The sequence below is a fragment of the Medicago truncatula genome, chromosome 4, assembly GCF_003473485.1.
Source record: "Medicago truncatula cultivar Jemalong A17 chromosome 4, MtrunA17r5.0-ANR, whole genome shotgun sequence".
Classification (NCBI taxonomy): domain Eukaryota; kingdom Viridiplantae; phylum Streptophyta; class Magnoliopsida; order Fabales; family Fabaceae; genus Medicago; species Medicago truncatula.
Window position 1 is genome coordinate 24,508,026 of NC_053045.1, and position 72,089 is coordinate 24,580,114.

At 35.5% G+C, this 72,089-nt stretch overlaps 3 protein-coding genes across 5 annotated transcripts; 1 reads left to right on the plus strand and 2 right to left on the minus strand.

The window, feature by feature from the left end:
• The first annotated feature begins 14,769 nt into the window (after positions 1–14,769).
• LOC25492050 (xyloglucan endotransglucosylase/hydrolase protein 9) lies at positions 14,770–18,437 on the plus strand. The gene is made up of 4 exons (XM_013600101.3): positions 14,770–14,992; positions 15,231–15,331; positions 16,111–16,304; positions 17,856–18,437. Exons 1-4 carry the CDS (start codon positions 14,827–14,829, stop codon positions 18,277–18,279), a joined length of 885 nt encoding a protein of 294 aa, XP_013455555.1. The 5' UTR covers positions 14,770–14,826; the 3' UTR covers positions 18,280–18,437.
• Positions 18,438–42,193: 23,756 nt separating this feature from the next.
• LOC25492098 (uncharacterized) lies at positions 42,194–45,057 on the minus strand. The gene is made up of 3 exons (XM_013600152.3): positions 44,043–45,057; positions 42,988–43,521; positions 42,194–42,428 (listed from the first exon to the last, which is right to left on the minus strand). The coding sequence occupies exons 1-3, from the start codon at positions 44,826–44,828 to the stop codon at positions 42,318–42,320; spliced, it is 1,431 nt and encodes a 476-aa protein (XP_013455606.1). The 5' UTR covers positions 44,829–45,057; the 3' UTR covers positions 42,194–42,317.
• A 2,927-nt stretch (positions 45,058–47,984) lies between these two features.
• LOC25492099 (uncharacterized) lies at positions 47,985–52,298 on the minus strand. Of its 3 annotated transcripts, none has more exons than XR_005645922.1 (4): positions 51,332–52,298; positions 49,179–49,697; positions 48,881–49,052; positions 47,985–48,846 (listed from the first exon to the last, which is right to left on the minus strand). XR_005645922.1 is itself a non-coding variant. In XM_013600153.3 (3 exons), the coding sequence occupies exons 1-3, from the start codon at positions 52,139–52,141 to the stop codon at positions 48,942–48,944; spliced, it is 1,440 nt and encodes a 479-aa protein (XP_013455607.1). In that variant the 5' UTR covers positions 52,142–52,298; the 3' UTR covers positions 47,985–48,941. The 3 variants fall into 3 exon arrangements, 1 of the variants encoding a protein (XP_013455607.1); XR_003011580.2 differs by having other exon boundaries at positions 47,985–48,504; positions 48,546–49,052; XM_013600153.3 differs by having other exon boundaries at positions 47,985–49,052.
• Between the last annotated feature and the right edge of the window lie 19,791 nt (positions 52,299–72,089).

Sequence of the window (72,089 nt, forward strand, 5' to 3'; positions counted from 1 at the left end):
TAAATACTGAAGAAAGTACAAATAAATTGACCTGAACATCACGCACGCCCGTGTTTTATTATGACACGGTCGTGCGCAAATTCACTGGCTTCAATCCTTCTTTTTGTTCTAAATACACACACGATCGTGCATGATATAGACACGATCGTGTTTCACTTCCCTTCTACCATTCCATCTTCAGAACAACATGAACCCAGAAATTCTTCTCAACTTTTAAGGAAGGCCAGCCAACCAAGCATGAACATCATCATAAGCACAACCAATTTCAGCTTCCACAATGAACTATTTGACCATCCTAGCTCTTCCTTCAGCAAAGATACCTCATCATCTAGACTTTCTTTTACTAAAAACAACTCCTCCATGGCAATCTTCTTAAAACTAGCAATTTCCACATCCACATTTTTTTTCACTTCAAGCAAATTTTCTTTGTTTTCCTCGTCAGCCAAATGCACTTGAGCTTCTAAGATTTTATTCATGTTTGATATCTCCATCTCAGATTCCTTCTTCACAGTCTCGATCTCTTCCTCCATTAGTTTTTTCATCTCAGCCAACTTACCTTCAAGTTCTTTCTTCATAGCATCAAACTTCAAAACTTGATCAGCTAGTACACCATCCAATTCATCATCAATCTCCATCATTCTACTATCCACCTTTTGTGTAGTTTCTGTTTCACATCCAATAGGTTCACACCATAGAAAAAATTCACAATTTTCTTCTGGTTGCTCGTGCTTTCAACGGTAAAACAACCGATTACGATTTTCCACAGTCATTGAGACCTTAATCACAGCTACATTTCGACAGAAGCAATACTTCTTGGAATATCTAATTCAACCCCCTTTTGCTCCTTTGTTGCTTGATGAGGCCTTTGATACATTCATGGTTCACTGATAAAATCACATTTTCAGTTATCGGCATAACAAACCAGCTCAAAAATAATTCAATTTCAGAAATAGTATTATAATTAAAATTAAAGAACTTCATTATCAAACCCCAGATTCATTACAAAAAACACATTAAAATAAACTGCAATTTAGAAAATTTACCCTTTTGTTCAGATTTGGGTTAAGGCAAAAATTCAATTGACACCAAATCAACAACATATATTCAAAGTAAACTTATGTAATTGAAATTGAAATTGAAATTGAAGATTCATCCAAATCGAAATTGAAAAACAGCTTGTATAACCTATAGAAACTGTGATTAAAAGGTACATTTACGTTGAAGAGAAGAAGCTGGTGAAGCTCGGATGAAGAGAAGAAGTTGGTGAAGCTCGCGTGAGTAGCTTCAAGAAGAAGGTCAGGATTGGAATTTTGTTCAAGATTTATAGTTGAAGAAGAAGGTCTGGTAGTGGTTGTGGTTAGTTCAAAATCGTAAATGAAACATATGGAGTTGTTAAGATCCATAATTTTTATATAGACCATACCCTAACCCTTCTCATCTGTTTGGATTGTTAAAGTATAAGCTTAATGAAATAAATGGAAAGAAATTTATGTAAAAGAGTGAAATAAGATCATTAAATGTTTGTTTGGTAGTTGATGGAAAAAAGGTTTATATGCTATGTTTGTTTATAAAGAATGTTTGGTTGAATATAAATTGGATAGATGTAAATATATTTTTTTACTAAAAATATTAAAATTATGACTAATAAAACTCTCAATCGACTAATCAAGCTTACATCTATAACCCTAATAACAATTTTCTTAGATCTAAACTAATCCAAAGATTTCAAAACGACTTTTCAAACGCACAACTCTTACCCTAACTGAAAGAATTTTGGAGTCAAAGTACTTGGATGAACGTATTCAAAGTACTTGGATGACCGTTCAATCACTAATCAAACTATTGTTATCGACTAACTGAGCTTACAAATCTAACCCTAATAAAAAATATAACCCTAATTACAATATTCTTCCACCTAAACTACTTCCAAGATTTCAAAACGACTAATCAAACTCAAAATTCTTGCCCTAACTGAAAGAATATTGGAGTCAAACTACCTGCATGAACGTTCAATGACTAATCAAACTATCTATTGAGAAACCAAGCTTGCAGATCTAACCCTAATCACAAGATTCTTTGATCTAAACTACTTCAAAGATGTCAGAATAACTAATCAAACTCGCAACTTTTACCCTAACTGAAAGAATCTTGCAGTGAAAGTACTTGGAATGTTCAATGACTAATCAAACTCTTTATCGACTAATCAAAATCTTTACTGACTAATCAAACTCTTTACCGACTAATCAAGCTTACAACTCTCAACCTAATGACAAGATTCTTCAACCTAAACTACTTCCAAGATGTCATAACAACTTATCAAACTCACAACTCTTACCTTAACCGAAAGAATCTTGGAGTCAAAGTACTTAGGTGAATGTTCAATGACTAATCAAATTTTTCACAGACTAATAAAGCTTACAACTCCCGACCTAATGACAATATTCATCGACTTAAACTACTTCCAAGATGTCATAACGACTGATTAAACTCACAACTCTTACCATAACTGAAAGATCTTGTAGTCAAAGTACCTGGATGAATGTTCAATGACTAATCAAATTTTTCACCGACTAATCAAATTAACAACTCTCAACCTAATGACATGATTCTTTGACCTAAACTATTTCCAAGATGTCATAACGACTGATTAAACTATTTCCAAGATGTCATTTTAAACTATTTCCTCGGAGTAAACTAGTTATTAAGTTGACTAGTTTATGAGGGTATAGTTCGTCCAATCGACTTAGCTCTGGGAACTCGATCTGAGAATTTCAAGTTTATATATCCTTTTAGGTCTTAGAAGGTCATTTTGAACGGTCGGATTGATTGTACTTGTTGCTGTTCAGGTGATAGGCACGTTTAGGTCCTCGGAGTAAACTAGTTACTAAGTTTATTAGTTTATGAGGGGATAGTTCGTCCAATCGACTTAGCTCCGGGAACTCGATCTGAGAAATTCAAGTTTATATATCCTTTTAGGTCTTAGAAGGTCATTTTGAACGGTCGGATTGATTGTACTTGTTGCTGTTCAGGTGATAGGCACGTTTAGGTCCTCGGAGTAAACTACATACTAAGTTGACTACTTTATGAGGGGATAGTTCGTCCAATCGACTTAGCTCCGGGAACTCGATCTGAGAATTTCAAGTTTATATATCCTTTTAGGTCTTAGAAGGTCATTTTGAACGGTCGGATTGATTGTACTTGTTGATGTTCAGGTGATAGGCACGTTTAGGTCCTCGGAGTAAACTAGTTACTAAGTTGACTAGTTTATGAGGGAATAGTTCGTCCAATCGACTTAGCTCCGGGAACTCGATCTGAGAATTTCAAGTTTATATATCCTTTTAGGTCTTAGAAGGTCATTTTGAACGTTCGAATTGATTATACTTGTTTCTGTTCAGGTGATAGGCACGTTTAGGTCCTCGGAGTAAACTAGTTACTAAGTTGACTAGTTTATGAGGGGATAGTTCATTCAAATCATGCCTATAAAAAAAAAGGGTTAATGGTGTTTTACCACCCTATAATATAGGTCATTTTTTGTTTTCCCCCCTGTAAATTTTTTTTTTTGATTTACCTCCCTATAAATTTTTTTTTTTTTTTTGGAATACCCCCCTAATAGGTCATAAAAAAACGACTTTATTTTTTTTTTTTGCAGAATTTTTTCGTTTTTTTATGACCTATTAGGGGGGTATTCCAAAAAAAAAAAAATTACAGGGGGTAAAGCACCATTAATATTCTCAACCTAACCTATTCCTAACAAAAAATGACCTATATTACAGGGGGAAAAACCAAAAATGACCTATATTACAGGGGATAAAGCACCAAAAATGACTCTCTATTCCTAACCTAACACATTCCCCCTTATTCCAATTCTTCCCTTATACCTCATTAATATATTTTAATTATATTCTCTCACTAATAATGCTCATAATAACTTACTAATAATTACCAACATATAACACATCACCCGTTATTCAAATAAATTATACCAAAAAGGCACTAAACTCAATAAAATAAATAAATAATAAAATAGGGCGTTACATAGCATCGATGAGCTTGATTGAATAGTTCGAAGGGTTGCACGGGTAATTGAGGATTCGAAAACATCAAGATGCACCAAATTAAAAGGTTATTTGAAGTTTGGGGGAGTGCTTACATAGGGGTTGAAGAACTAGGATAGTTTCAAGGAACTCTTGTAATCACATTTGTATTAAACATTGTTACTAATAGTGGAAGTCCTTGGTGGAGGTGTTTTCACCAAGAAGAGTAGATGTAGCTCGAAGCGAGGACGAAAGAGCGAACTACTATAAAAATCTCGGTGTCTTTCTCTTTTCCCTTATCCTCTTTAATTTTGATAGTTGTATAAGTCTAATTGATTAATTGATAGAATAGAAATTGATTTTGATCTAAGTTGTTTTTTGATTAAAATTGGTCCAATTCCTTGATTTAGGTTTTCACTATTTTACTTGGATCAATTAGTTTAAATTCATAACCATTTCATCAATTGCATATTCATTTTGTTTTTGATTGGTAACTTGTTATTATCTCTTATAGGTTAGGCTTTTTAATTGTCTTGTTTTGCAAGTTGTTCAAGTACTATTAATATTTGATTGGAATAAGATTTATATTGTGAATCACTCAATTCTATTGTAAATCTTATTAGCACATAGTCTTAACTTTTTGTAATTGTTTGTGATTGTTCAAGCTTCTTTTCAATTAGTCAAAACATTTCAAATCGCTTTCGCTAAAATTCCGTAAAAATAATTAAACCGCTATTCACCCCCTCTAGCGCGCAACCTAATTGGCCATATAGACCAACAATTGGTAGAAAAAGAGAGAGAGAGAGAGAGAGAAAAAAAAAAAAAAAAGAACCGAGAGTTTTTGCAAACTCATTCAATGAGAAAGAATTAGTTGATGTAAGCATATATAGGTGAGAGAGATAAGAACAATTTTGGCTCAAGATAAAATTAAAATTTCGCTTTTGATCCGATTCATTAAAAGTCTTATTTGAATCATCAATGGAGAAATTGAAATATGAGTTGATAAGAAAATTGATTCGATAACCATGACCTATTATTCGAATCATTGATTCTAATATGAAGATTGATTCGAATCATCATAAAAATGATTCGAATCACGATTCCATATAAAAAATTGGGATCAAAATGATTCAGATCAATTGTTTCTTTATAACTATTTAATCAAATCAAAATGAAATGATTCATTTACCTCTTTGTAAGATTTGAATCAAATCAACAAAATATAAACTTTTTATCTTAAAAGTGATTCGATTCAAATCATGCTTATAAAAATATGAATCGAATTAAACGTTTCAAAAAATGAGATTTTGAAAAGAAATTTTCATCATACCTGTTCTTAAACCATATATTTTAAAAACAAACTCTTATGCAGTAAAGAGGACAAAAGTGATACTGAAAACCTAGATTTGAAAGGGGTGCATGACAATGGTAACTAAGTTGCAATTAAACAAAAACATTATCTAAACAAATCAAGGAGAAAACATCATCAAAACTATTATTTGACCCTATGAGCATACTACAACTTGATTTTGTTGCACCATTAAAAGGTAATCAAGGTAATTATCCATTATATTACATGGTATTGTCGATATATGCCAAAGTCAAACCCAAATGCCCTATTTTATAGCCAACCTCTTATAAACTACAATGACTCGTCAACAAATTCTTCATATGACTATCATCAAATATAAAAACAAAAAAAACTTTGGATTGTTTCATTATGTATTTGAAAGAAGTGGAAATAACAATCATGAAGGTAATAACGGAAGTTATGATCCTACACGTCGTTTTACCATGTGGTGACCAGTAATTAATACTTTTGCATTAGATTTTTTAAATGTATTTGTAGTTTTTTATGTTGTGAACAAGATGTAGTTAATTTATCTTGAATTTTGTTTAAAGGTATGATATGAATAGTTATTAGTTAATTTATTTTCTGTCGGTTAAACATATACGATCTTTGCTAAATATATTATTGATAGTAGATACTAAACTATTCATATTTTTTTTATTATTATATCTACTTTAAACATCTTATAATAGTGGGAAAAAGTTTAATTTAAGTTATTATACTTTGACGATATAAATAATTTTAATAAGATTTATGAAACTTGTAATTAGTTCACACCGCGAGGATTGTTATTTGTATCATAAAATTCATTACAGTTAAAATCCGGAAAACATTAGTGCGATCACGATCGTTATTTAAAACATTGTGTACGTACCGTAATATAAATATGTAATTCCATGATCAACAAGTTAGACAGGTCTTGTTTCATGCATAAATAAACAAATTTCATCATTGGATCAATAATTTCTCCATTAAATTAAATGAGAAAGGATATGACTTTTTAATCTCATGATAAAAAAGTTATTTGTGCATAATACAAGCCCATATATAATAACCATAAAAATTAAAAAAATAATATTTGTACAACAATTTTGTGACAACTTTTTCATAACTCTTTTTAATACACATTATATTTTTTATGAGGAATAATTTTGCAATCCAAAACGGCATAGCAACACAACTTGTTGTCCACTTGTCTTCTATTCATGTGTAATTAATCTTTAAAATATATTAAATACTCGATCAATAAAAAGGAAAAAAACTTAAAAATTTGTCACAAAAATTGTCTCTGACAGTTGTTCAAATATCATTACTTTAAAAATAATATAAAAAGATCTTACCAACCAATATCCTTGTGGCTTAAAAATCATGCATAACACATGATCCTTCTTTCCCTAACAAGTAAATCATATATAGCAACCTAATGTACGGTAGCCTGTAGCCATTGCCTCAGTGTCTGATAATTTTCTGCACAAGAAACCAAATGAAATTATGCAAAGTTGGCGTAATAGGAAGCTACTGATAACTAGGTGTAAGATTTGCAGTAAATGCTGCAAAAGGAAAAAAACCTATTACCAACAGTAAAAAAAAACTAGCTTTTCTCATTCTTGTGTCACAAAAAAAATTGCAAATTTGGTTTGATTGTACATTGCTTCAGAAGGCCCCATACGCCACTACCCTTGTAGCATTACATCATGGTCATTATTTGATTTCAATTTTCCCCTCCCCACACTATCAGAAATTCAATATACTGTAGCTACAGAAAACATCAATGCTATTGAATTGTATTCATGGTGATGCTGAAAATCACCCACTTGGGTATTTGGAACTCTGAATTCTGGAATTTAATAGTGTATCCTACTCAAATGGTTTGGACCTTCGTGAATTTTGACCGTACAAAATCGAAGATATGACAGGAGGTAAACTGAAATTTACTCAAATTAATAGGGGGTAAACCGAAATTTGCTCAAATTACAGGGGGTGAAATTTTCCATGAAGGTCCAGAACCAAAAAAAAAATTAAATTACAAGGATGAAATTCAAAAAAAATATTTTATAAAGGGGAAAAGCGAAAATGACTTATATTACGAGAGGTAAAACATTATTAACCCAGGTATCGCTAACGAATGTGCTCTTTCTTGAAGTTTCAGATTCGATTTTCTCCAGTGTCAATTTAACTGAACTAATTTAACTTCTTCACAAAAAGAAAAAAAGTTCGCTAACAAATGTCTTAAAAACGTTGTATAAGGATTTCCATTAAAAAATTATGTCATTTATGTAAATAAAAACTATTACTTTTTTTCTTTTTGAGATCAAAAACTATTACTTTTATCAATACAACAATTATACACTTTTTAATATAAATTTACTATTGTCCAAACACTTGAATTATTTTCAAGGTTATAATTCTCTTTGCAAAATTATTTGAAATCTTGTCAAATTAGAAAATGGAAACGTGCAATGTATGAGGTAATAATATGCTAGATAAATATCTTGCATCAGTTTGCAGATTTTTACAACTGGATAGAATTTTACAACTGGATTGAAGGATTAAATTTACCATATATGTGGATTTGCGTGACTCCCGGCTTTCAATACGTCATCATGAAAAGGCCTCAACTACGAACCGTGCAATCATTGTATAGTACTTTATATTTGATTTTTTTTTAGCTTAACTCAATTATTAACTCAATTAGGATGGACAAATAGATAAAATAGGTAAGGTTCGGGGTTTGAATCCCGACTATCATAAAATTGGTGATATTGTTCTTATCTCTTTCTTAATCAATCATTCTCCCTCATTTCAATAATTTATTTTAGGCTTAATACATCATTTGGTCCATTAACTTATTTTTTGTTTTCATTTTGTTCCCCTAACTATAAACTGTCTCAATTTGGTCCCATAACTTTTCTGCCGTTTATCATTATGATCCTCTCCGTTAATTTTTAACCTTAAATGTCTAAGGTGCACCAAACTTTGTAGGTGGTCTACCATGAACTTTATTAAATGTTTTATTTTAACCATTTGATCTTTTTTTAAAATGAAGATTGTTGGATCATGTAGAGATCTATTGAGCCGTTGAGTCAGAGGAGAATTTGTTGGATTTGTTGAATTTGGAGGCAGATTTCAACAAAGAGGTTGTGAGCTGAGGTTTGGAGTTAGGTTCAGAGGAATCAAGCTCTAATTGCAGGAGGTTAGGGTCATTGGTGGAAGGAGAAAGCGTAAACCTAAATTCATTATCAAACTCGTTGGCTTTGACTATGGAGAAGAAGAATAAGGAAAAAAAATTAGATGCAGATGGTTCACTATAATATACTATGGACCTGCAATCCAACGGTATAATCATATTAAAAATATTAGACATTAAAAAATTAATGGAGAGGACCAAAATGGTAAACGGCAAAAAAGTTATGGGACCAAATTGAGACACTTTATAGTTAGGGGACCAAAATGAAAACAAAAAATAAATTAAGGAAAAAAATGATATATTAAGCCTTTATTTTAATTATTCATTCATCCATCATTATCTCTCATTTAAAATACACTAATATCACTAATGTTACTAAAAACAATGTCATCAAAGTGGAATCCATATTTCTATCACTATCTATCTCCATCTTACTTTCTATCTTATACATCATAAATAAATTTTAAAAAATACATTTAAAAAATGTGTTGTTTGGATAACTTTTGACACAAACATTAGACATTGCATTTGACACACTTTAGTGGTCATTTGATTGTACCTTGCTATGAGATTGAATCAATTTTAAATAGACATTTAAAGTCTATATTACCACACATATATAAGTCTTTTTAATGTTATAACGTGACTTTTGTTAAGGTGAGATATATTTGAAAAATAGGCTAATAAACAAATTTGGAGTTAGTTCCTAAGGATTACTTGATTGAAATACTTTCTTCCAACCTGCACCTTTAAGTCACAATGTCACAACCAATATGATAACGTACTAGCTTGATGTGTCAAACAATAAAAATGGATATCAGTAGAAACCGTTTATTTTATTATTTTTTTAAGAGACAAAACTTTTTGTTTTTGGCTCGTTTTTCTATTTTTTTTTGTTTTGTTTTATCTTCATTTTTGATTTCATTGTTTTTCTTTTCATAATCAAGTTCTACTAGTATCCCACCCCTAAACTTAAAATGTTAATTACAAATAGAAACCCCAAACTTAAAAAGATATAACAATAATAAAATTGTGACATTATTCAAATCATAAAAGAAACGAAGAAAACAATAATGCATAGAAGCTCAAAGTAATTTCACAAAGGATATAACAATAATAAATTAGGGTGGCTTAAATAAAGCTCAAGGTACCAAAACAAGTGTCTCGCGTGTATGATAATATATATGATAGTCCGTAGTAAATGTTAAAAATTTCAAGTAAAAATAGCAATCCACATGGAACACACATAAATGAAAGATATATAGTAGAAAGTGAAAATATATTTGGCTCAAAATATCATCAGTTATGCTATACATGATTAAAATGGTTAATTTTTCAAAGTATCTTCTGCAACAAGCCTCAATAGTTATCGTGTTCTTGAACTTCGTTGAAGTAAAAACAATGAGCATAGTCTCGAGTTAACAAACAATAAAAGTAAAATATTTGTCAGATGGAGTGGCTATTGAAAATTAAATGATTGTAAACAAATTTATGGGTTGCCTCCCATTCATCGCGCATGTTGTTTTTGAAGATAAAGCATTTCAAACCGTCTTGCACGCCATGAACCTCCACGTCTTCACGAGTAAATATTTCAACGTACTCCCTCAGGGTTTCTTTCTTCTCTTGGACAATAGCGTTCAACGCAACAACGGTTTTCTGTTGCTTCCACCTCGTAGTGAAGTGAGAAGCGAACTCTTCGCATAGCTCTCCCCATAAATTGATGGAATAATCTTCTAACCCTTTGAACTATGTCATAGCGGCGCGCTTTAGTGTTAGAATGAACAATTTGCATTTCATCGCACCTCGAGTCTCGTGGTAATCGAGGACGGTATCTATGTGCTCCATGTGTTCATCAGGATCTAAAGTGTCGTCGTAAGTTTCCAAATTGGGTAGCTTTTCAAAAGCACGAGGGATAGGATACTCCATTATTTTTCTGGTGAATGGACAATTCCGGTGGCTCTTGCGGTGACGTTCTGGAGAATAACCATCCTTCTTCCAGTGGCTCCGGAGTAGAGGTGAGTCTTTCCCTCCGCGGTGGCCTAGAGACTTTCCGTGTCGAGGAGAGTGACTGATGCTTCCTTTGTCTAAATCATATGGAGGTTTTCCACCGTCTTTGTGGTAGTTTGCAGGAACGAAAACAACATTGTCAACAACCACCGGTGTTTCATGGAGTTGATTTCACTGAGCAACTTCGATTTGCATAAAAAATTTCCTTCAGAATATTCTCTTGATTCTCTTTAATACGTTTGAGCCTAATATTTTGTTGCTGGAGCAAAATTCACCAAATTCGTCAAAAGTTCATTCGTCTCTGATGGTGGAGGATTTGGTAGAGGAAGAGGAACATCCTTCGTACGTGGAGGAGGTTGAGAAGGAAGTAACGTCGTTTCAATCGCTGTGGGAGGACAAAAGTTGATCGTTACATCAAGGACATGAATGTTCGTGTTTCCTGCATGGTGGAAGAGCGATTCGCGGAGGTTCACCGGCTAGTTCCGACCATTTCTTCGAAAGATGGAGCAGTCACTCTCAACTGTTACAGTGGAGGAACGTGTAACTGAAAACGTTTACCGGAGGAGACGTAAGAGAAAACAGTTATGGTGGTGGATTGTTAGACTGTGGTGGTTAGCGAACGATCCCTTCCTTCTAGCGCCAAATGACTTGTCCGGTGATGAACTGATGGAGGCAATGGTGGCAGAAGGTGCTCCGGTATGGTGGCGACGAGTCTTCACGATGGGATGAAAGGTGCATGTACGCACATTTGCACTCCAACGCTCAAGTCAATATCAAAAATGTGATTGAATGTGTGAAAAGTGTTGGAAAAATGAATCATACCTTTGGATTGAAGCTAAGTAGCCCTTATATAGGCATGTGTGTGTGTGAATAATCGTCTCCGTGATATGCCGCGCCTCATTAAGAGGTTGTTGGAAGTCACGTGTATGGTGTCTGATGCACGGGATGCGTACTCTAGTAGGATAAGGTGCACTGTTGCTAGTGTATTCCTTTGTGCTATACACATCGGTCTGGAGGACGTTTGATCCACGTGTTAGTGTTGGATTGACTTCCTAGCCGGTCCAGAACACAAACCATATCCTTCTATGTGGTGAGAAATCTTAATCATACATTGCAATAGTAATTGATACTCCAAATTGAAATATGTTTTTGTGATATGTAACATGTTTAAGTATGTGTACCGTTCACATTAAGCTACCACATTTACATTTTTCTCAATACATTTTTTCAACACAAAAGCCAGACTCTCCAAATTGGAGCTTCATGTTGTCGTTGAAGATTTTGGCCACATATCCAAAGAAAATTACCTTTTAGGCACATACCGTTTGTTCTTAAACACCCTAAACTAACAAAAATACCTTAAACGACAGTTAACTATCATTCATTGGTGCACAATAGTTAATTGTCATTCTCACCTATAATAGTTAACTACTGTTTAGTGACCCACATATCATTTTATTTGTTTTCTACCGTAGCTTATTGTAACACCCCGTTTTCCCAACATAAAAATTTCACATAAATAATCAGATTAATCCACATAAACGGAATATCACACTTCTTTTCATAAAAACATAAACGGAATAAATGACTATTTATCCTTCAAAATTCAATCAACATAATATCAATACTTCGCAGTAGAATTTATTCAACATTTAAAATAGTCTTTGGCACGAAGGCCTCATCATTAAAATCTCATAAAATCAAATCAATAGCTTATTCATGAAAATTCATAAATTAATACGTAAGGAATAAAAAATAGCAACAAAATCTCATCCCGTTACGTATCAGAGCACCTAAAGACACACGTGAGAGATAGTCCACTCACGACAGCAACTAACAGCAACTTATTCTCGATCACCTGCAAGTTACCCATATACGAAGGGCAACATTTCCAAGTAGAAGGGGTGAGATTTCACAAACAATAATATTAAGCATATAATTCATCAATTATATTTAACAACATAAACATCATCAACTTATCATAAATAATAATTCTTCATTTAACACTTCATTGAAACATAACAACTTAACAACTCAAGGACACAACACATCAACTTAACAACTTGACTCGACAATGCGACTTCAACTCGACTATGCAACTTAAACTTGACTATGCAACTTAATCCTCTTAATCATGCATGTGGTACCAATCCATGGCATCAAGCCCTCAACTTATTTGAGCATTAATATACTCCCAGGGCATCAAGCCCTCAACTTAATTGAGCAAAGGCTCCAGGGCATCAAGCCCCCAACTTTAATGAGTATGCATGGACTCAATCAACTTGTACATCTTAGACAACATCAACAACTTAAGACTCCAATACTTTGAAACAACATCTTTCATCTTAGACCGACTCATGTAGTTTAATTAAAAGACAACAACAACATAGGCAACACAATAACAATCCAGATATAACAATATCAAAGGATAATTCAACATCAACTTAAACATCTTGTATAATTCACATAATGCATATACAACTATATCACATTATTAACAACATCAAATCATTTATATCAGACTCTCTGAAACATCAACAGTATTATAATCAACCTCCATTCCTACCTCAATGATCAACTCATAACCTCACGTGCGACAAAAATCACATAAACCCTAAACAAGGTAGTCTGTCTCTAAGGAGCTCGCGAGGCGAGGGACATTGCTCGCTATGGCGAGTTCAGGATATGGCTGTTCGCCTTGGCGAGTAAGCTGCTCGTCTTGGCGAACAAGAAACTGGGTGCTCTCGGGAATTTGACATTTTTCACCCAAAAATCTCATTTTTAACTTTCCCATGTTCAATTTCAATCTAAAAACTTGCCTAATCATTATTATACATATTCAGACACTCAAAATCATCTAAAGCTCGACTAAAGGAGTTGAATCACAAAATCAGGTTTCCTCACTGGTCAACTCGCTATGGCGAGCTGCAAAGTGCAACTCGCGAGGCGAAGGGAATTGCTCGCGAGGCGAGCGATGAAGTTCATCACTCACGACGCGAGGATCATCACTCGCGAGGGCGAGCGATGAATGTCAGCTCGGGCAGAATGCAGATTTTCACGAAAATCCACCTAATCACATGGTTCAAAGCTTAAAACTGGTTCTAAACATCACCCTATGGATTATCTAAGGTCTGTACACACTTTCTACATCAATTCTACAAGTTTCCATCATCTAATCCTCAATTATCACTCTTAACCCTAATTTCCAATTCTCAAAAACTAATCCTACAACATGTTAAATCTAATCATCAGAATCATAGGCTTAAGAAAATTGAATGTTAGTCCCACCCTTACCTTAACAAAATCGATCAGCAGCTTCTCTTGGTTCTTCTCTCTTCTTGTTCTCCCTTTTCTCCAAAACTGGTTGTACGTGAAAACTTTTCTAAATCTATTTTCTCCGATTTATCTCTTCCCATCTATTTTATCTTATTTCCTCTTTTTCCCACAAAACTCTCTAAATTCTCAAAACAACCCCTCATCTCAATATTTATTTTATTTTCAAATCTTATTCTATTAAATAATAAAATAAGTCACTTAATAAATCACAACACATCACATAATCATCTAAATCACATAAATCATCTAAATAGACTCTAAACTTTATAAAAATAATCAAATAATCAAAGAGGGTGTTACACTTATCATTTGTGAGAGCAACAGTTAACTACCATAGAGATGCATGTGGGTCACTGAACGATATTTAACTACAGTAGATAAAAATGACAATTAATTATTATACACATTCGAACGATAGTTAATTGTCGTTTTGAGTATTTTTATTTTTTTGGTTTATGGTGCTTGAGAGCAAACTATTGGTGTCTAAAGAGCAGTTTTCTATCCAAAACAGGCAATAAATCCTATATAATTTCTAATTAACAATCAAATGAAGCAAATATCATACTCCTCAAGTGGTCACTCCTAATCCAATAAAAGTGCAATGGAATGGAGTACCAATACAATGAGAGAATGAGATCACAGCTTTGGCCAGCTGTTACTACTAGCCATAGTACCAACAGTGTTTGCCATGCGCACCACCATATCTTTCTTAATGTCCTTTTCTTGGTATTTGAATTCCATCCTGGCATCTTATGTGGCACACTCCTCGATGATGTGTCTATTCAATTATGGAACAAGAGCTTGCTTCCCAAGCCACTTAAAAATTTAAATTGAAAATATTTTTCACTATAAAAACCCAACAAGCCAAAGAGTCTCAGTGTCTCACTCTACTCTATTCTCATCTACAAATCATGTCTTCAAAAATGTGTTGGTTTTTTAGTTTTTTTGTGTGTCTTATGTTAAGTGTGTCTTTGTCTACCTCTTCCAAGTTTGATGAACTCTTCCAACCAAGTTGGGCTTTTGACCATTTTCTCCATGATGGAGATCTCCTTAAACTCAAACTTGATAACTCTTCTGGTAAATACATCATTTCTTTGTATATTTTTTCCAACCAAAACCCTAGTTATTTTTCACACCTTAAAATCTTTTAAAACTTACAATCTATCAAGACCTTTTTTTTTCAACTTTTTCTTCACGTGGCATTCATTTAATCCATATTTTAAACATAATTTTGTAAATAATTTTGATCACCAATAAAATGGAATTAATTATGTATTATGTTGTTTAGTTAATTAACAATGGCATGTACATTCAGGTGCTGGTTTTGTATCCAAAAGCAAGTATATGTTTGGAAGAGTATCTATCCAGCTTAAGCTTGTTGAAGGTGACTCAGCTGGAACTGTTACAGCTTTCTATGTAAGTGAATTAATTAAATATATATTAAAATCAATTATTTTATTACCATTCTTTAGTATATTGAGAAAAAAATCATTAAAACTATACAAAATACAGTCTTATTTTTATTAATTATTTTTTAATCAAATGTTAAGCAAGATCAAGAATATATTTGAACTTTGAAATGATATGAAAAAAAAAAATCTCAATTTAAAATACATAATATTTGATGTGTCTATCTTTGATTTACTATTCACCCTTTAATTTAGTCATCAATGGAGATGCTCTACCTCTTGGACCCTAATCAATAATATACAGTTCATTCAAGTGCAAGAAATTTTTTATATTTATATTTTGGTATTCAATGAAAAGACTACTATAGTACTATAGTTATTATTTCATGACAGCTACCTCTTGTCCAATTAATATTTGCTTTTGTTACTTTTATTTCCCTTCTTTTTCAAATCATCAAATGAGTCAAAAAAACAAAGCACAAATTATCAATACTTTATACTAAATTCATTTTTGTCATTTTATATTCATAATATTCTCTGGTTGAATTGACATTGTTACTTTAATACTCCCTCCAATCACTATTATAAGTAAAATTTCATTGTTTTAGATACATTGAATAATTAATGTATCTGGTCTTTATTATAGACTAAATACATTAATTCTTCAATATATTCAAAAAAATAAAATTTTGTTTATAATAGTAAGGGAGTACATCTGAATGAATTATTGAGGAATCTAGTTGACTATGATCTGACATTTGTGATGATAAATAATTTGTGATATAGATGTCATCAGAGGGTCCAAACCACAACGAGTTTGATTTTGAATTTTTAGGCAACACAACAGGAGAACCTTATTCTGTACAAACAAATGTGTATGTGAATGGAATTGGTAACCGTGAGCAAAGACTTAACCTTTGGTTTGACCCTACCAAAGATTTTCACTCTTACTCTATTTTCTGGAATCAACGTCAAGTTGTGTAAGCACCTTATTACACTGTCAGTCTAATTAATATTATGTGTAACATTAGTTATTTGCATAGTACTAACATGTTGTATTACTTGCAAATTTCTATATTTCATAATACATTTATAACATATATAGTTAGCGCATTTATAACATAGTTATCACATAATAATAGTTAATAAAGTTAACTTGTAAATTTGTTACACTTTTTATTTACTTGTTAAAATAAAAGCTAAACTGCACTTTTTGCAAAATATGCTCTTTTGAACTCCTAACATAAGGGAAATAGGCTTTTTGACCTTTTATCTTTTCAAAAAGTTGGGATTATGACCCATTTTTTAGGACATGTGGCGTCTTCTCATCAATTTTGGGACGAAAGAGGCTAAAATCGCATTTTTTTAATAGGAGACCAAAATCGCAATATTTTGAAACTTAAGAGGCGAAAAAATGCAGTTTAGCCTAAAAAAAATTGAAATAACTTTAGATGATACTCAATAGTAATGTTTTTTTTTTCTAATGAAAGAAATAAGTAGTAATTATTATGTTTTCTACTTTAGTATTATATATGTAAATTTAGTGAAGTTTAATAACAAAAGTGAAGAGAATTTCATTCATGAAAAAAGAAAGGTGAAGAGAATAAAATATAAGAAAGGGAATAATGAGGTTGGATGAGTCTGAAAAGGTTGTAAAAGGAAACAAAAAAATGCATGCTTTATTTTTCTCAATGGTGGTTGAGCCATCATAGGCTTTGATTGTCATTGTGTTCCCTCGTGGGTCACTCAAAAACAAATCTATGGAAAATAAAAGGTGATGGAATCTTGTACAATTTATGTCAATACTCCTAATTGGTTAATTGCAGAATACGTTTGTACAGACACTAAACTCTGTCCTTTGTAATTTCTGCAAAAAAATTTGGACATTTTAGCAGCATGCCATGCGCAACATTTTTTAACCTTTTTACTTCATTGGGGACCACTCAATCAACAGTAAAAAAATTAAAGGAAAATATGTTCATTAGTAAAAATATTTTTTGAGTCTTGCTAACATGTGTGCTTGGACTTAGACATTTATTGAGAAATAACTAGAATGATTTTGTTCTTGAAAACAATAATTTTTAAAATTTTCAAGAATTTGAATACCCAGTGTCCTAAGGGAACATGTTAGTTTGCCATATTTTCTTGCCACAATAATTTTTTTTTTGGTAGTATCTTGCCCCAATATTTTAATATATACAATGATTGGTCATTTTTAATTTAGTCTATTCTTAAATTGTAATAATATTTTTTCATTTTAACCTAAGCAATTTAATTTAGGCTTTCTAAAATTTAGGATGCCCATAAGTTGGGTACATCATTCACACTATGTTCACTTATCAATAATTTAATTTAATTTTTTTTTTTAAACTTGGTATCTGATATAAGAATCGACTATTTTTTAAGATATAGTTTTTTTTAAAACCCATAAGTTGGGTACATCATTCACACTATGTTCACTATTTTTTAAGATATAGTTTTTTTTTATAATTATTGATGCAAATTCTAACTTTTTATTTTTCAAAAATCAGATTTTTAGTGGATGAAACACCAATAAGGGTACACACAAACATGGAACATAGAGGTATACCATATCCAAAGGACCAACCAATGGGAGTATATAGTTCAATATGGAATGCAGATGATTGGGCAACACAAGGAGGAAGAGTGAAAACAGATTGGTCTCATGCACCCTTTATTGCAACCTATAAATCCTTTGAAATCAATGCATGTGAGTGTCCAATTTCAGTGGCTGCAATGGATAATACAAAGAGATGTAGTAGTAATGAAGATAAGAAATATTGGTGGGATGAACCCAATTTGTCAGTGCTTAATTTGCATCAAAGTCATCAACTTATGTGGGTTAGGAATCATCATATGGTTTATGATTATTGTAGTGATGGTTCTAGGTTTCCTATTACTCCTCTTGAGTGTGTCCATCATCATCATAGTTAGGGTTTGATGATGAAGTGTTTATTGTTTAATTAGGTGATGTGAAAGTTTGGTTATGGGAGAAAATGGGGAATGAATGTAAAAAGAAAGAAATGGAATATGTTCCTTGTGTTTTATATTATTGTAAGATATTATTGATAAATAATATATGATGTGAATAACTATGTCTTTTTCTAACAACCTTATCTCAATACACAATTCTCTATTGATTGAAATTTATGTGTCTTAGTAAATATTGTAAGCTAAAGGCTAAGCAGCCCTATATGTAACACCCCGTTTCCCAAAATCAATTTAATTATAATTATAAAATCAGAGTTCAACACCAAACGGCATGTCACACTACTGAACATAAATTCTTAAATAGATTAAAACTATTTAACAACATCCTTCAAAAAGCTTCATTAAACTGCAGCGGAATATTCTTCAAAATTAAACTCCATTATCCAACATTAATCTTGGCACTAGGCCTCAACATAAAAATTCAACATTAAACATGGACTACATTAATTTGTTCCAAAATTTGATACATAGGTAGAAATTAAACTATAAATCCCATCCCACGTATCAGAGTCCTAGACACTTTGAGCCACCACCAACTACTCAGGATCACCTGCAAGTTACCCATAGGAAGGGCAACATTTTCAAGCAGAAGGGGTGAGATTCACAACAAAATATAGGTAAAGAATGCATCAATTGAATCTAACACCCTATCAGATAATTCATCAACAATATTATATAAATATCATCATTTTCACTTATCATCAATAATATTAATTTATAACCCTCTCAACAACATATGCAACCCATCACCACTCCACTAAGACTCCTCTAAACACCCATGCATGTGGTACCAAAAATCAGGGCCGTGACCCACACCGCTGTCGAATGGTTAAAGCATTCTCATCAGGACATAAGTCCTCACCACAAACACCACTTTGAGTAACTAGTACTCCACCACTTTGAACGACCAAGCGTTCCAGAGCCGAAGCTCTCCCACTGTTATGTTTTATGCAACTAATCCCCTTGAGTATATCTACATACCAACCAATCTAACATATACATATATATGATTCACCATCCAACTTACAACATTTAAGTAAATTTTTAATTAAATACAACATACATTCAGTCAGCATCTATTCATCACAACCAACCAGGACATCCAGGAAAATATACATATCAACATACAAGTCATGCTTAATTCAACAATATGAACCATCCAAACAACAACAGAAGTCAACCAACAAAATACTGGGCAGCTCGCCTCGCGAGCACATCTGCTCGCTATGGCGAGCTCAGGAAATCAGGTACTCGCCATGGCGAGTTCGAGGCGAACTCGAGGCGAACAGAAATATGGTGCTCTCGGGAAAAATGATATTTTTCTCACTAAATCAACCATTCTAAGCTCCCTAGTTATCTTTTTAACCTAAAACTTGCTCCAGTCATCCTTATAATCATCTAGGTACGTAGTACTACCCAAATTACGGCTTATAACAACATTTTAAAAATCCAGATTTTCACAAGGGTACTCGCCATGGCGAGTTATCTCACTCGCGAGGCGAGCGATGAAGTTGTTCACTCGCTATGGCGAGCAATGGCTACTCGCGAGGCGAGCGATGAACTTCTGTACGGGCAGAATGCAGATTTTTCCCAAAAATCCCATTTTTCCTCAATTCACTCCCCAAATTAGTTTACAGATATGCAATGAAAGGTTTTATGCACTCAGAACCCATTTCTAACCCCAATTCAACGATTCCTACACTCAGAACCCATTAATCAACAAAACCTAACTTCTCCCAATTCTCACATAAACCTGTTAGAACAAAATCAGAATTCAGAACCTATAAGATTGCGGTAAACCTCACCCTTACCTTAGAATTGCAGAATAAACACAGCAGAAAATGGTTCCTAAGCTCCTCTCCCTTGCAATAGCTTTTCTCCCAAAACTTGACTGTTTTCACGTAAAACGTTTTTCTCTGTTTTTCTTTCCTTAACTCCCAAAGTGTAACTCCCCTAATTAGCAATTAACTCCCACTAACTTTACTAATTATTTCATAACCCCCAAATTCTAATTAATCATATTTTCTACTTATTCTTATTATTAAATAAAATAATCATATAATATATATATATACACCACATAACTCACCAAAAACCAAATAAATGACACCACACAATTAAAAATAATTAAATAAAAATTAGAGTGTTACAACTGTAACACCCCGTTTCCCAAAAATCAATTAATTAATAATTCATGCATCAGAGTAATTCCCAAACGGGCATGTCACACTACATTTTCAAAATTTCTTAAATAGAATATAAAATCTATTTAATAAACGTCCTTCAAGTCATTATTAAATTTGCAGCGGAAAATTTGCCTCAAAACAACGATAGCAATAGTTTAAATCTCCATAATTAAATCTTTGGCATAAAGCCTTATCAACATAAATTCAACAACCATAGGGCTACGTCAGCAATATTCAAATTTGATACATAGGAATGAAAAACAATAAGAAAATCCCATCCCGTACGTATCAGAGCCCTAGACACTTTGAGCCACCACTTCTAATAAACTTCAATACCTGCAAGTTACCCATACGAAGGGCAACAATTCCAAGCAGAAGGGGTGAGATTCACAAACAATAATAATAGATATATAAATCATCAACTTAATTAAATAACGTAATAAGCAACATATAAGTCAACAATAATATTCATACTTCTTCGACTTTAATAACTCTTACTAAATCAACCAACAACGACAACAACAACTCGACCACAACAACAATATCTCCCTCAACAACAACGACCACAACACAACCTACAACAACGACAATATCACCATCAACGACAACGACAACATCATCCACTACATCAACGACAACGAACGACAGGGTACTATTTTCAATTCAATGAATGACTAAGCATTCCGAGGCATAAGCCCCCAACAATTTGAATGATGAACATTCCAGGGCATGAGCCCCCAACAGATTGAATGATTAACATTCCAGGGCATGAGCCCTCAACAGATTGAATGACAAGGCATTCCAGGGCATAAGCCCTCAACGGTTGAATGACAAGGCATTCCAGGGCATAAGCCCTCAACGGTTGAATGACGAGCATTCCAGGGCATGAGCCCTCAACGGTTGAATGACGAGCATTCCAGGGCATGAGCCCTCAACAGATTGAATGACAAGGCATTCCAGGGCATGAGCCCTCAATAGTTTCCTAATCATGAAAGGACTCCACTTGTGTATATCAGCATACAACTCAACTACGACAACGACAACATAGGCAACAACAACGACAACGACTGTGCATAATAACTTATGACTTACTCCCCAACTTGGTCAACATCAACAATCTATGACTCCGTTACTTAGAACGACAACTTGCAACCTTACAACCTGAACCAACATCTTGTATAATCCAATTGAATGCATGTATGCATACACCAACAATCAGCAGCAAATCATATTCAATCAACAGCAACATATAATAACAAGCAGCGAGACAACAATAATAATAATCATCATATACAACAAGTAGGACTCATATCAACATCTTTCATATTATATAACTATCCCCTCATTGTTCATCAACCTAAGTCGACGTCATTAAACATTATAAACATCCTCTCTGAATCTCCGTATAATCAAGAATAACTTCTCCCCTACCTCATGGGTCTACTCATATCATCACGTGCGACAAAAGATCGCAACATCCTAAACAAGGCTTCTGAAATGGGACAACTCGCGAGGCGAGAGGCTCTACTCGCCATGGCGAGTTAGGGTAAACTACTCACCATTCCATTCTGACACCATTCCAAGTTCAATCTCATTCTAAAACTTTGCCTAATCATTAAGGTATATGTTCAGGCCCTCATAAACACCCAAGGTTAAACTCACAGCTCAAAAACACGAAATCTTGCAAGCTCTCTGCCCACACTCGCCACGGCGAGTAAACTTGCTCGCTATGGCGAGCTGCGAAATGCAACTCGCGAGGCGACCACTCCTGCTCGCGAGGCGAGCGATGATCTTCATCACTCGCTATGGCGAGGATCATCACTCGGGAGGCGAGCGATGAATAACAGTACGGCCAGGTTATAGTTTTTCTCAAAAATTCACCCAAACCCATTGTTCTAACCTTAAAACTGATTCTAAACATCAATATATGAAACATTTAAGGTCTGTTCATCATTTCTACATCAATTCACCCTAATTCCATCATTTAATCATCAATTCTCATCATAACCCTAATTCCCAATCCTCCAAATTTATTCATAACTTTTGTTAAAACATAATCAGAATCATATACACTAAAATTAAGGTAAGTTAGCCTCACCCTTACCTTAGATTGATGAATAATGCTTAACAAAAATCTGAATTCTCCCCACTTGGCTCTTCTCTTGGCTTTTCTCCCAAAAACTGCTTCCACGTGAAAATGTTTTCTGACTGACAGTTACCAACTTTCCCCTATTCTTAACTTCCCTCAATTATAACACTTAACTCCTTCTTAATTCCTTTAATTAAAATATAACCCCCAAAACTTCAATAATTACTAATTCCCACTTATTCTATTAAATAGTAAAATAACTCATTTAATAAAATATAACACACCACATAATCAACATAATTATATAAAATCATATATATATGTAAAAGACCTTAAATCGACTAATAATAATTAAATAAAATTGGGGCGTTACAACTCTCCCCAACTTAAGAATTTTCGTCCTCGAAAATATACCTCGAAAACATATCCCTGCACCACAAACAACAATCAGAACGACAAAAGACAGTTTAAAGTTGACACACTACACTACATGGCTCAACACGACTCTACTACTTGGCCGGACGGACCAACCTGCTCTGATACCAATTGTAACACCCCGTTTCCCAAAAATCAATTAATTAATAATTCATGCATCAGAGTAATTCCCAAACGGGCATGTCACACTACATTTTCAAAATTTCTTAAATAGAATATAAAATCTATTTAATAAACGTCCTTCAAGTCATTATTAAATTTGCAGCGGAAAATTTGCCTCAAAACAACGATAGCAATAGTTTAAATCTCCATAATTAAATCTTTGGCATAAAGCCTTATCAACATAAATTCAACAACCATAGGGCTACGTCAGCAATATTCAAATTTGATACATAGGAATGAAAAACAATAAGAAAATCCCATCCCGTACGTATCAGAGCCCTAGACACTTTGAGCCACCACTTCTAATAAACTTCAATACCTGCAAGTTACCCATACGAAGGGCAACAATTCCAAGCAGAAGGGGTGAGATTCACAAACAATAATAATAGATATATAAATCATCAACTTAATTAAATAACGTAATAAGCAACATATAAGTCAACAATAATATTCATACTTCTTCGACTTTAATAACTCTTACTAAATCAACCAACAACGACAACAACAACTCGACCACAACAACAATATCTCCCTCAACAACAACGACCACAACACAACCTACAACAACGACAATATCACCATCAACGACAACGACAACATCATCCACTACATCAACGACAACGAACGACAGGGTACTATTTTCAATTCAATGAATGACTAAGCATTCCGAGGCATAAGCCCCCAACAATTTGAATGATGAACATTCCAGGGCATGAGCCCCCAACAGATTGAATGATTAACATTCCAGGGCATGAGCCCTCAACAGATTGAATGACAAGGCATTCCAGGGCATAAGCCCTCAACGGTTGAATGACAAGGCATTCCAGGGCATAAGCCCTCAACGGTTGAATGACGAGCATTCCAGGGCATGAGCCCTCAACGGTTGAATGACGAGCATTCCAGGGCATGAGCCCTCAACAGATTGAATGACAAGGCATTCCAGGGCATGAGCCCTCAACAGTTTCCTAATCATGAAAGGACTCCACTTGTGTATATCAGCATACAACTCAACTACGACAACGACAACATAGGCAACAACAACGACAACGACTGTGCATAATAACTTATGACTTACTCCCCAACTTGGTCAACATCAACAATCTATGACTCCGTTACTTAGAACGACAACTTGCAACCTTACAACCTGAACCAACATCTTGTATAATCCAATTGAATGCATGTATGCATACACCAACAATCAGCAGCAAATCATATTCAATCAACAGCAACATATAATAACAAGCAGCGAGACAACAATAATAATAATCATCATATACAACAAGTAGGACTCATATCAACATCTTTCATATTATATAACTATCCCCTCATTGTTCATCAACCTAAGTCGACGTCATTAAACATTATAAACATCCTCTCTGAATCTCCGTATAATCAAGAATAACTTCTCCCCTACCTCATGGGTCTACTCATATCATCACGTGCGACAAAAGATCGCAACATCCTAAACAAGGCTTCTGAAATGGGACAACTCGCGAGGCGAGAGGCTCTACTCGCCATGGCGAGTTAGGGTAAACTACTCACCATTCCATTCTGACACCATTCCAAGTTCAATCTCATTCTAAAACTTTGCCTAATCATTAAGGTATATGTTCAGGCCCTCATAAACACCCAAGGTTAAACTCACAGCTCAAAAACACGAAATCTTGCAAGCTCTCTGCCCACACTCGCCACGGCGAGTAAACTTGCTCGCTATGGCGAGCTGCGAAATGCAACTCGCGAGGCGACCACTCCTGCTCGCGAGGCGAGCGATGATCTTCATCACTCGCTATGGCGAGGATCATCACTCGGGAGGCGAGCGATGAATAACAGTACGGCCAGGTTATAGTTTTTCTCAAAAATTCACCCAAACCCATTGTTCTAACCTTAAAACTGATTCTAAACATCAATATATGAAACATTTAAGGTCTGTTCATCATTTCTACATCAATTCACCCTAATTCCATCATTTAATCATCAATTCTCATCATAACCCTAATTCCCAATCCTCCAAATTTATTCATAACTTTTGTTAAAACATAATCAGAATCATATACACTAAAATTAAGGTAAGTTAGCTTCACCCTTACCTTAGATTGATGAATAATGCTTAACAAAAATCTGAATTCTCCCCACTTGGCTCTTCTCTTGGCTTTTCTCCCAAAAACTGCTTCCACGTGAAAATGTTTTCTGACTGACAGTTACCAACTTTCCCCTATTCTTAACTTCCCTCAATTATAACACTTAACTCCTTCTTAATTCCTTTAATTAAAATATAACCCCCAAAACTTCAATAATTACTAATTCCCACTTATTCTATTAAATAGTAAAATAACTCATTTAATAAAATATAACACACCACATAATCAACATAATTATATAAAATCATATATATATGTAAAAGACCTTAAATCGACTAATAATAATTAAATAAAATTGGGGCGTTACAACAACTCTCCCCAAATTACTGAATTTCGTCCTCGAAATCTTACCTCAAACAAACAACTCAGGAAAAGAGTCCCTCATCTTACTTTCCAGCTCCCAAGTCAAACTTTCACCAGTTGCTCCGCCCCAAACGACTCTCACCAAGGGTATTTCCTTGCCCCTCAATGCCTTTACCTTCCGATCATCGATCCTCAACGGCAAGGTCTCAACTGTGAGATTGTCCCGAACCTGCACATCATCTCTCGGAATAACATGTGAAAGATCTGCTACATACTTCCGAAGTTGTGACACGTGAAATACATCATGCAAGTTCGATAGATGTGGTGGCAAGCCAACTCTATATGCCACCGTTCCGATTCTCTCTGAAATCTGATACGGACCAATGAACTTCGGAGTCAACTTTCTCGATTTCAAAGCACGTCCTACACCCGTCATCGGAGTCACTCTTAGAAATACATGATCACCCTCTTGAAACTCAAGAGCCTTTCTCCGCTTGTCATGGTAACTCTTCTGTCGACTCTGTGACGCTTTCATCTTCTCTCTGATCATCTTGACTTTTTCTGTAGTCTCCTGAACCAAATCCGGTCCCAACACAACACTTTCTCCTGATTCAAACCAACACAACGGAGTCCTGCACCTTCGACCATACAAAGCTTCGAAGGGTGCCATTCCTATACTCGAATGATAACTGTTGTTGTAGGTGAACTCTATCAATGGTAGGTGACTATCCCAAGCTCCACCCTGTTCAAGCACACACACTCTCAACAAGTCCTCCAATGATTGGGTCGTCCTCTCCGACTGACCATCTGTCTGAGGATGATAAGCCGAACTCAGTCTCAACTTCGAACCCAAAGCGTCCTGTAAACTCTTCAAGAACCTAGAAGTGAACCTCGGATCCCTATCCGACACAATACTCGAAGGAACTCCATGTAGCTTCACCACACTATGTATATAGATCTCAGCCAACTGAGCTACTGGATAACTGATGTTGATAGGAATAAAATGCGCCGACTTCGTCAACCTATCAACCACAACCCAAATCGAATCATGTCCCCTCGGAGTGTTTGGTAAACTTGTCACAAAATCCATAGAAATACTATCCCATTTCCAGTCTGGTACATCCAACGGTGTCAACAATCCTACAGGTTTTTGGTGCTCAACCTTAGACTTCTGGCAAGTTAAACATGCATACACAAAATGAGCGACATCTCGCTTCAACCCAGACCACCAAAACAGCTTTTTCAAATCATGATACATCTTCGTAGCTCCCGGATGAATGCTTAAGCTACTCTTATGACTTTCCTCTAGGATTAACTTTTTCATTTCTTCATTATCAGGAATACAAATTCTACCTCTGAATCTCAACACACCCTGTTCATCAACCTTGAAGTCACTATCTTCAACGCCATTACCAGCAACCATCAGATCAACCAACTTGACATCCACTTGCTGTGCTTCTCGGATACTACTCAGAAAATCACTGTTAATCTTTAGCATCCCCAACTGTACGCTTTGAGGCGACAACTCACAAACCAAACTCATGTCTCTAAACTGTTCCAGCAAATCGAATTCTTTTATCATCATAGCAGACATATGCAGTGTCTTCCTGCTCAATGCATCAGCGACTACATTAGCTTTTCCCGGATGGTAATTCAACCCAAAATCATAATCTTTTAACAGCTCAAGCCATCTCCTCTGTCTCATATTCAATTCCTTCTGATCAAACAAGTATTTCAAGCTCTTGTGGTCACTGAACACTTCAAATCTGGAACCATACAAGTAGTGCCTCCAAATTTTCAAAACAAAAACCACCGCAGCTAACTCCAAATCGTGAGTGGGATAATTCTTTTCATGTACCCTCAGTTGCCTAGAAGCATACGCTACCACCTTGCCATCTTGCATTAAAACACCTCCTAAACCCAGCTTAGACGCATCACAGTAAACAACGAATGGCTCTTCCGGCTTAGGTAAGATCAAAATAGGAGCAGTTGTCAATCTTTTCTTTAATTCATTGAAACTACTCTCACACCGAGCATCCCACACAAAGGACTTACCCTTACAGGTTAACTGAGTCAACGGCAATGCTAACTTTGAAAATCCTTCTATAAATCTGCGGTAATAACCAGCCAAACCCAAGAAGCTTCTGATTTCAGTCACCGACTTCGGAGTCTCCCATTGCGATACTGCATCAACTTTTGATGGATCAACCGCTATACCATCACCAGAAATAATATGACCAAGGAAACTCACTTCACTTAGCCAAAACTCACATTTCGACAATTTGGCATACAACTTCTTTTCTTTCAAAACTTGCAGCACAATTCTCAGATGTTCTGCATGCTCTTCTTCAGTCTTCGAATAAATCAGAATATCATCAATAAATACCACCACGAATTTATCCAGAAAAGCATGAAAAATTCGATTCATATACTCCATGAACACACCGGGCGCGTTAGTAACACCGAAAGGCATCACTTTGTATTCGTAATGACCGTATCGTGTCCTAAAGGCCGTCTTCTGCATATCCTCATCCTTCACCTTAATTTGATGGTAACCTGACCTCAAGTCAATCTTACTGAACACCTTTGCACCCACTAGCTGGTCCATCAAGTCATCAATCCTCGGAAGCGGATATCTATTCTTAATTGTAACTTTGTTCAATTGACGATAGTCAATGCACAACCTCATACTACCATCCTTTTTCTTCACCAACAACACAGGTGCTCCCCACGGTGAAACACTGGGTCTAACAAACTTCTTATCAAGTAAATCTTCCAACTGTTTCTTCAATTCAGCTAACTCAGAAGCTGACATACGGTACGGTGCCATCGACACCGGCTTTGTTCCGGGAACAAGGTCAATTGAAAACTCCACCTCCCTCTCTGGCGGCACATCGGGAATCTCATCAGGAAACACCTCCGGAAACTCATTCACCACTGCTAGCTTGTCAATCACAACTTGGTTTTCTAACGACAGATATGCCATTAGAGAATACATCAGAATTCCATCCCGTTCTAACTGCTTCATTTGCTTCGTATTCAAAAACTCAACTTCACTCTCTTCTTCGGCGGAAGAAAAATGTACCGTCTTACTAAAACAGTTGATATGAACTCGGTTATACTCTAACCAATTCATCCCAAAAATAACATCCATTCCCGTCAACGGCAAACAGACTAAGTCCACTTCAAAATCTCTACCAAACATAGAAATTGGACACCTCAAGCAAACAAGAGAAGTAGTCACTGAACCCTTAGCTGGAGTTTCAACAACCATTTCTCCTTTCATGTCAGACACAATCAAACCCAACCTATATGCACTTTCTAAAGCAATGAAACAATGAGTAGCACCAGTGTCTATAATAGCAATTAAAGGAGTACTATTAAAGAAACAAGTACCTCTGATGAGACGGTCCTCATTAGCAGTCTGTGTACCAGTCAAAGCAAAAACTTTTCCACCAACTCTAACCTTCTTCGGCTGTGTGCACTGAGTACTGATGTGGCCCTCTTCATTACAATTATAACATACAACATCACCGCGCTTGCAATCGGCTAGCATGTGACCCTTCTGTCCACATCTGAAACACTTCTTCTCATCCTTGGTACAAACGTTACTCTTGTGACCTTTCTCGCCACACTTAAAGCACACTATCTCAGCAGGAGCATCCCTCTTACTCGGCCTCCTCTCATCATTAAGTCTCTGCTTACCCTTATCAGTCGGGGCACTATACGGTTTAGGACGATTCTGATGTCCCTTACCTCTTCGCTCACTCATCACCTTATAATGAGCTTTGGTGTCCTCCTCGTAGATCCTACAGCGACTCACCAAATCAGAGAAAATTCTAATCTGTTGGTATCCTATGGCTCTCTTGATGTCAGCCCTCAAGCCATTCTCAAACTTTATGCACTTGGAGAATTCAGCTGTCTCCGGAGCATAATGGGGGTAGAACTTTGCAAGCTCCACAAATTTTGCAGCATACTCAACAACAGACATATCACCCTGCTTCAACTCCAGGAATTCAATCTCCTTCCTACCTCGAACATCTTCCGGGAAATACCTATTCAGAAATTCCCTTCTGAACACTGCCCAGGTCACTACAGCTCCATTCTGTTCCAACACTGGTAACAAACTTACCCACCAGTCGTCTGCCTCCTCAGCCAACATGTGCGTCCCGAACCGCACCTTTTGCACTTCAGAGCACTGCATGACTCTGAAAATCCTTTCCACTTCTTTCAACCATGACTGGGCGCCATCTGGGTAATACCTTCCTTTGAATGCTGGGGGATGATTCCTCAAAAAGGTCTCCAGCATCCTCACTTCCCCATTACCAGCTTGCGGTTGCTGTTGAACAGCTTGAGCTACGGCCTCAAGTGCAGCAGCAATAGCAGCATCGTTCCTACCAGCCATCTTAAGATTCTACATAATGAACAACAGTTCAGAACAACAACAACAACAACACAACAATATCACAACAATATTAGAGTTGACACTCTATCCTAGGTGGCTCAACACGACTCTACTACTTGGCCAGACGGACCAACCTGCTCTGATACCAATTGTAACACCCCGTTTCCCAAAATCAATTTAATTATAATTATAAAATCAGAGTTCAACACCAAACGGCATGTCACACTACTGAACATAAATTCTTAAATAGATTAAAACTATTTAACAACATCCTTCAAAAAGCTTCATTAAACTGCAGCGGAATATTCTTCAAAATTAAACTCCATTATCCAACATTAATCTTGGCACTAGGCCTCAACATAAAAATTCAACATTAAACATGGACTACATTAATTTGTTCCAAAATTTGATACATAGGTAGAAATTAAACTATAAATCCCATCCCACGTATCAGAGTCCTAGACACTTTGAGCCACCACCAACTACTCAGGATCACCTGCAAGTTACCCATAGGAAGGGCAACATTTTCAAGCAGAAGGGGTGAGATTCACAACAAAATATAGGTAAAGAATGCATCAATTGAATCTAACACCCTATCAGATAATTCATCAACAATATTATATAAATATCATCATTTTCACTTATCATCAATAATATTAATTTATAACCCTCTCAACAACATATGCAACCCATCACCACTCCACTAAGACTCCTCTAAACACCCATGCATGTGGTACCAAAAATCAGGGCCGTGACCCACACCGCTGTCGAATGGTTAAAGCATTCTCATCAGGACATAAGTCCTCACCACAAACACCACTTTGAGTAACTAGTACTCCACCACTTTGAACGACCAAGCGTTCCAGAGCCGAAGCTCTCCCACTGTTATGTTTTATGCAACTAATCCCCTTGAGTATATCTACATACCAACCAATCTAACATATACATATATATGATTCACCATCCAACTTACAACATTTAAGTAAATTTTTAATTAAATACAACATACATTCAGTCAGCATCTATTCATCACAACCAACCAGGACATCCAGGAAAATATACATATCAACATACAAGTCATGCTTAATTCAACAATATGAACCATCCAAACAACAACAGAAGTCAACCAACAAAATACTGGGCAGCTCGCCTCGCGAGCACATCTGCTCGCTATGGCGAGCTCAGGAAATCAGGTACTCGCCATGGCGAGTTCGAGGCGAACTCGAGGCGAACAGAAATATGGTGCTCTCGGGAAAAATGATATTTTTCTCACTAAATCAACCATTCTAAGCTCCCTAGTTATCTTTTTAACCTAAAACTTGCTCCAGTCATCCTTATAATCATCTAGGTACGTAGTACTACCCAAATTACGGCTTATAACAACATTTTAAAAATCCAGATTTTCACAAGGGTACTCGCCATGGCGAGTTATCTCACTCGCGAGGCGAGCGATGAAGTTGTTCACTCGCTATGGCGAGCAATGGCTACTCGCGAGGCGAGCGATGAACTTCTGTACGGGCAGAATGCAGATTTTTCCCAAAAATCCCATTTTTCCTCAATTCACTCCCCAAATTAGTTTACAGATATGCAATGAAAGGTTTTATGCACTCAGAACCCATTTCTAACCCCAATTCAACGATTCCTACACTCAGAACCCATTAATCAACAAAACCTAACTTCTCCCAATTCTCACATAAACCTGTTAGAACAAAATCAGAATTCAGAACCTATAAGATTGCGGTAAACCTCACCCTTACCTTAGAATTGCAGAATAAACACAGCAGAAAATGGTTCCTAAGCTCCTCTCCCTTGCAATAGCTTTTCTCCCAAAACTTGACTGTTTTCACGTAAAACGTTTTTCTCTGTTTTTCTTTCCTTAACTCCCAAAGTGTAACTCCCCTAATTAGCAATTAACTCCCATTAACTTTACTAATTATTTCATAACCCCCAAATTCTAATTAATCATATTTTCTACTTATTCTTATTATTAAATAAAATAATCATATAATATATATATATACACCACATAACTCACCAAAAACCAAATAAATGACACCACACAATTAAAAATAATTAAATAAAAATTAGAGTGTTACACTATACGAATTTGTGGGATCCATAAGAATTTGAAATATAATGTGTGTTTAAAAGAGTTATCTTACTATTTAAAGTGAGGGCACTCGTTAACATTTTCTTTCATAAATTACCAGATTGCGTTTAACATATTTTGCATGGAATGGCCAGGAGTAATCACTCTCCAAAATGCTCATTCAACTTTCTAAAAAAGTGAGAGGTTTATATAATTTATTGTTTTGCAAGGATAAATTAGTAAGTTTTTTTTAACAAGCCAAAATGATATAATAAAACAAAAGCAAAATTATATATCCAACACTAGATATGCCAGTATAGAGATCAATAGAAAAGCAATCTTGACAAACTCAAAACAAAGCAACAAAGGGCAAATAAGCTACAAAACTATGTGACTACTTGCAAACATAAAAGGGGATGAAGCAGCCAAAAATAATAGTCAAAAACAAAAATTGGATTCTTCACCTTCGACCACTAATAAGATAGTTGCTTTACTTTTTCGACTAGAGAATGTAAAGACGCTTCCTTCAGCTGAAAGATTCGAGAGTTTCTTTCCTTCCAAATCACTCAATCACATGAGAAGCATTCAAGATATAACAATGTTTTCACACGTTTTGGAAAATAACCTAACTGTTCGAATTGAATTAAACGAAAGATACCAAATCATACAGGGAAAAAAACACAACCCAATAAAAGATGATCCACACTTTCAATAGTTCCACATCCTTTAGCACATAATTGATAATCAATCAAAATGACGCAGAGAAGAAATAAATTATCTTTCATGGAAAGACGATTACGGAACAAACGCCACGCAAACAGAGTCACTTTCAAAGGTATAACTTTATGCCAAATAATATTAGTAACTTCCGAACAACCTCCTGGTTCCAAAGAAGACAAAAGATGGTAAACTCCACTAACTCTATAGCCTTTCGTTGGCTCCAACAACCAAAACCACCTATCCTCCACTCTAGCCTACAAAACAATATACTTAACTCACAACACTTCAAGACCTATTCCTCTTCCAAAGCTAATAACCTTATCCTCCACTTCCACGCATCCCCCACCTCCCACCCTAAATGTCGTATCTCATCAACAGTCCTCCCTCCAACCAAGGGTCCCACTAGTACACAGTAGAAGATCCACCACCAGCGCCGAACAATCATCAAACCAACTTCCTACACCTAAACCAACACTCACCATAATTTTCACTACTTCCTTCCAAAAAGGTGAACTACGACCATCCCAATCCTTTATGCACCCTTCCTCCTAACCATAACGCACCTTCAACTCAACACCTCATACCACAAACATCCTGTATCCACAAGCAACCTGCAACATAATTTTACTAGTAAAGCCAAATCAATTTCGCTTAACCTAGTACAACCAGGATTCAACTACATTAACTCCAACTAGCACACTCTAATGGAAATTTACCTTTAATTTTGAGATCACCTCAAAAAGAATAAGTAATGCTTTCAAAGCCCTAACATTCACCCAACTTTTTTAACCGACCAACAAAGTATTGTCCGCAAACTGTAAATGCGAAGTAGAAATATTACCAGACGGAGTAATTATATAACCAGGAAAATTCCCCATCTCGATAGTTGCTTCCATCATTACATTCAAACCCTCGCCCGCTAACAAAAGAGGTAAATGAGAAAGGGGGTCCCCTTTATGCAACCCTCTTTTCAAAATAAATTTCTCAGTTGGGTTGTCATTTACCAACTTAGATCCCCTTTAAGCTTACACATGTCATCAATTAGTTCATTAGCAATAAGGATCCCATCAACAATTAGTTTCCCATCAATAGCCGATGACTGAGATAGTGAAATTACAATCTCAATAACATTTATGAGTCAATTAGCTAGCCCTTTAGCCAAAATCCTATACAAAATCCAGCCAATAATACAGGCCTAAAGTCTGACAGCCTTTGTGGATTCTCCACCTTATGGATATGGCAAATGAAAGTACAATTTATTCCTTAAACCAATTTTTCATTCCGATGAAATTCAGAAATAAAACACATGAAATTATCTTTAAGATCGACCAAAAAATCTTTAATAAAGCAGAACATAACTTCATCCGACCCAAGACTTTTGAAACGGTCGTAGTCTCAAACCGCTTGTATAACCTCCTCAATAGTGAAAGGTGTGATCAACTCGCCACATTTTCGACCATTTAATGATTTAAAAGCTAAATTATCGATGCTCGGGCGATCAAGATTACTTGCCTGAAAATGATTAACAAAGTGATTGAAAACACACAACTCCTCTTACGTTATCCACACCTTTAACCTGAACATCGTTGACTAAAATTGAAAAGATAGAATTAAGCTGTCGTCTGCTAGAAATAATCCATGAAAAAATTTACTGATCATTTTCATTCTTGAATATGTGATTCACTATATTGGTAGTACATAATCTATAAAAAATTAAAATTTTATCTTAATTGAGCATAACACAATTAATTTCTTATATTGCAAAAATAATAATTAATTTCTTATAAATAAAAAACATTATATCATGTAAATAAAAAAATAAAGTGACAATTTATTATTTTAGAAGCAAATAAAAAACGTGAAAGAAAAAATAATCATTTTAATGTCTTATTTATTTATTTTCATATCTTTTCTTAGAGCAATTTATTAGATACTTTTTGAATTATCTAAAATACAATGTCAAGTTCCCAAAAATCAATAGTTTATTGGTGCAACAGATTCATTCACTAATGAAGCCTCTTGCATACTTCAATGACTATGCATTTGGCAATAAGTACCACAAGGCTCACGGGTTGGAAGGAAATTGTCATTGGTTTGTGGGGGACCAAAATAAATATCATTTGATTGGGGGAACAGAGAATTGAGATAGAACTTGTACTGTTTTGGAGGCAATGAAAATAATTAATTAATTATATGAAATAGAAAGTTGTGGGCCAAAATATTTAAGAATCAAGGACTTAGCTTTGTTGGGTAATGTTTTTTTCGTGTCTTGTGTAACAAATACTATTGCTTAATCTTATTGAAATTTATGTATGCAATTTGCATCATAAAATGCCAAGCAAGAGTGAAAATCAAGGAATGGTTAATTGTTTTATTGCTTTTCTAGAGATTTGTCCAAGATAATGTGAGAAAGAACCAGATTCATTAAGAGGAAATCTGATTCATAAAGAATCAAAAGCAATGTATTACTAGAATTTTATTTTTAATAGTACCCTTTGGAAAAGGGTTTTTACCAATCCGAGGATCATTTTTAAATGTATAGAATATGATATGATTCGATATGATTGTCTAGCTTTTCCTACAACTTTATCAATAGAGAAAAATAAGTTTATTATTGTTTGATCAAACATCACATTATATTGTGTAAGTCCTTTCTTTTCAACATACTTCTTCTGTTGCAAAATACTAAGTAAATCCATTAGATTGATCTAGTGGTGTTGACTTAGGAGTTTGAAGTGTACTTCTACTCAAAATTTTAGATTCGATTTTTTGCCAATAATAATTTGGATGAGCTAATTTAACTTCTTCAAAAGACAAAATCTCAAGTAAAAGTGAGTCAAACAAAATTGATGATACTTTTACTTATATTTTGTAATGAGAAGAGTAATTAGGCGGTTTTGAAACTATGAGAGAATGGATGAGGCTTTGATCTAAATTTATTTAAAATGGAATCCTGATTGTTCTCAAAAGTTGGGTTTTTTTGGGGAAGCAATCCCGGATCGTCAAATTTCATATTGAAAGATCAGGGTTAGTGTAGTCCCATCTATGCATAACACTTTTACTTATAATTCTCGATGACTTTCTCCTAACTTCCATATCGGAGTTTAAACCTGACCCTTACATATTATATATGACAATAATTGAAAGTACTCCCACCGTCTCTAATTATATGCAAATTTGACTTTTTAGGTTTATTTAATTAATGATGCATGTGATCCATAATATAAACCACATATATCATTAATTGAATGAACATAAAAAGTCAAATTTACTAATAATTAGAAACGGAGTAAAAGAATATTGGGTTCGATTCCCAGGGGGAACAACGCTTGGCCAGTGCACATGCCTCTACGCATGAGCCAGATTAGTCGTCCACCTTTGGTAGGTCGGAAACCGGTGCGAAAGCAAAAAAAAACGGAGTAAATGACTTGATGGGAGTTGAACCCATGCCATATTTAAGAGTTACCACACTGGTGGTTTAACAAATTAAAGAGTTTAATCTTCATCCACTATTAGTTTCTTTTATAAGTTCTCTGCACACGTGAGTCTAAATGGTGGTGTAGTCTCACTAGCCAAAATAATCCATAATGAAACCTACGTAGGTCCAAAATGATCCATAGAGTAGTGCCACTAGACAACAAACATGTGAAACCTGTGCTGCAATTGATGCAGTTATCCTAATAATTAGAGCCATTTCTTTAATTACCATCTCGTATCAACAAGGTTGGATCATTGGCTTATCTCAACCATTAAAGTTTGTCTTTCAGAGGATATAGAGGCTAGAAATGCTACGATGGTTTCATTCATTTGAAAGGGATAGTTATGGGCCATCTTCAATGAAGTGTGACAAAAAAATATGATTGATCTTTTTTTCAACGTAAATTATTAAATGGAGGGCCCTATTTGGTTAAATGTTATGATGAGTTTTGAGGGTAAAATGTTGAGTTGGATATGTATCATAGTCATATTTAATTGGTTTGTATGATGAATACCTGAAAAAGGCAAATTTCTAGCTATGATTAAGTGTATTCAAAGCACATATCCAATCGTATCCTTGTGGAATGCCTATGATACAATCATACTGCAGCCAAGCAATGTAGCATCATTTTGTTTTAATTTCTTTTTTGAAAACAAAATCTATTATCATAAATTATATTTCCATTAAACAAAAATATATAAGTTACAAACTTTTTTTGTCCTCGTGAACTTAACTCAGTTGGTACAAACAATGCATAATTTATGCAAGGTCGGGAGTTCGAAGCTCGACCGCAAAAAAAAAAAAAAAAAACTGCTCGACATGCATCACAACGAATTGCAAGACCACTTTGAGTAACGCCAAGTTTGTCTCACTGTTAGGCTCTCTCCTGCAACTCATGGGTTTAAAAAAATATAAATACAATTTAATTTTTACACCCCCACCCCTGGTAAAAAGATATTGTTTGTCGATTCGATCATGTCACTATATTATGCCACTTTGCTAAGCACATTGTTAGGGGTTTGATCATTGCATCTTGAATACGGAGAAAATGCAATTGAAATTAGAGAGTCAACCTTATGTGTCAGACAAGTTTAGTAAACTTGCAGGACATTTGCCTTGATACCACCAACCAATTTCCATAAATATTAGAGAATTACTTTTCCCACCCTGCTGCCTTCTCGCGCGCTCTGCAAAATTTTCAAAAATACCCTTGGTCTGGATTATATAATCCGGACCAGATTGTTAGTGATTTTCGGAAAACAAAATCCAGACCAGATGTTATGTGCTTTTTTGTGTCTTTCTTTGATGTCAAGGGTCTCTGTTGACCGTTATATGAACCTCACAGAAGCTGCAATGCTATTGTAGGGTTCATATGAACGGTCAACAATGACCATGATACCACCGACACCCCTAAAAAACTAAGAACATTTGAAGAAAATTGAAGAAAAGAGGTGAAGTGAAGAATGAAGGTATCTGCTGAAGATGGAAGCCTATTTATAGCCTAAAACAAGTCCTAGATCATTACTACAGTCAATGAAAACGTGTTAGTGGTTGTAACCGTTCAAACATACATTAATGACTCTCTTTCAAAAGAATCCAATGTTGAAGCTTTCCGGATTATACATTCCGGAACTTCCTTAGCCCTACAAGAAGTGTCAACTTTTCCCTCGTTCACCATTATCGTATTAATACAAAAAATATAATCCGGAACACAAAGGTATTTCCAGATTTTATTTTTTGGACTGCATAAGTGTCATGGCCGGTGGTTTGCACCACATGTTTTTGTCGGTGGTCAAATCCAAAAACGTGTGTTACCACGTTTTTTGACTACATTTATGACCTCCCAACCGTTTTTGACCCACCCCCTCCCTATAAATATCCTTCCAAACCCCACCATTTCTCACACCATCCACTCCCACCCTCTCCTCCTCTTCTTCCTTCTACAACCATGGTTTTCCATCGTTGGCCTTTCATAAATAAGGGTCTCGTTGAAAACTTTCAGGGTTTGTATGAACGGTCAATGAGGATGGAATTGTGCTGCAACGAAGTGCGGTTCATCTAGGGTCATGTGGGTCAGTGTGGTTCTTGGCTTGGCCTGTCTGAGCGTAAGTTTGAGCACCCCCTACCTTCCTCAGGGGCATTGTTCTCTTCTTCCCGCCCTCCTCTTCCCTCCTCCTCCAGTTGCCCTCCAATAGGGAACTCACTGCTATGTTCTATCACATAGCAGTGGTTAGGCTATTAGGAGATTAGAATTAAGCTCTTAGGAGATTAGAAATAGATTTAGGATCTTATGTAATAAGCTTGAAAATTATTGTAATGTATTGTTCATATATTAATAAAATGAGTTGTTTTTATGTTTGTGTCTTTTTATTTCTGTTTTTTTATTTTATTTGTATTTTATTTTACGAATTGTAAAGTTTAAAATTGTAAAAGTTCTGGAAAAACACTATTCTGGATTTTAAAATCCGGATACATCTGCAAAATTCTAACAATACAGTCCGGAAAACGAAGTCCAGACCAGGGGTAAAAATAGAAAAAAAAAAAAAAAAAAAAAAAAAGGACGCGCGAGGAAAGGCATAGGGTGGGTGTTGTGGAAGTGATTCAAAATTGGAGTTTGGAGTGCAAAACCATGTTTGCTGGAAGACCCAAAATCGGCGCCTGATTTATGGAGTTCGGGGCCCGATTTTGGCTGCCTGTTGAAGCAGTTTGTTGCGACAAAAATCGGCGCCCGATTTGGTAAATTTGGGGCCCGATTTTGCTTGACAGTTTTTTTCAGAAACATATTTTTTGGGCCAAATTTGTTACAATTTTATGGGAGTTACTTTTGCTATAAATATAGGCTTTGTATCAGAGCAAACCGAGAGATAGAGGGGGCTGAAACAAGGGTTTAAAAAGGCAACAACAAAACTAGAGTTTGTACAAAGTTTGTCTCTTTGGAACAAACACTAGGGTTTGAGGGTTGATTCACCTTGGGAAACACTATTAGGATTGAGTCTCTTGGTTACGAGAAGAGATTGGGACTTTGGGTAGCATTAGGCGGGAGACTTATTCTTGTAACCCATTGATATCTCTTTTGTAAGGTTACTCATCATTATAGTGAAACAGATGGTTGCTCTCTCCCCCAGACTAGGTCAATTTGGACCGAACTGCGCCAAAAAATTCTTTTGTGTTCTCTCTTCTTTTCTCTCACTGTTTTCTACTTTTGGCTTGTGATTATAACTGTTTCATACACTTTGTTTTGGTTGCCTGATTATCACTTGCTCCACACATCAAGTTTGTTATTGGTGTGATTTTTCATCGAATTCACAACAATTGGTGCCCACCGTGGGGCAAGGGTCAAAGGAAAATCAAGTACCATGGGTTCGAAGTGGGATATTGAAAAGTTTATCGGAGATAACGATTTTGGGTTATGGAATGTAAAGATGGAAGCGGTGTTAATACATCAAAAGTGTGAGAAAGCTTTGAAGGGTGAAGGTGCGTTACTGGTCACCATGTCACGAGCGGAGAAGACCGAGATGGTGGACAAGGCCAGGATTGCCAATGTCTTGTGCCTCATGAATAAAGTTTCGAGAGAAGTAGCAAAGTATACAACCGCGACATCGATGTGGTCAAATTTTGAATATTTGTATACGACAAAGACTTTGGCTCATCGACAAGTCCTAAAGCAACAACTTTACTAATTCAAGATGGTAAAGTCAAAGGCCACCATAGAGCTAATTGTGGAGTTCAACAAAATCATTGGTGATTTGGAGAACATTGAGGTGCGTCTTGAGGATGCGGGTGCTCTGATGGTGTGGTGTTGTTTGGAGGATGAAGAAGGTGATGTGTCTCACCTTGGGAGTGATGCCTGTTAGAGCGGTGGTTGTCTAGAGAGACGTTAGACACTCAACAGATCAGCCTGGAGAGGCGGTGGCAAGAATACTCATGATCAGACTGGAGAGGTGGAAGCAACAATACTCATGATCTACCTGTTGAGGTGGTGTTTCAAGGTTGAAGACATAGTGGGATGTATGCATTTGCTAGTTGAGGTAGAGTACGCTCAGCTTGAGGTGGAGTTGAACACACCGGTAATGGTACGACTATGGAGTACCTTGGGTGCTATACGCTATGGTGAGCAAGGGATTTCTTCATGAAGACGGAAGGCATTCTGGAGGTTGAAGAATGTATAGCACGGCTTGCGGGATTACCCTAAAAAAAGGCCAAGGGTGATTGGATGCAAGGTGACCTTCAAGGAAGCGGGAGATGTCCTGTGTTGAAGATGTTATGGTGAATGCTTGTGGAACTACCTAAAACTCCTAGTGTAGTTGGACTGCAAGGACTCTTTGAGAAGGCGGAAAACGTTCCGATGGCTGAAGAGGTTAAGGTGAATGTTTGTGGAACTACCTAAAATTCTTAGTGTAGTTGGACTGCAAGGACCTTCGAGAAGGCAGAAGACATTCCGATGACTGAAGGGTTAAGGTGAAAACTTGTGGAGCTACTTGGTGTAGTAGAAAGCAAGGGAAAGAGCAGCAAGGTGTTGATGTTAAATTGGCATCATCACTAATTTGGAGTCAAGGTGGAGATTGTTGTAGAAGTGACTCAATATTTGAGTTTGGAGTGCAAAATCATGTTTGCTGGAAGACCGAAAATCGGCGCCCGATCTATGGAGTTCGAGGCCCGATTTTGGCTGCATGTTGGAGCAGTTTGTTGCGACAAAAATCGACACCCAATTTGGTAAATGCGGGGCCCAATTTTGCATGACAGTTTTTTTTCAGAAATATAATTTTTGGGCCAGATTTGTTACAATTTAATGGTAGTTACTTTTGCTATTAATATAGGCTTTGTATCAGAGCAAACCGAGAGATAAAGGGGGCTGAAACAAGGGTTTAGAACAAACACTAGGGTTTGATGGTTGATTCACCTTGGGAAACACTATTAGGATTGAGTCTCTTGGTTACAGGAAGAGATTGAGACTTTGGGTAGAATTAGGCGGGAGACTTATTCTTGTAACTCATTGATATCTCTTTTGTAAGGTTACTCGTCATTATAGTGAAACGGATGACTGCTCTCTCCCCCAGACTAGGTCAATTTGGACCGAACTGGGTCAACAAATTCTTGTGTTCTCTCGCTGTTTTCTAGTTTTAGCTTATGATTATAACTGTTCCATACACTTTGTTTTGGTTGCCTGATTATCACTTGCTCCACACATCAAGTTTGTTATTGGTGTGATTTTTCATCGAATTCACAACAGTAGGAAAAGTAAATCTCTAAATATTATGTCCCATATCTCTTCATTATTTAAATTTTGTCTGTACTTTTTGCTAGTGTAAACCCCGAAGGTCAATACTTTTATTAGAATTTGGCACTTGCATTTAATTATTTATTAGTTATAATACAACATTTTTTTATTATGTTTATTTTTCCAAAGTAATTAAGTTCATATAATAGCTAGTTTGTTTAATGAAACATTAAATATCGCTTAATCGTGAGACACCGTCAAACATAAGGCACTATTGTATCACACATATATATACCAAAGAGCACCTCGCATGCGGAGCCATTGGTAAGGTTACTGAAACTCTCGCTTTAGACCTCCCAACAAAAAAATTTATTTTTATTAAATTTTATAAGCAAAAAGACCTTATATGAAAACCAAAAAGATCTCATATATCAAAATTTGCATTAGGCCTCGCATACTTTTAAGGTTTATTTGGCCGGCCCAGCATCTTCAGGTTAAGTATATGGAAAATTTGCATTACGATATGTTAAAATGAATAAAGTATGACATTTGACTCTAGTTAATTTATCATGGATATGTTAATTAGTTTATTTTCCCTAATAATTTTGCACTCTTAGAGAAACAAAAAAGGGGCTAAAATCGGCTAATTAATCTATTTTTATAATTTCTCTTAATTTACAATCTCATCGACTAAATTTCGACCCTTAATACATTATATATTGGATTAAAAAACACTTGGTCACATCATAGGCAACACTTCAGTGCTTGTAAATCAATTCTTCATCTTTGCATTCTCTAACAGAAATTTCCAGTTGGTCACTAGCACTTGAGGGCAATACATCACAACAATGCCTTCTTGGAGCCTGCAACTGAAATCAAATAAAAGTTATATAAGCTTATGATCAATGTTAAGCCAGCCTCCAAAAAAACCTGAAAAATATTGTCGATTCGTTTACATTCGAATAACATTTTCAATTTTAACGTCGTATGTGGCATGTTGGAATGATATTTGGTAAGGAATTTTTCATTTTAATTGTGATAGAGAGAGAGAAAATAGAAGTTTGCTTGAAAATTTCCATGAACAACAAAAATAATGTTTTTGAAAATTTTCACGATGTTTATAAATATTCGATTTTTTCAAAATGCATTTCACGATTTTTCACAACGTTACATTACTTAGAGTGAAGCTCGACTCCAATGCCTTAAGCAAGATCTCAAGTTCGAGTTGGGAGAGGAGACCCCACTCAAGATGGTTAGTTCGATTTTTCTGCAAAGATTAGTCACCGATAAAGCTGGTGGATACTTTGCATCAATAACAGGTTTACCAAAAAAAATGCATATCAAACACTTCCGAAATACCTTATCATACTTTATCAGCAAAAATGGAAAAAAGAAACACCATAATTAAATGGACTCACAAATTGTTACCTGTTTGATGTCAAGGTCTAGCTTATGAGTAACCACTTTGATGACTTCTAGTTTCTTTGGAGACACCAAATCCTTTGAGCAATTTTGAAAAGATCTCTTATAATAACTGTTTATAATACCGTCTTTACCAGAAGAGGCACTATCGAAATAGAAGATAGTAGATCTTTTACAAGGATCAGGGTGAACTGGTTTTGTGTTGAAAGTATAAGCTTTTGCTAACATATTTCCCTTTTTCCACTGCTTGAATGTTTCTCGCGCATTCACAACATCCGGCAAAAACATATGGTTGGGGAATACTTGAACAGCATAACCCCATGACACTGAAATTGTCCATGAAAACCATCTATCATAGCAGATTGTTTGTTGCAACATCCTTTGAGAATCAACATTTACTGCTTCAAATAAATGTTTTAGAGCTTGTGTAGTTGTCATGTTCGGAAAGATTGGATCTGTGTAATCTGGATGATGCAGAGACAATAAGGGTGTTACTGGGTGTGCAGCTAATAAGCCAAAGGTATTTCCAGTTAAATCAACCTGTTTCATTTCATAACCACAAAAACTATGCATTAATTAGGCTCGTTAAAGGGAGAAAAAACAACGTGTGCATTCTAGGCGCCGAGTAATTTGGTTCATAAAATCTAAAATGATATGTGAAATCGAAAAATCTTGGATCACATTACATTAGTCATTCATGCCAATTACATACCAAAAATAACTATCCAAAAGGACTAATGTAAACAGTTAATTTCAGAAATCATATTAGAATTTCGTTAATGAGGAATGCTAGCAACACACATTTTCTAACACACTCTCTTTGATTGGTTAAAATTCACATGGATCCCATCAAATCATGTGGGTCCCATATAAATTTGGTGGGTCTCACATGAATTTAATCGATCAAAGAGAGTGTGTTGAAAAGTGTGTGTTAGAATGTGTGTTGCTAGCATTTCTCTTTCGTTAATTTCAGGGACGAAATTGTACAATGTCTATCTACTATTTCATAGACAAAATTAACCATTCCACCAAAAAAATTACTCAAAATTTGCAGCATTTACCTGATGAAAACCTGGTTCATGTGTCAATCCTACACCAAGTTCTGCTAAACAAGAGTAAACTCTACCATCACTTCCATATAGATGAGGGTACCTTTCCAAACAAGAATCAAAAACCTTTGCCAAAACTTTAGCAAGAGATGAACTAATAGCAAAACCAGCACCACCAAAAGCCATTCCAAAACCAAACAAACGATTCTGCTCATAAATCTCAGAGTGTGCACCAATATAATACCAAAGCTCATGATCATATTTAGAAAGAGTCTTCACCAAATTCTCCGGGAAGAAAACCGTGTCGTCGTCTCCAAACACATACCACTTTACATTTGAATGATTCAAGGCTACAGTCTCCGCGACAACACGTGCCACCCGGATAGCTGATCGAAGTCCACCTTTGCAAGTATATTGAAACCGCGAAGTGTCTTCGGAGACACATAGAGGAGGAAGAGAAGAAGGGTCATCTTCATTTTGTGGTAAACTATCCAAAAACACACAACCCTTCATTGCATTGTTGTTTTTCCACCATAGTTTCACATACTCCTTTCTCTTTGTCCATGAACTCTTGCTTGAAGCAATACCAAACACAATATCATCTAGAGTTGTGTTTGTTTTTTTTATGAAAACATCTCTTGATGATTCTGAAGAATGTTGCAAATGTAGTAATAGCTTTGAATTTGATGTACCTAATATTAGTACTGATACAAGAACATAAAAACCACAAAATGAAGATGTAACTAATATGAAATTAATCAAAGACTGTGCTTTTGTGTGTTTCTGAAATAACTGCATGTTAATGTTAATTCACAATGAATAATTTAAGAAAATGAATATTGTGAATATGGTTCTGTTGTGAATTTTTTCTATATAATTAAGCAAAGAGAGGCACCGTAATCCACGGCGTGAGAAACAAAAAACATGCCTAGCTTTGACGTTTTGAGTAAGTTATAATTCCATCTATAAGATTGAAATATTGTCTCTACCAATTAGATTTTCACGTTTGGCTATTGAGGAGTGACCATAGTCAATAGATATTAGTCAAGACCTTGAATAAATATTTATTGACTATAGAAAAAAAGCATGAAAATAAATTTTTAGGTGTAGGATAGATAGGTAGGCCACCTGTCAAGTGAAAATTTACTATTCACATGGTGGTTGTATAATGTACCAAATTTTAATTTAATTTGATTATATTTTTATATATGGACCGTCTGATCTTGATTATCATCTATCAATATACTAGTTGCGTGTATATTTTTTTTATAAGGTGAATTCTAACCATTAGGCTACCTGACAAAAAAATATATATTAATCGCGTGAATATGTCGAATTTCCAATATGAGATAATATGAATTGTTACTATTCAAATCCAAATTCATTGGGTAAAAAAAAACATTTAAATAAATGTATTAAATAATTTAAATCATTGATTTGAGATTGGTCGGTTGATGTTATATTTCACCAAATTATATTGAAACAATCTACATCATTGATTTAAAATCTAATTAACTTGTCACACATGTAATGTATGGAATCATAACAAATGTTCCACAACAACTTTAATAAGGTCTTTGGTTTGGCCAACATTTAACAGCCAAGAGAAATAGGTGGCTTGTGTTGGTTTCATACACAAATTCAGGTATAACAGCATTATTCATAGTACTAAGGTTTTTACACGTTTGTTACGTTATTATTTTTTTTTTGCTTTTGGTTTAATTTCCTTAAAATTAATGGTTACGTTTATCTTTTTTTAAAGGATTAATTACTGGTTACATTTATCATTTTCCGTTTCCTTTTTCTCACATTATTCTCGTCTTAGATCTCATTTTTGAAACCAATTTAAAGATTGAGCTGTTCAAATTTGTCTTAGTTGTAAGTTGTAATATAATGCATAAAATTAACACTGACAATGGCATCACATGATTATTTATCTTACTTGTTGAAGCATAGGCACTCAAGGTGTGGAAACGGGTTCAAGGCTTCAAGCCGTTAGATCATGATTTCTTCTATTCACATGCATTGCAGAGTGTACGAATAGAAACAATTAAATTTATTAGGCTTAAATGCAATTTTACCCCCCTCTATTTTAATGTATTTTCATACTAGTTTTTTATTTTATTTTTAGAGATCATACTAGTTTTATGCATTTTTTCTAGTATTTTTTATTCATTTTTTAAAAAATAAAAATAAAACCAAAAATAAAAATAAAACCAAAAAAATACTAAAAAAATGAATAAAAAATACTAGAAAAAATGCATAAAACTAGTATGATCTCTAAAAATAAAATAAAAAACTAGTATGAAAATAGAAAATATTTAGATGTGTAAACTAGTTTTTTCATGTATTCTTAATTGAATTTTTTCTTATAATTTCATTGTTTTTCTATTTTTTTGTTTTTTTTTTGTGTTTTCTTTATATTTTTTTACCAAATTAATATTTTCTAATCGTTTCTTTATTTTTCTAGTATTTTTTTGTTCTTTATTTTAAATTTGGGGGTAAAATTCTGAAAAACGTAAAATAGAGGGGATAAAATTCCGAATTTTAAAATAAGGGGGGCAAAATCCCGATTCAATCAAAATAGAGGGGATAAAATTCCGAGTTTTAAAATAGGGGGGTAAAATTCAGATTCAATCAAAATAGGGGGGGGGGGGGGGGGGGGGGGGGGGGTAAAATTGCATTTAAGCCAATTTATTAAATCAAATCTTTATTGGTTCGGATATCAATTTCATACCATTCAAGTCTAGAAGTTCTGGCTTAACTAACAAAATATCAAAATTGTTAGGTCGGACGTCATGATCGGGTTCGAACCCCGACACCTTCACTTGTGTGTGTGAGTTTATAAGGGCTTTGCGCCTTTGCCATTTTGTCTATCTACCAAAAAAAAAAAACTCAATGTCTTAGTTAAGATCTCAATCTTAAGTGAGATCCACATATTTTTAATATTAAAAACTTAAAATATAATGATATAAAGTTATTGATAATTGATTAATGATTTCATTTAGAAATATTGTGTGAGATGCTCGGTTAGAGGGATTGAGTGCTTATTAGGTATTACTATGATGTGTACACTTAAGACTCGTTTAAGTATTCAAAAATAGATGTCTCTATTGCTGATGCTCTCAAATGAACACAACCCGAAATTAAAAGTATTTGAACCCACGGACATAAATAGTAAAATTTAAAAGGTATTTGAACACACGGACATAAATAGTAAAATTTAAAAGGGAATAATTTAGTCATATCACTTAATATCATTTCACTTTTAAATTTTATCATCTATGTATATACCCATATGAACTTTATTTAGGTTTGTGTCTATGTAAGAGTTTCTCTCACCCCAAGATTCTAAAGCTTTGTTTGCGAGTTTGGAGAGGAGGGGAAAGAGAAAGCTTTGAGGGGTGGAAAATATGAGGGAAAATTGAGAAATCTTTTAAAAAATGGTTTAGTATTATGAAGAAAAGTTAACCCTCGAAAGTCTCACCTCCCATTTTCCTCTATTTTTTCCACTTATTCATTCTTTTTTTTCCAAGTCTTCCCCTCCTTTCCCCTTCCCCTCCAAACTCGCAAATAAAGCATAACAAAACCAATACATAGTAGCTTTAACAGATTCTAACAAAACCAATATGGAGTAGCTTTAACTTAAACAAACTTAAACACTAGTAGCTGTAACGACTCTAACAAAACCAATACATAGTAGCTTAACTTAAAACACTTGGCTATTCTCTCTGTTTTTTTTTAATTAAAATATTAAACTATGTCACATTCATTTATTTTTAAATCATTATGTATTTCTATATGGAAGCTATTCACATATTTGAAGCTATTCACATATTATAATGATAGAAAACCTACTCTATGTCCCGCATTTGGTATAAAAACTAAATTTATGACCAAATTTCACTTTTAAATGTTGAAAAGAATTACATTAGATTAGTAATATTTCTCACGTATATCGGAATCATATCTCATGCATAAAAAATTTCAACTATGCAGCCCGCAAGTGTAGCTTAGTTGGTAACACTTCTGAAGACATTATCTATAGGGGTCGGAGTTCGAACCCCGGATACTTTATTCATCCACACTTAAAATGTGTGAATCTAGCCACTATTGCTTGACAAAAAATAATGTACTAACTATGCAACAAGCAAAAAAGTTACAATACATTTGCAGAATTTCAAGACAAAACCTCAGTTAGCTTACAAGCTACAGTGACACATGGTCCCCTTTGGGATTATAATCCAGAGCAAAATTGGTCCTTTGGGTAAGAGGTTTTACCTCACTCCAAATATGAAATCTTCCTTGAAATTTTGTGCATCAGAAGTGTATATGAATACATGCAACAATATGTACAACTGCAGAGAAATAATCCATTTGAAATTTGCAGCTACACAAGGGATTAAAAAAAGCCACACAGGTGGGGCATGCTTTGAGAGGTTGTTGACCAATATTCAGGTGAACCAAAACCTACCTTTGATAGGTTGACCAATATTCAGGTGAACCAAAACCTACCTTTGATAGGTTGACCAATCTTACAAAGTTCATATTTTTCCTTTGCAAAGAGATCAAAAATATTTCTCTACCGCAAAGCAGACATAAGCTCCAACATATTGCTCGCAGTCCTATGGAAGCGTCCCTCGTTGAACGCCCTTTGTTGAATGACATAACAAAGGTAATTGAGAATTGATGAAGGTTGAAAGAAATCTATTTACCTTCCATCCAACTTTGAAACTAAGAAAATGATTCAAGTACTAAATGGAAACATATCCCTTTGAAACAAACTTCATCCAGCCTTGATGAAAGAAGCGTGCACCTTATATCAGTTACAACATGGGACTGGACTCCACCAAGCATTGAAGCTCGTGAATATTTCAAAACCTTCACGGGTGGCGACTCCCAAAACAAGTGCTACAATTCCATGGAGATCAGTTCATCGGTTTCACACCGTCTTATATGAATACTGATTGTTTCATTTTTAGATGGCAAAACGTTGCAGCACTGACGACGGGGAGCTTTCATCTGCGACACAACCGAACAAAACAACATGAAGATAAATAACTTGAACAAGAATGCAGATAGAGATGGGATACAAAAAAGAACAGCAACTTTTAAATAAATGTCTTTGCAACAATAAATTAGCAATACCTCTTCAATACTAAGATCCAGCTTTCTTGAAAAAACAGTGATCTCCATTGGAAGTGTAGGATTTGATTTAGAGCACTTCTTTTCTACATACCTACTGTAACTGCTCCAAATACCACTTTTATCAGATGTAATACTTTTCAAGTAAAATACAAAAGGCCTTTTGCAAGGATCTCTAGGATTGTCTCTTGTGTCAAACATGAAATTGGAATGAATCTTCCTCCACGGTGCGAAAGTTTTTTTCGCCGCAAGGAGATCAGGTAGAAGTACATTTCCTTGAAAAACCTGGATGGCATAGCCCCAAGAAACTGAGAAAGTCAATGAATTTGAACGATCATAGCAGACAGTTTGCTGCAGAATTCTAGTGGGATCAACATTTGTAGCTGCAATAAGATGTCTCAAAGCTTGTGTTCTATTCATGTCGGGAAAGAGAGGCTGTGCAGCGTCCAAGTGATGAAGGGAGCACAAAGGTGATAATGGATGTGCGGCCAATACCCCAAACAAGTTCCCCCGCATATCTACCTGGTGTAAAAAATATGCACTGTTAATTTTCTGCATAATAAGCTGTAGACTTAAAACCGAAAGATAACAAAAAAAATGCTCATAGTAAGTAAACACTATGGCGAACTCTAAAGTTAGTCACTCATGTATCACTATTGTCTCGCCTATATAATCATTAAAGTACAAGGAAATATTTTGTACTCTCTAAAGTATATGAAAATCAGCATGGTTAGTCCCAGCTGTGACACATTTTCATATACTTCAAAGAAAATCTAGATTGATGCAGGAGTACACTTTAGAGACACTATGAAGTGTATAATTTAAGGACTGAATAGGCGATAAAGTGATAATTGAGGGACTAAAACAAGGATTCATTCTAAACATTATGCATATAAATCACAACAGATTATGAACAATCATATCTCATAGATACCAGAAAACAACTTAAAGGCAAGCTCCCATTTCCCACCCAATTTTGCTCCCTACCTTTTCCAAATCCATTTTCCCATTTCCCCCAACTCAAACAAGCATAGCAGAAGAGAGTGGATCAAAGAGTGGATCAACTCGGAATTGTCGTCACAAACATGCAAGTAATGTAAGTAACTAACTAACAAAAAAGTATAATCAAAGAACCCAACACAATAACAACAATTCCGATCTGGGTTCTTAATGCATTTGCGGTTACGCTGCGACATGATAATATGACAAAATGCAGTTCCAGGTGCAGTTGTGATGCCATTGCATATACCTCTAAAACCTTGATATTGCAGCTATGAAGCACAAACATCGACACCAGACACACGACACTGACACATCGACATTATTAATAATTTGAAAAAAAATGAATTAATTGAATGTAATCACACATATCAATGTTGTGTCGATGTCGTACACTAACACATGTCAACCACCGAACATGCCATCGAAAATACTACCTCCGTTCCTTTTTAGTTGTCACATTTTGACATTTTACACAAACCTAGACAATCAACAATTGATACTATTTTTGATGCAATAAGCTATACTTTTACTATAATGACCTTATTCATTTAATATCTCATTTCATATATTTCTCTCTCTGCACTAAATAACTAAGGACAATATTGGTAAAACAACATTTAATGTTGCATTGAACTTTGAAAGTGACAGTTAAATAGTAACAAAAAATTTCTTCAAAAGTGACACTTAAAAAGGAACGGATGGAGTAGGTGTTTGCGGTGAATATTGCAATTGTGGACCGCAATTTAGAACCATTCTCATTACAAATATTCAAATAAGTAACTAATAGAAACCTACAACCGAAGAATCCAACACAACATTATCAAAAATTCGAATCACAATTCTAATTGCGATTGAAACTACCCTGCAACATTGATATTATGGCAAAATGAAACAAATGTGGTTCCGTTCGCGGTTGTTATGCTATTGCAAAGACCTCTGAAACGATGATATTGCGGCTATGAAGCACAAACACATACACAACACCGACTCCAATAATAATTTGAAAACATAAAATAATTGAATGTAATCACACATTTCGGTGTTGTATCGATGTCAGACACCGACACATGTCAAACACCAAACAAGGGTGCTTGTGCCAACACAACAAACAACAAAAGATAAAATCAAACAAAACAATAACAAAATCTACATACCTGATGAAACCCAGGTTCATGAGTCAAAGTAACACCAAGTTCAGCAACACAAGAATAAATCCTAGCATCACTTCCATACAAAAACCCATACCTCCTCAAACAAGAATCCAAAACCCTAGCTAAAACCTTACCAAGTGAATAACTAATAGCAAAACCACCACCACCAAACGCCATCTCAAACGAATACATCAAATTCTGTTCATAACTCTCCGAATTACTCCCCACATAAAACCACCGTTCATGATCATATTTCGAAAGCGTCTTCACCACATTCTCCACAAAAAACACTGTATCATCGTCCCCGAACACGAACCACCGCACATCCGTTTCGTTCCGATCCACCGCTTCTTTCACCACACGCGCCACACGGATCGCCGACCGAAGTCCTCCTTGTAACGTATACGGAAATCCAGACACATCGCCGGAGATAACCACCGGGGGTGACTCATCCGACGAATTCCTCGGCGGCGCGTCTAGAAAAGCAAGGACACGTGTTGATTTTTTATTGTACCAGATATTAACGTAGGATTGACGGTGTGGCCATGAGAGAGAAGATGAAGCGACGGCGAAGAGAACATGGCGGCGCGTGGTGGAAGTGAGACGAGATACGACGGAGGAAGGTGCTAAAGTGTTGGAGTATGGGGCCCACAGAATTAAAAGAAAATAGAAATTAAGAAGTAATGAAAGAACTAAAAGGAATGATTTAAACGACGTCGTTAGTGATGAAGTTCTGAATCTGGAAGGCATTGGTGAAGTTGAAAGAGGTAATGTGTTTGTGTTTGGTTCTTTTTTTCTTCTATGAAACATCATTGTTAGTTTTTTTATTATTACTTTTGTTAGGTTAGGTTATTAACTGGGTTTGAATTTTTTAATTAAAGTAAAAGGAGTTGAAGAGTTAAGTTGAGGAACATGAATTGAGGTTACTTTGTGATGGAAGCAATGGAAGCAAGTTGATTGTTATTTTAATGTTTTTGTGTTTGTGTTTTTGTTGTTCTAATAGAAGATGTAATTGTGCGACAACTAAGGCTTGAACATGGACTGATTCTTTCTTCATTAATGGCCTGATTTGTTGGGTTAATTATGTGTAAATAATATTGTTTTTTAAGCTGTCAGAAGTGCTCTCTCACGTTCTAAAAAATGATCATTCTACCTTCAACCTAGGGTGGGTATGGTTCGGTTCGGAATTAGAAATTGAATCGAACCACACTGAATTGTCTGATAAATTCAAAATAATTGACCTGAATGGAACTGTTGATATTTTAAATTGAACTGAATTGTTATTATTTGTACTGTTGGAAAAAAAAATAAAAAACCAAACGAAATTGAATTTTAAAACTTTAAAAACCGAACCAAATTGTGTCAGATTGTTCTGAACTAAACTTAACTAATCAAACCAAACTGTTTCAGTTCAGTTCTAGAATGGTTAATAATGGTTCGATTTATTTTTTGTTTGATTCAACATTCCGCTTCAGTTTTTTTTTTTTTGTTTTTTTGCTCATCCCCATCAACAATAGCAATTAATTCTCTTTGCATCAGCACTACTTCAATGTCGATGTGTTCTTACTTATACAAGAATAAAAACTCTCTCATTCTTAAACTTCTTCAAACCAAATATAAAATGAGGTATTAATAGAAGGGTTTTGCTATAAGCCACCTATGAAGGCGTTTTTTAGCAATCCATCCACACCTCAAGGTGTGATTTTCACTTTTTAGTTATAACTTTGTTAAAAGATACCTTCATAAAAATTAGTTGGTGCTTTTTAACAAATGTTCATATAATAACTTGTTAAAAGACACCTTCATACAGGTACAGAGCCAAAAAAAAATATCGAGGGTGACGAAAAAATAACAATAAGCAATAAAAACAATAATTAACTTCGACTACTAATAATTGTAGAAAATTTAGTTTAATAAAAATAAAATACTATATATCCATCAAAAGAAAATACACATAGAAATACAGCCACGAAAATTATATTATTATTCGATTATTTATTTGCTAAAACTCTTCTAATTTTGTATGAAATGTCTTCACAATATCATTTTCGATATAAATAGTCAAAATTTTCTGCAGAAAAATTATATTTCTAGTTTTATGAAACCTGATTTTCACTAACATTGTGCTCATTTTATTATGAAACGACAATAATGGTCGACATTGAGCCTGGGTTGTTTTGAATGTTGAAATTATAATTTTTTTTACTGTTTTTTTATTGAACTTAATGTTTAATGATGCTATTCTATTCTTATTAGATCTGTGCTTAAAATTTTAAATACAATGAATAAGTGACTAAAAAAAATAACTAACACCTTTTAAAGAAGGGTTTTGCTAACCAGTGTCATAAGGCAATGGTTAAGGATGTCAAAAATAAAAAAATTTCATTAAAAACAATAACTTTTTTACTTTCATAAAGTTAAACATTCAACTTTCATCAATTTCCAATGCATAATTTCTATATTAATCTTCTTAACTATTGTCTTTAGAGTATTAGTTAGCATTTCCCTTTAAAGAATAGTAGTTTGAGTAAAACCAAAAGAAAAATAGATTGTATTTATTAGGTTTGTGTGTGTGAAAATTTGAAGTGAAAAGTCATAATATTACTCCTATTATGCTATTCTAGTTTAGTTACCAAGGTTGATTGCATTGACTACTCATATTATTAGGGGGGCGAAAACTGTATATTTTTGTTTTGCTATATGAGAGTACTACATCCTCCGGTCACTAATATAAGCAAAAAATTACATTTTAGGTTCATTTATTTAATGATGTATGTGGTCTATAATAAAGATCATGTGAATCATTAAATGAATAAATCTAAAATGTAGATTTTTTATTATAATAGTGACCGGAGGGTGTATAGGTTAATATAGAGGATAAGTAGTAGTACATAGTTTTTGGGGTGACGGCAGCTCCTTTTCCAATATACTTCTCTCCGTCTCTGGCTTCATAAAAGACGTCTTCTAGCAAAACCCTTAATAAAATTATAATTTTTAAGATGGAATGAAATTACATAGAAACATTACATTTCAACAATATGAAACAATAAATATTGAATTTATAAGATGAGTAGATAAACATAATTATGAAAGATTGACATGTTAATGTTGAACTAGTAAAACACTCCATTCATATGCACGGGTGTCCGCCGGTTAGGATGATTTTATGTAGTTTTAAATTTTCATTTTAAATTTGTGTTTAGTGTAGATTTTAATTCTTTAAATTTGATATGTAATGATTTGGTACATTTTATAAGAATGTATTGTATTAATAAAAAAATGTTACCTATCAAAAGATATATGTTTAAGTAAGTCCTTAAAAAAACAAAAAAGATATATGTTTAAGTAAAACCCAAATGTATAAATTCTATAAAAAAAAAATTAGTTCATATTAAATTTCTTTGTGATGAGTAGTGTAAATAATATATTTTCTTTTATTAAAAAGACATTAATTTTTTTTAAAGACATTATTGGAATTTTTTTTTTATCAAGACATTATTGGATATTTTGATCAGTAAGATTTTGCTTATTTAGAAGATTTATTTAGGATATTGGTGCGTTGATTGTGTGGGGTTTAAAAGGTAAAATAAAATTATGGGCCTTGTATAGTCTTTATCGCAGGTTAGCCCACTAAAAACTACAATTGGATTCGGTTCAACTTTAGAAAATTGCTTTCTTTTTCCTAATGAGTTTTGCTCATTCCCTCCCCAGTCTTCCTAAAATAACCTCCACGTGACTTAAGTCACGTTCGTTAGCACCAACATGACCTAAGTCGCGTTGCATTCTGCTATAGAAACAACACAAACCAGAATACAAAACCAGTGTGTTCCAAATCAAAAGTTTGAATTTTCTCCCTCCAAATGCGAATTTGATCAAACTCAATCAATCAACATCAACTTCTACTTCAATCACAAGTAAGTGTTCTCTAACCTTTTGCATTGGCTTTTTTGGTTTAAATGTTAGATTTTTTTGGATTAAATTGTGAAATTTTAGGTTTTAGGGTTGATTTGCATTTTTTATTTTTCGATTGTTAATGATGAAATAAGTTCGAAATTGTTGTTTAGATGTTTAACAGAGTAAGTTTGACTCAAATGTGGTAGGTTAGAGTTAGAAATTGTGAGATTTTATGTTGAACTCTAGGTGTTTGACAAAATGTCTATATGAAAAATAGTTTGATATTTGCATGTTAATGATGACATTAGTTAGAAATTGGATTGTTAATGTTTATTATAGTGATTTTGAGTGCAATCTGGTAGTTAGAGATTGAAATGACACTACCAAAATTGAATTGTTGATGTTGATTAGTTAGAAATGACACAATGTCCCTAAGAAAAAAAATTAATTTTTTACATTGTTTTATGTTATGTAGATGTGTCTCAGAGACTGGACAGGTTGAGAGGAGGCAGGGAGACCTGACAAGGAATGAAAGGCAGTCTAGTCGCCCTGCTGTTAGAAGGAGACATGGCGGTAGGAGTGGGGATGGGGAGGGGATGTTGTCCCAGACATGTCCGTCCCAGGCAGTGGACCCCACATAGCAGTATGAGCAACATTATGAGCAGCCTCAACATCGGGAGGGTGAGGCTCAACAGGAGGTCGGACCGGATAGTTTTCCTTGATGCTTACCGACCTGTCACTTCTACCGAATTTCGGGAGACACGTGACTTGTAGGCTTTGGAGCCACACTGAGGTAAGTAAATTTTTTAATTTTATTTAATTACTGCCAGAAATTTTTTTAACGATTCAATTTTTATTTTTAATTGTTTGATTTTAGTCTTTTTTACGGTTCAATAGATATGTCTACTTTTTTTTGTCCTCGTGAGCGTAGCTCAATTGGTATGGACAATGCATAAAATATGCAAGGTCCAGGGTTCGAACCCCGACCACCACAAAAAAAAAAGATATGTCTATTTAATTGACATGTTTATAAGTTTATTTTAGTTATTGTTTTTTTAACGATTCATTTGTCATATTAGAGTGTTTATTTTAATTTTACGATTTTATTGTTATGTTAAAATGTTTAATGTTTGTTTTAATTTTTGTGTTTTTTACGATTAAATTGTTTTGTCTTTTTAAGTTATTCAAATGTTTATATTTTTAACGGTTTGTTGTTTGTGTATATTTTTTGTATTTCAGTTTTGGAAGGAGCGTTCGTTGAACCCTTCCTCGCACGGGTGGAAGATTAGGAACAACCAGCTGACATTTTCGGATGTTGGTATAGATTGGTTATGGTAGCGGGTGAATGGATTCAGTCTTTCCCCCTCTTGAAGATTGGGTATTCTACCATCAGCTCTGGCCTCATCACAAGACCAACATCTTTCATTTTCTTGCTGGGGAGATAACCTTCATACTTGATAATGTGGCATGTCTTCTACACATCCCCATCTGAGGGAGGCTCATGCCCTACGATGACTACAACTACGAGTTGAGTATTCGGCTGATGCAGTCTAAGCTGGGTTTGATGAAGAAGGAAGTTGAGGATGAGACAAGCACACAGTGGGGTGGGAATATTAGTATTCCTAACCTGAAGAAGCTATATGGTAGACTCCTTCATAGATGCAATTAGTTGGAGGAGCCATCTGATGAGGATGAGGCAGAGGAGCTTCGTAAGACTAAGGATAATTGTATTAAGGCGTTTTTGTTGTTCTAAGTTGGTGTCACCATTTTCACCAACAAGACCAACAAACAGGTTCATGTGATATGGTTGATGGGGTTGCGGGATTTAGACCGCGTGCACACGTGATCCTGGGACGGGATGACACTTGCTTATCTTTACACCCAACTTTCAAAGGCTACGGACCCTACGACTGGCTCCATTGCTAGTTACATGTATCTACTTAAGGTAGTAATTTTTTATTTTTATAGCATATTATAAATGTGTTGATATTATGTGTTTGTATATTCATATGTGATGCTGAAATATATGTTTGTATATACTTGTGTTGATATGGTTGTTTGTTTGTGTTTTTAGGCATGGAATATGGAGCACTTCCAGAAGCAATATTCGTGGACGACTGCTCCCGGGTATGATCGTCGTGACTCACGTGCTCGTCGATTTCAACCATCATTTCATCTGAATTTTTATCAATGGTTTCGACAACCAATTTTTGTTGCAATTCAACCTCTAAGGCCTTTTTCACAGTTTTTCGCCCACATAGGCCATAATCTTGTTCCAAACATCTTGCTCAGACATAGTAATTTTCATCTACATTCCACCTAGTTGGTGGAATGACACCCTCCTTAAGGGACTCTATGTCTGGAACTTCTCTTTCCCACAAGAAACCATGTGTGGGATGGAGTCTAACAGAACAAACATTCTTCTGGTCCACAAAACAAGACTCAGCAGCAGAACATGGTGCAATGTTCACCAAATTTTTGTCAAAAGTATTTATGGTCATAAGGTTTACCTCAACCAAGAAATAGCTTTGGTCAGCCTCTATGTTTTCAACCAAGCCATCTTCTCTCCAAACAGCAATCCTTTGGTGGATGAAGGTGTTGAGGCAAAATCCCTAATTAATTTTAAAGATAATAAACTTTAATGATTAAGGATTAAATGGACTTTGATTAATTCCTTGGTATTTAACTTGTGCTCTTAAGTATTTTACTAAGACAGGAACAAGGTTTAAATAATACCAAGACACAAGAAATCAAAGGACATTGAATCCATGAACTAATTCTGAAGTTCATAAAGTTTGTTCAGAAAGTTGATCAGTGAAGTTGATCAGAACGTTCTGATGATAGTTCAGATGGTTGTTCACAAGCAAACCCAAAATCATCGAGAACATGAAGAATATGCAAAATACAACGTGACATAAGTATTTGTCTAGGAAAGTACAATTGCATGGATGGATCAGCAATAAAGGCTTAGACAAGCAAAAGTGTCAAAAAGGTCTTCAAGGTTCATTCAAGACTATGAACACTTGAAGTTCTAGGAATATTCCAAAGAGGATATTATCCCAGAGGTTACTTTACTGCACTTCATTTTTGTCTCTACTATTAGGATTGATTACATCAAAAGTAGTCTGTTATCGCGATTTTCGGGTGTCAAGTCATTAATTAGGCTTGAACCTTTCAACCTTTGATATTCTCTATTTTTTCTTGGGAAGGGTAAAATGGAGAAAACCCTTAGAGTTTCTAAGTTCGGGGGTCGTTTTCGCTACGGGAAGGTGTTAGGCACCCGGAACGATTATGGTATTCCATAAGAACCGTTCTCCTAAGTTTATTTCTACGCTTTATTTTTATTGCCTACTTATTGAAAAAGAAGTTTTATTTGAGTGAAGAATGGGGGAAGAAGATGATTGAGATTTTATTTTACTTGGCTTGGAGGAGTTTTAACTCATTGCCTACGTACCCTTTTAAGGGATCAAAACCAAACGTAGTTCGTTCTCGAAAATTGTTTTTGTTTTTGTTGGTTGATTTTAAGTTTGAAAAGAAAAGAGGAATTTTGAAGAATGGAGGTGAGAGGCCTCAAGGGCATGAGATTTGGAAAAAGTGAGGTGGAAGTAGTTATTGTGCAAAATAAAGTCTAAGTATGGTTAAAATTCATTGGGATTTTTTCTTAAGAAAACAAAAGGGAAATGAGGAGTTTTGACTCCTATTTTAGAAAAAAAAATTTTCAAGTGAGATTATTCATATTTTAAAAAATGACTTTTTTGTCTAAGCGTCGTAAAACCTAAGCATACACCTAAGCAGTAATCATGCAACGTGTGTGCGTGTCGGTGCTCGTGTCGGTGTACATCACTTATAGTGTCCACAGTCCTTTACATTGAGTCCTAGATACATGCTATGGTCTTGCAAGAATGTAAACTAAACTAAACTAACTAAATTTATTACAAACCCAATTGATATAGAAATGAATAGAAAAATGATGCCAAAACCGAGTTTTAATGGAGATTATGTTGAGTTTCTTCGGAAACACTTGGATTTGACTTTTGCCTGTTGATTTCTGGCTTTGAAACCGAAAATAAATCGGTGATGCTCCTCTTCTCACTGGTTCGGATTCCTTCGTCTTCTTTCCTTCTTCTTCTCACTGACCTCTGTGATCGGTGCTTGAGCTTGCTAATGGCGAACTCGCACCTTGAATTGCAGAGGATCTGGTTCGATGATGATGATTCTTTGGTGAATCACTGAGAACCGTGATGAATTCGGTTGAATCTGTGTTGATTTGCGATGATCTTGATAGAATTTTGAAACGGTTAGGGTTTGAATGTTCTTGGTGTTCTTCGTTATTTCTGGAAACTGTTGAGTTTTGATCTTTGAGAGTAGAAAGAGAAAGTTGGGAAGTGTTTATGATGTGGCGTGTGATTAATTGATCTCTGTGGCACTGTGCACCTTTTATAGGCTGCCATGTGTGATCTTGGACCAATGAGGTGGTGACATCTGGACTTGTATGAAAATGGCACGGCCTTGGACTGAAATTTTGATTTAGGGACCTTTCTGCAAAAAGAAAAATTGAAGGACTAAACTGCAAAAAATAAAAAAATGGACTGAAAGAGTAATTTTAAGAATTTTTGGACTAAAATGCAATTTATAAACTGTTCAGGGACTAAAATGAAATTAAAAATAAAATTGGACTAAAATTGGTAATTTGAAAAAAAACGTAAAGTGAAACCAAAAATAAAATCAACAAAAGGACTAAAACGAACCAATTACTGACATGAGGTATTTTAAAATACCTCCCTGCCGAAATTTTGACAGGAAAAGACCAAAATGCCCCTAGGGACTAAACTTGGCTCAAATTGACTTAGATGCAATTTTTGAAATAATTTTTAAACAAAGACTCAACAATGATTTGTACATACAAATTGAAAAGACTCAGAGGCAAACACAGGGACTAAAATGGGTTCCACTGCAGGAAATGACCAAAATACCCTTTTGTATGATTTTTGAAATAAAATGCAAAAAAAAGTAACGCGACGTTTCAGAGAGTTCTTAAATGACTTGGAATGTCAGAAAAGACAGAGGCAGTAAAATTCGTTTAAAAAGAGAGTAAAGATTCAGAGAAAAAAAACAACAGCGAATTGACAAATATCAGTGTTAAAAGAAGTTTGAACGAGTATTTTTAGGTCCAAAATCAGGGTATAACAGCTGCCCCTATTTAAGTTTCTTTGTCTGGAGGGTCAAGAGGCGGAGTCTTTGGCTTGACGGGACGAAGATACTTAAATATTAACATTTGCACTGTGTTTGGACGTAAAAATACGCTTGTACATTTTCAAATATCATGAATGCCATGCAACATTTGGATTATGAGTGCAAGACAAACGAAAGCTGGAATTAACAAAAGATGTCGTATCCATTGCGGGATTGGTAGACATTGGTAAGTTAACATATAACAGGGTAGATAGGAGACTAGGAACAAATTGACGGGTACAAGCTGCTCTTGGATTGAGCTGGGCACTTGACCGGGGATAGAAGCAGACAAACAGGTGCGAGTTGTTCTTGGATTCGAACTGGTCACTCGACCGGAGACATAGAAAAGGTGGACAGGTACGAGTTGTTCTTGATTCGAACTGGTCACTCGACTGAAAGCAAAGGCAAATAGACAGGTGCGAGCTTAATCTTGGATGCGAACTGGTTACTCCACCGGAGACAAAGACCAATAGACAGGCGCAAGCTGCTCTTGGATTGAGTCAGCCACTTGAGCGAACAGAAACAGATAGACGGGTACAAGCTGTTCTTGGACTTGAACTAGCCACTTGACCAAAATCATAGACATATAGACAGGTGCGAGCTGTTCTTGGATTCGAACTGGTAACTCGACCGATAACATTGAAAAGTAAACGGGTACAAGTCGTTCTTGGATGCGAACTGGTAACTTGACCAAACAGAAACATATTGACAGGTACAAGCTGCTCTTGGATTGAGCTGGGCACTCGACCGAACAGAAACAAATTCACAGGGGATTAGTTTTTTGACAAAATATAGGTTGAAATTGACTTGACGTCGATTTGATTTGAAGGGTAGAAATTGACCGATATTATTGGCTCACAAGGTTTTGACAGAGAACCTGACATGAGTATTGAATTGAGACTGATGTTGACATTGGAAATGCAATATGCATGGATGATATAACAGTTTTATTAAATGCATGGGCACGTAATATGCATGATTATGCGTGTATGAATGCTTGTAATGCATGACTGTTGGCAGTTTGTAGACACAGTTTCGCAGAGACAGACAAGACATTGGAGTATTGGGCACGTAGTGGCTCGTGCTATATTATACTTTCCTGGAAATCCTCTTTGGAGATGACGTCGTTGGGAGACGTATCGGGACCATGGCTGAGGGCAGGTAGCTATGCAACTTGCTGGGGATAGAATCTCGGGAGACTCTACTGGGAATAATGCCGGATGTATCGTGGATGTCACATCTGTGGTCAATGCTTTTTGCATGTTATTTTTCCAATTTTCATTCATTCATTTTTTTGCGTCCCATTTTTGCCTGGATCGCCCTTTCGGGTTTTCGATCCACCAGGGAAATAAATTCTTTTCAATGCCCCATTTTTGCCTGAACTGCCCTTTCGGGTTGTCAATCCAGCGGGGTGCTCATTTTTGCCCAAGCCGCCCTTTCGGGTTTTCAACTTAGCGAGCCTATTCATTTTCATGCATTTTCATTCTGTTTTTTCATTCTTTCCATTGACCACAGACTACCCTGGAGGAGAACCTGCTTGTAACACATATTGAAATAGACATCAACATACTCTCGCTCATGCATGTTTCATTTGAATGTACCCTGTTGCTCAGGTTTGCTTTTCAAAATAGACAAAAAGTTTTCAATTTTCAAAAAATGTTCGTTTCAAGCATTGTCATTATCAAAATAGAAGGAAAATGTTTTGTATATAGCCTTGAAAATAAAAAGAAAGCAGAGTTTCAAACAAAAGCACAGGCTCAAATCGATGTATAAGAGTGGTGGTCAGCCGAAGGCGTGACTCCACGGATTTACAAAGCTTGGAAAATGGTAATTTTTATTGGTTGGTGGAACATTGAACACAGTAATCATTACATTTCCTAGAAACTTTGAATTTGCAAGCATAGGAGCTTTTGATGAAGATAGTCATTAACAGCTGCAGATGCCCCAAGGGGGACGGTGGTTAGCCAGATATAGTTACTTGCCTTTTGTTTCAATCTCATTTTTGCATGAACCGCCCTTTCGGGTTTTCGATTCATCGAGACGCTCATTCTTGCCTGAGTTGCGTGCAATCTCAGCGAGCTTTTTCATATATATTTTTTTTGTCCCTTATTTTTGCCTGGACCGCCCTTTCGGGTTTTCGATCCACCGGGAAGCGCATTTTTGCCTAGGCCGCCCTTTCGGGTTTTCGACCTACCACGCTGTTCTTTTCATATTTCTAGGCAAAGTATTTCTTGACTACATCGGCATTCACTGGATTTGGAAGTTCTACACCATCCATGTGTGTAAGGATTAAAGCACCACCGGAGAAGGCCTTCTTGACAACATAAGGACCTTCATAGTTAGGCGTCCACTTGCCCCTTGGGTCGGGTTGATGGCTCACCCTCCTTTTCAATACAAGTTCCCCTACCTTAAATTCTCGAGGATGGACTTTCTTGTCAAAAGCAGTCTTCATTCTTGCTTGATATGATTGTCCACGAGCCATGGCATCCATACGTTTTTCCTCAATCAAATTCAACTGATCATACCGGCTTTGGCACCATTCAGCCTCAGATAACTTTGCTTCCATGATCACACGGAGAGATGGGATCTCCACTTCCAAAGGAAGAACTGCTTCCATACCATATACAAGAGAGAAAGGGGTTGCCCCGGTTGAACTGCGCACGGTAGTACGGTAACCATGCAGAGCATAGGGTAACATCTCATGCCAGTCCTTGTAAGTGGTTACCATCTTCTGGACAATTCTCTTGATATTCTTGTTGGCGGCCTCAACTGCACCATTCATCTGAGGTCTATAAGGAGAAGAGTTATGATGCTCAATTTTGAATTCTTCACAAAGAGCTTGCACCACATTGTTGTTCAGGTTGGTACCATTGTCGGTAATAATCTTGTTGGGAACACCATATCGACATATGATGTTGTTCTTGATGAACTTAGCTACCACTTGCTTGCTCACATTGGTATAAGATGCTGCTTCAACCCACTTGGTGAAGTAGTCAATTGCCACTAAGATGAAACGATGACCATTTGAAGCCTTCGGTTCAATTCTCCCAATCATGTCGATGCCCCACATTGAGAACGGCCATGGGGATGAAATAACATTGAGAGCGTGCGGAGGCACATGAATCTTATCAGCATAGATTTGACATTTGTGGCACTTTCTGGCGTGCTGGTAGCAATCATGCTCCATGGCCATCCAGTAGTAACCTGCTCATAACAACTTCCTTGACATAGTATGCCTTGTAGCATGGGTCCCGAAGGTACCGTCATGTACATCATGCATTAACTGCTCTGCTTCGTGTTCATCAACACATCTTAACAATACCATGTCATAGTTTCTCTTGTACAGAATATCTCCATCTAACAGGAATCTACTGGCCAATCTTCTCAGGGTCTTCTTATCTTGTTTGGAAGCACCTGGCGGATACTCACGGCTCAGCAAGAACTGTTTGATGTCGTAGTACCAGGGTTTATAGTCAACCACATTTTCGCCAGCCTGATCGATCACCTCCCCAATAGCAAACACATGTGAAGGTCTTTCAAGGCGTTGCACTTTGATTATTGGCACATCATTCCAATGGTTTACTCGAAACATGGAGGATAGAGTAGCAAGAGCATCAGCCATTTGGTTCTCATCACGAGGAATATGGTGCAGCTCAACCTTTGTAAAATATGTCAGCAAACGTCTCGCATAATCACGATAAGGAATCAACTTAGCATGATGGGTCTCCCATTCACCCTTTATCTGATTGATGACGAGCGTGGAATCTCCATAGATGTCGAGGTGTTTGATTCTCATGTCAATTGCTTCCTCGATCCCGAAGATACATGCTTCATACTCAGCCATATTGTTTGTACATTCGAACAGAATTCGGGCGGTAAAAGGAATGTGATGCCCCTGCGGTGATACAATGACTGCCCCAATTCCTTTATGTGCTCGCGATTTTCGGATATCAAACCATTAATTGATTTGAATCGTCGATCTTTGAACTCTCGATTTTTATTCTTGGGAAGGGAAAAAACGAGTAAAAACCCTTATCGAGACTTTGGATTCGGGGGTTGGTTACGCGAAGGGAAGGTGCTAGCATCCTAAGCGTCTATGGTATTCCATAGGAACCTCTTACTTAGATTATCTTGTGCTAAGTTACTTGTTTACTTGAAAAAATTATTGCCTAATGTCTAAATGAGAGAATGGAGGGAGAAGAAGTATGTTTTTGGTTATTTTTATTTGATTTGGAAGGACGAGTCCTCTGCCTACGTACCCTTTTTGGGAAAGGGATCAAAACCGACGTAGTTCCACTCAAAAATTTCTTTGGTGGGTTAGGTTGATTTTAAGATTTTTTTGAAAATGGTTTTAAGAAGAGAAAGAGGCCTCAAGGCATGAGATAAAAGAAATGAGTGAGGTTGATTGATTTTAAATTTTGAAAATGATTGAAGTTGAATTAAAATTGATTAAAAATTTGATTAAGAAAATAAAGGGAAAATGTTGCTAAGAAAAAATATTTTTTGAATTTGACATATTTGATTTTTTTTGTGAAAAATGATTTTTCTAAACTAACGGTGAAAACTAACGTAACGTCGTAAAAAACTAACGGAAAGCGGTAAATAAAATGTGGTAGTGTCGGTGCATGTGTCGGTGCTTGTGTTACCTACATTATTACATCAATTCCTAAATACAACCCTAAGGCCTTTATGCCAAAATAAAATGCAAGAAATAAAATTACATCAATTCCCTATTTATACACACTAAGTCAATGACAAAATAAAATGATGGAAAAAATTAAATGTGCATGCTATGATTCAAGACAAAAAATTTAATAGTTAGTAATCACAAGAAATATTATGATGAATGAGACATGAGAAATAATAAGCAAGAATTAAGACAAATAATAATTAAGGTCATCATATAAGAAATAAACAAAATAAAATAAAAGAAAACAAATAGAATGGATTTTTAAAATTAGAGAAAATTAAAATAATGAGAAAAATATTTTTTTAAAATTTTTCTAAACACAAAAAATGTCAAAAAGTGTAAAAAACAGTATTTAAAAATAAAGATAAACAAAAATAAGAAATAATAAAACATTGGCTCAGCAGGATTAATTCTGGACCATTGGATTAAATCAATAGTCCAGATTCATTCACTGGATTCATCACAGCCATTGGATCCAACGATCCAAGGGTCACAAAAACAACATAGAAACAAAGGGATTATACTGAAAACACAGTGACCGTCAGATCAACGATCTGATGGTCCAAACAGAAACCACACCATACTCACGCAGAAAAAAAAAATCCACTTGATCCAAAATCAAGATACACAGGAGCCCTCAGATCAAGGAATGATCCAGATCCAAGGGCTGTAACGCGATGGAGCACTGAATTGCAGTATACGCATGTGCACAAGATCCAACCAAAAAGGAAAGCACTATAAAAGAGTTTTAACAAAAAAAACACAACACAATTCAACAAAAACTTCTTTCTAAAAAAACCTAGAGAGAGAAGCTCCCACTTCTCTCTAGGAATCTCGCCGGAGAAGAAGGTGGGGGAGGGGCGGCCGGAGCAGCTCCGGCGTGGTGGCCGGCCGGAGCGCCGCCGCGCCGGAGTTTTTTTTTTGCTTTTTTTCTCAAAATTTTTACATCAAAACACTCCTTTTCCCTTCCTCTACTTGAATCTAAACTCAAAATTTCGAAAACATGCGCCAAAAATCCTAGATCTACAAATGAAAATTGTGAAATTTTTACCTCTTTTTCGGTCTCCTTCTCTCCTTTCCGGTTCGGCCTCCTCCTTTCTTTTCCGGTCCGGTTCCGCTCCTTGCTCCGGTTCGGTTCTCCTTCCTCTACTCCGGTTCGGTTTGCTCTTTCTCTCTTTTCCGGTCCGGTTCCGTTTTGGTTGCGTTTATGTGTTGATTGAAAGATGACGGTAAGAAAAGTGAAGGACGTTGGTGTTGAGGATTATAGTGGAAAATGGTGTTTGTGAATTTATTTGATTTTGATGTTTGCTGGAATTTATTTGATTTTGGTGTTTGCTGGAATTTATTTGATTTTTGGTGTTGGCTGGAATTTTGCTTGAAGTTTTTAAGTGTTCTTCCCAAAACTCATACTATTTTCTTTGTAATTTTTGGGCTTGATTTGAAAAAAGGTTGGAAAAGTAGAAAATTAGGGTTTGTGTGGTTTGAGGGACTGATTTGACTCTGACGTGAACAGTGATTTTTTTTTTGCCCATTTCCCAATGATTGACAGGGTTTTTATAGTGACAAACTAGGGTTTCTCTGGTACAAACAAATGACAAAAATACCCCTGCAGCTGAGACTTGGAGAAAAAGATTTGACAGATAAATAAATAAATAAATAAAAAAAACAAAATGAATAAAATAAAATAAAAATAAAAAAAAATAAAAAGAAAAGAAAAGAGAAGGAAAGAAAAGAAGTCACGTGAGTGACTTTTATAAAAATAAAGAAAATAAATAATAAAAAACAAAACTAGCTTAAAAAAAAGAAAGAAAGAAAAAAAATAAAAAGTCCCTTCGGAATCCGACATGAGGTACTTCAAAGTATCCTCTCTGCCGAAATTTTGTTTGAAAAGATTAATAAAAAAAAACGCCTTTTAAAATGCGATTAGGCCTTCTCTTTTTTTGACGTGATCGTTACGACTAAAAGACTATATAACAAAAATGCGTCATAAAAATGAAAGTGAGACGGTTTTAATTGTTGTGAAATGCGAACGTTGATTTAAATGTAAAAATAAAAACTTTTTGAATGACTAAAGACAAGAAACCCGAATTTTAAATGGTAAAAAAACGAGTAAAAAGGGAACGTGAACCATTTTAAAATACGGACAAGAGATTTTAAACGGTCCAAAATTGGGGTATGACACTTTACCATAAGCATTGACAGCACCATCAAAGACTAAACCCCACTTGCTATTGGGATCTGGACCTTCATTAATCAACGGTTCTTCGCAGTCTTTTGATTTCAAATACATGATCTCTTCATCGGGGAAATCGAACTCAATTGGTTGGTAATCATCAAGAGGTTGGTAAGCAAGGTGATCGGCAAGAATACTACCTTTGATTGCCTTTTGAGTTTTGAACACAATATCATATTCAGACAAAAGCATCTGCCAGCGTGCAATCTTCCCAGTAACAGCCGCTTTCTCAAAGATATACTTTATCGGATCCATTCTGGATATCAACCAAGTTGTATGATTCACCAAATAATGACGCAGGCGTTTAGCGGCCCAGGCCAGAGCACAACAAGTCTTCTCAAGCATTGTATACCGAGTTTCACAATCGGTGAACTTCTTGCTTAGATAGTAGATAGCATGTTCTTTCTTTCCAGTCTCATCTTGTTGACCAAGTACGCATCCCATGGATTCATCAAATACTGCCAAATACATAATCAAAGGCCTTCCTTCCACGGGTGGGACAAGGATAGGTGGTTCCAGCAGGTAATTCTTGATGCTATCAAAAGCTTCTTGGCATTCATCATTCCATACAACAGGCTGATTCTTTCTGAGTAGCTTGAAGATCGGCCCGCAGGTTGCGGTCATGTGAGATATGAATCGGGAGATGTAATTCAAACGTCCGAGGAAACCTCTGACTTGCTTCTCGGTCTGTGGAGCTGGCATTTCTCGGATGGCTCGGACTTTATCAGGATCGACTTCAATGCCCTTTTGGCTGACAATGAAGCCTAATAACTTTCCGGATCTGACGCCGAACGTACATTTGTTAGGATTCAATCGAAGCTTGTACTTTCTCAACCTTTCGAACATCTTTGTCAAATATTCAACATGTTGCTCCTCATCTGTTGACTTCACAATCATATCATCCACATATACTTCGACTTCTTTGTGAATCATGTCATGAAACAGAGTAGTCATCCCTCTTTGGTAGGTAGCACCAGCATTTATTAGGCCGAACGGCATCACTTTGTAGCAGAAAGTACCCCATGGAGTGATAAAAGACGTCTTTTCTCTATCTTCAGGAGACATTTTGATCTGATTGTAACCGGAGAAACCGTCCATGAAGGAGAACACCTTAGACTGAGCAGTATTATCAACGAGCACATCAATGTGAGGTAATGGAAAGTTGTCTTTTGGACTGGCTTTGTTCAGGTCTCTGAAGTCGACACACATCCGGACTTTACCATCCTTCTTTGGCACAGGTACAATATTGGCAACCCATTCAGGGTACTCAACTGTCATGAGGAAACCCACATCAATCTGTTTTTGAACCTCGCTCTTAATCTTGAGAGCCATATCGGGATGAGTCCTTCTCAATTTCTGCCTGACGGGAGGACATTCAGGCTTGGTGGGGATCCGATGCTCCACAATCATAGGATCTAGACCTGGCATATCTTCATACGATCATGCGAAAATATCCGGATATTCCCGGAGGAGTTGGATGATCTTCTTTTTAACCCCTTCCTCTAGAGCAGCACCGATCTTGATTTCTCGCTTGTTCTCCTCGGTACCTATGTTGATAAGCTCAATCTCTTCCTGGTGAGGCTGAATGGCTTTCTTTTCTTGCTCAAGTAGCCGAGTGATCTCATATGGTATGTCATCACCTTCCTCATCTTCGGCTTCATACACTGGGAATTCAAAATCCAGAGGGAATGCAGGGTTACTGTGCCTAACGGGTTTATTATAGTTCAATCTGCGTAAAATGGTTGGATGATTTTAGAAAGAGGTTTTTTATGCAGATTTTGAAATTAATAAGAAAATACAGATGTTTTGGTTTTTTTCTGGCATTACCATTATTTCCAAGGGAAAAAGTACTAAAAAAGCAGTCGTGGAAGAAACGACAAAATTTTTATTAATCAACGGCAATGCCGAAACAAACATGCCCTTACAGAAAATATCACTCTCGCTTTGGGCAGAGCGAGAGGATTGTCATTTTGAAAAAAAAACAAAATACTTAAGCAACAAGGTATATTACTCAGAAACATGCATGATTGAGGGAATGTCAATGGCATCCCAATCTCTCGCAAAGCCTCCTGGTGTAACAAATACAGGCCTCGGGCCAAATCCAGTTGCTTCTTCTGTGATTGCGTTGACAAACCCAGCACTACAGAATGCCCCGGTGGAAACTCCTGAAGTTGGGGAGAAGCCAAGACCTTCCTTATGCTTGTTCTCACGAAGCTGTATTAACCTACCCCAGCCGGCAGCTTGACCCTCTTGGACGGCTCTCTGTGTAACACCCCGTTTTCCCAACATAAAAATTTCATTTAATTAATCAGAGTAATTCACATAAACGGAATGTCACACTTCTTTTCTTAAAATCATAAACGGAATAATTAACTAATTATCCTTCAAAGTTCAATAACATAATATTTAATACTTCGCAGCGGAATTTATTCAAACATCTAAAATAGTCTTGGCACGAAGGCCTCATCAAAGCATCTCATAAAAATCCAATTAACAACTCAATCATGTAAAAAATTCATATTCATCGCATTATATACATCATCACTTATCACATAATAATCAAATCATAACCATCATCATATAACATCATAAATCATCACATCATAAACATCATCTTATAACATAAACCACACAATATAATCATCATCTCATAATAACATAAACAACACAACATAATCATCATCTCATAATAACATAAACAACACAACATAATCATCATCTCATAATAATATACACAACAACGTATTCACCATCTTATAATAACATAAGCAACAACATATTCAATAATATTTCATGGTTTGTCTTTATCAACGACTTCAACAATTCATCAACGACAACGTCAAGCTGACAACACAACTACGTGAGAGTACACCACCTCTTATAGTACGACAACGTAAGAATACACCACCTCTTAAAGAATGACAACGTAAGAGTACACCACCTCTTATAAACGACAAATAAGAGTACACCACCTCTTAAAGAATAACAGCGTAAGAGTACACCACCTCTTATAAAACGACAACGTAATAGTACACCACCTCTTAAAGAATAACAACGTAAGAGTACGCCACCTCTTATAAACGACAACGTAAGAGTACACCACCTCTTATAAACGACAAATAAGAGTACACCACCTCTTAAAGAATAACAACGTAAGAGTACACCACCTCTCACAAAACACCTGAACATAAAAAATCACCAGCAACAGCTTCAACTACGACTTCAACAACTTAGACAACATCAACAACTTAAGACTTCAATACTTTGGAACGACAACTTACAACTTAGACAACTTAAACCAACATCTGCAACTTGATCAATATTCAACAGCAACAGAAACAGCACAAGCAATTCTCACCATAAAAATATTAATGAAAAGCATCAACAAGTTAAACATCATACATTTTCCACATAAGGCATATAATTATTTCACATAACCAACAACATTAATCATCTTAATTTCAGACTCTCTGAAGAACATTAATAATTATAAACAACTTCGTTTCTACCCCAAGGACCAACTCACAACATAGGTTAAATACTCTTAAACACCTTAATTGAACTCATAGTACTTCTATTTTTGAGGTTTGGAATTATTCCCTAAGTTTTGGATTAACTTAGAAACGGTTATGCTAATTTTTCATAAAATTTCACTAAGACCTACTTGGAGTATTTTCATCATAACTCCTAAACCAAAAATCATTTTCAAGTCAAACCGACGCCACTGGAAAGCTAACACAATTATCTACAACTTTCATGTTTACACCAAAACTCAGTTCAAAATGTAAACGTGTGAAAAAGATGCAAGAACATGAAACAGGAGATGCTGTCATTGTGCAGCTCTCGGGAAAAAACCCATTTTTCACCCCAAAATTCCAATTTTGACTTCCCAATGCCCAAATTTGATTCCAAAACTTGTCTAACCATTCCTATACATGATAAGGCACACAAAATCATATAAAACTTGACGCAAAACATTATTTTCGAAAATCACCGATTACAACTTCTAAACCTAATTTCCAAAACTTCAACCTACAACTTGTTAAATTCAATTTTCAGAATTATACCACATAGAATTAGAGAAAGTTAGTCCCACCCTTACCTTAGATTGATCGACGAAGGACTCTACCGCTTTCTCTCCTCTGACTCTTCTCTTCTCTTGGTTTTCTCCCTTTTTCTCCAAAAACAGGTTTCATGTAATCCTTATTTTCTAATTCTAACTCTCCCTTTTTATATAAATCTTTAACCTACTTATTTTTATCTTATTTTCAAATCTTCCCCCAACAGTCTCAATATTCTATTCTAATATATATATATAATATAAACTATTTCTATAACAAATAACAAATATATCTCTATAGCAAATATATTTCTATAACATATATATTTATACACCAAATAAGAAATATACTATACTAATAAATACCAACATATAAAATTACAAAATATCACTCATCTATCTAATTTCCAAAACAGCCCCCACAACTTAATCTTATTTTATTTTCAAATCTTATTCTATTAAATAATAAAATAAGCCACTTAATAAATCAACAACACATCACAATAATCATATAAATCACATAAGTCATATAAATAGACTCTAAACTCAATAAAATATTCAAATAATAAAAGAGGGCGTTACACTCTGTGCATCCTTCAAAGAAGCCATGGCAGTTCCATCCCTCTTGGGCTCCGTACCTTCGACAGTTAAT

What these genes read in the sequence shown, in the direction of transcription:
- LOC25492050 (XM_013600101.3), top strand. Translation starts at nt 14,827, where the DNA reads ATGTCTTCAAAAATGTGTTGGTTTTTTAGTTTTTTTGTGTGTCTTATG. An exon ending in CAAACTTGATAACTCTTCTG is followed by an intron (nt 14,993 to 15,230) that starts GTAAATACATCA and finishes ATGTACATTCAG; the next exon opens with GTGCTGGTTTTGTATCCAAA. An exon ending in TGGAATCAACGTCAAGTTGT is followed by an intron (nt 16,305 to 17,855) that starts GTAAGCACCTTA and finishes TTCAAAAATCAG; the next exon opens with ATTTTTAGTGGATGAAACAC.
- LOC25492098 (XM_013600152.3), bottom strand. Translation starts at nt 44,828, where the DNA reads ATGCAGTTATTTCAGAAACACACAAAAGCACAGTCTTTGATTAATTTC. An exon ending in ATGAACCAGGTTTTCATCAG is followed by an intron (nt 43,522 to 44,042) that starts GTAAATGCTGCA and finishes GAAATGAAACAG; the next exon opens with GTTGATTTAACTGGAAATAC. An exon ending in TAGACCTTGACATCAAACAG is followed by an intron (nt 42,429 to 42,987) that starts GTAACAATTTGT and finishes ATTTGATTTCAG; the next exon opens with TTGCAGGCTCCAAGAAGGCA.
- LOC25492099 (XM_013600153.3), bottom strand. Translation starts at nt 52,141, where the DNA reads ATGATGTTTCATAGAAGAAAAAAAGAACCAAACACAAACACATTACCT. An exon ending in ATGAACCTGGGTTTCATCAG is followed by an intron (nt 49,698 to 51,331) that starts GTATGTAGATTT and finishes TTTTTACACCAG; the next exon opens with GTAGATATGCGGGGGAACTT. An exon ending in TGGATCTTAGTATTGAAGAG is followed by an intron (nt 49,053 to 49,178) that starts GTATTGCTAATT and finishes GTTGTGTCGCAG; the next exon opens with ATGAAAGCTCCCCGTCGTCA.